The following is a 72089-nucleotide window of genomic DNA, read 5'->3' as shown; positions in this document are numbered from 1 at the left end:
TCGTTTCTGTCTCTTGTAAATGATTGGTGGGGAAGGTCGGCAGAAATGGCCCTCTGTGTGAACCCTCTACCTGCCTGCCATGGCCAACCTGGCTACTAGGGTGGGTGGGGAAGAGCTGCAGTTACTGAGCCCTTCTTCTTTGGCACAGGTGACCCTGGAGAGCCCAGCCTGGGGTTCACATACAAATCCTCACGCACTGCAAAGAAGGTCCTTCACAGTAAGTAGCCCTACCCCATCCCCATGGCAACAGCGTGGCTGCGGCTGGCTGGTACTCTGGCTGAGACACTCACAGGGGTCACTGCTTTTTGCAGATGGGCACAGCCCGTCCCATGTCTCCATGGGTCCAGCTAGAGAAAAGTCTGGCGACAGACTCCGCAAAGAGGGAGTTGAAGGACTGTTGCCGGAGCTCCTGTGGGGCACATAGGAGGACCTGTCCATCAGCGTTGGTGGCTCAGGGGTGTTCAGTCCTTGAGTTGTAACGTGCTTCTGCTATTCCAGTGTTTCCCAGCCTCTTTTTCATTATTGCTCTCCTTCCTCTTCCCCCCCGAGCCATTTTAGAACATTTTTTTCCTAATTGTCCCCCTATGAAATTTTAATACCACACACGTATTGTACGTTGGTTTATATATTGTGCTTTTATACATAAAAAAGAGGAAGTTTTTTTTTTAACCTCTCTCCCCAAAGGATCAATTTTTGCCCCTCACGGGGCTATATCACCCTTGTTGGGAAGACGTGCTGTTGACATGGAGCTAGGGGAGGAGAATGGTCCTGTTTCCTCATGTGTCAGATTTGGATGATAATGATATTGAGCCCACGGGATTATTGTGAGTGAAGTTCACATGGGACACTGATCGTGAGAGCTACTGATAAGCCATAAATATGTCACTGTTATTGCTAGCTGTTATTGCCTCCCTGAGAAGTCAGTGTGAACCAAGGAGGGATGCCCCGCCCCACTGGGTGGCTGGGTGGATGAGAGAGCTCTGGGTTTGTGGTTTATTTTTACTGTTTAGGTTGTCTTTAGCACACAAACGGTGGTAGCAGTCCCTGAAAGGCATAGAGTCAGGGCTGGGGTGCCAGGAGCAGATGGGAGGGAGCCCTCAGCCCAGCTGGAAACGTTGAAGGGCACTTTGTGTGCAAAGGGAAGTTAAAGGGTTGGCCAAAAAAATACCAGAAACTCATGTCTTTCTCGAGTCAGACTGCCCCCGACAGCATCCTACCGCTGCCCAGATGACAGCAGCACCCTTAGCATGAGTGGCTGCAATGCTGGCCATCAGGAATGCCCGCTTCCTGGCAGGGTGTTGCCCTCTTGCCCTAGCAGAGTGACACTCTAGGAAATAGTTGGAGCCATGGAAGTTAAATTCGGGAATGAATCGAGGCTCCTCTGTGTTGAAAGTGGCTTAAGATAAATAGGCTGAGGGGCTGGACTAGTCATAGTGTAGAGAAACACCTAAGAGTAGCCATGACACAGCCTGGGGTCCTTCTTAGATGCTGATCCCATGGGAGTGGGCAGGAGAGTGGTGGAGGAGAGGATGTGGGGCGAGGGTGAAGACAGCTCCTGGGGGACGTATGACTCTGAAGTGGGAGGAAGGAGGAGCCTGGGGGCCACGTGGGGTTGAGGGCGGGTCTGGTGGTGAGGCAAGGGATCATGGGAGAGCAGGGCTTATCTGTGATATAAAGTATCCTGCAGGTGGGCAGGGATAGGATCCTTTGCATCCCAGTGGTGGGGACGTGGCCAAGAGGGGACCTGGAATCTTCAGCCCACTTGAGTGTGCTTTGGAATCACCCAGAGGGTTGTCAACGACAGATTGCTGGGCCCCACCCCCAGACTTTCTGATTCAGTAGGTCTGGCGTGGGGCCCGAGAATTTGCACTTCTTACAGGTTCCCAGGTGAGGCTGATGCTGCTGGTCTGGAGACCACACACTGAGAACCACTATTTTAGCTAAACTCAGTTCTCATAGGTACACACTCCAGATATTTTTTAAAGACTATCATAATACTTGGCAAGCACATTTTATTAGTGACTCCCTATTTGTTTTTCTATTTGCTTTTTTCTTTTATGAAGATATAATTTACCTACAGTAAAATGCACAGACATTAAACATACAGTTAGGTAAACTTTGACAAATGCATACACGTTACCATTCTCCAAATCAAGATAAAGAATTTCCATTACCCCAGAAATTTCCTTCATTCTCTGTCTGAGTCAGTGACTTGCTTCACAACCACCGATGCTGGTTTCTGTCACCATACATTGGTTTTGCCTGTTGGCCCTTTATAGTTTTCAAGTTAAAACATCCTAGCTGTATGTGTATGGGTCAGATTCATGCAAGTGAATATTATTATGGTTTTGTGAAAGTGTCGTTGTGTTGTGCTTGAACATATCTTAATTCAGAAAACTTTCTTTTTCAGAAGAAGAGAAGAAACCCAAGAATCCTTGTAAGTTACGCGTTTCTGCATCTTTTTGTTTCTTGAGGCTGTCCAAGCACAGAACTAAATGCTGGCAACAAAAGTTGACCCATCTTATCAGGGTTCTGTGATGGGGCCTGAGTTTTATGGTTATATTCTGTAATGACAGGCAGGCCTGAGGTTGGAGGTGAGGCCATGTGTAAATGAGTAAGACGAATAAGATAGCTGTAGCCCTTCTGGACTCACCTCTGTGGCCCTGGCTATTCAAGTGTGTGCTGGTGGAAAGTGGCTCTTAACAACAATCAGCTTGGAGGGAGCAGAAGCCATAAAGTTACTCCACGTCATGTCACCAACTCACGTTTCTCCTCTGTCCTCCCCAGACACCGCCCCTGCCTCACCCAACAAGATTCCCACCTTTGGAGCCCCAGAACAGTTAGTGGATTTAAAAGAAGTTGGCCAAGAGGGTGAGATATTGTGGGCAAGGGGCCGTGGGGTGTCAACTATGATTTCGTCCTGAAAATAGCTCTCTGGTTCCCCTCCCAGCTGCAACCAACACCACTGCCTCACAGCCGAAAACAGCAGCTCTCAAGGCCAAGGTGCTGGAGACCTTCTTAGCCAAGTCCAGATCCGAGCTCCTGGAGTGTGAGTAGCTTCGGTTGTGGTGCAGACCTGCTGGCTCTCTGTCTGTCCTGTGCAGCTCTGCACCGCCCTGGCCCTTGGCCCTTGGCCCTTGGCCCTCAGCTTGGTCAGCTGCTGTTCTTCACTTGGCCTCTGCTTTATGGCTGCCTTATTTCCTCCCTTTCAGCAGTATCTGCCTTTCCTCACCTCCCTTCCTAGCCAGCTTATTTGCACAATTGTCCTTTGAGTCTCTGTCTTGCCATTCAATCGGGCTGATCTGAGTTGCCCCTTCTCTGGGCTGGCAGAGTAGCCTTCCCTGGGGCTCCACTGCCGGCACTACTGCTCTGTGTCCCCTGTCCATTTTCTTGTCCCTCTCCAGAACCACCATTCTGGAGCCTTCCCACTTCCATGATTCCGGTCTGCTCCCTGTCCTGCCCACCCCCTGCTTCTTAGAGAAGAGAGGCAGCCTGGAGCGGCCTCCCATGGCCTGTCAGTCATGGTCATCTCATCTGCATCTACCTCTTGCCCCATGTCCCCTCCACCCTTTTCCCCAAGGTTGGTCCTTTAGCCCTGGACTCTGGAGCTCACCCTCCTGCTCTCTCTGGAATCTTCCACCCTCAATTAGGCCTTCTCTCTGCTGTCTCTTCACCCTCATCTTCTCTATCGGGGCCTGCCCATCCAGAGCATGTTCAAATGTCTCTAAATCCCAAAAACAGAATCAGCAAAACCAGCAGAACTTTCTTGGCTGCAGTTCCATTTCTTGCCTCCTTTTCACCTGAATGCCCATTAAAAATACAAATTCCTGGGCCCACATTTAACTCATTTCTTTGGTGATCCTTTTGAGGAAAATTTGGGAAAATGCAGTTCTAAAGATTATTCCCATTGGTGGGTCTCTGCAGTGACTGCATGTTAGAATCCCCTGGGGAACTCTCTAAAATACTTGATGCCCAGGCTGCACCCCAGACCGGTTCAATCAGAATCTCAGTGGTTTCCAAAGCTGCCCAGGGTTGCAGTGTGTGGCCGAGATGACAGGCAGAAATCTCATCGTGGTCCTACTGCAGCCTGACCTCTGCCCCTGCCCTTTGATTGAGACAGCTCTCACTGAGGTCAGCAAGGGCCTCTATGCCTCTAAACTCAAAGGACACCTTTCAGCTTTTATTTAGCATGATCTTGGCAGCATTCCTGCTCTGTGTAACACTCTCTCCCCTTGCACACTCCCCTGGGTTTCCAGCTGCCCCATAGTTGCTGCTTCTCCAGTGCCTTTGCAAGCGTGTCCTCCCATGTCCGACCTGGAGGTGGTTGGAGTTCCTTCTTCAAGGCTAGGGCTAGGGCCCTCCCGCTGCCCCTCTTTCTGTTTCTTCTTCACCCAGCCCTTCACAGGCAGCCCTCCACTCGTATCCACTTCCACACGGCGGCCAAAACCTAGTCTGAAAACACACCTTGGGCCCTTCTTTTCTCTGCAGCTACAGCAGGTTGGGTGGGGATCTGTGGGTACCCTGGCTTCTCAGGGCTGGACTCCCTGGAGTCCCCTGCTGTCCCTGGCCCCAAGTGAATCTCAGAACCAGCACTGGGCTGGAGCTAACCATCGCCCGAGCCTCTGGCAGTGGTGCTGAGCCGCATAAGCAGGGAAAGGAAAGCTTTAGCAACTTAAGACCTTAGAGAACATTTCCCAGCCCCTTCATTTCACCCAGGGGGAAACTCAGGCCCCGAAGAAAAGCGTGGTGTCCTCAGCCACCTAGCTGGGGAGTGAGTGGTAAGTGCTGTTGAAACCCAGGTCTCTTGGTTCCCAAGTTCCCAAGCCAGGATTGTCTCTGTCTGCCTTGCTGCCCCATAACCTGTCTCTTGAAGGCCCAGGATCACCTGTGCGGGGAGGGGCAGAGAAGGTGTGTCCTAGGGAGGAGGCTGAGTGTGGGAGTTTAGTCTTCAGATCTCCTGGATCTGGTTGGAAGTGGCAGGAAGGATAAGAAGGGTGTGCTAGTGTCTCAACGAAGGATGTGTTCAGGCCATTTCTGGGCTTACAGACCTCGATTGGCTCCTTGCTGCTCACCAGTTAAAGTCTAGACCCCTTGGCTGTTTGCTCTCTGGTCCCAACATGTTTGCTTTCTCCCACTGCTGCTTCTGTGATCCAGCCACTCAGCCTTCCTGGTCCCCGCACATGCCCACCGTCCTGTGACTCCATGGCTTTGCCCTCACTGTTCCCTCTGCCCAGAGTAGCCTTTCTCTCGCCTCTCTTCTCCTCTGTGTAGTTCGTCTCTACTTATGTTGCTTGGCTCAGATTCCAGCCTGCCTGTGACTATTCCCCTGTGCTCTCCCCACCCCTCAGGTGGAATCAGCTGCCTTATCTCTGTGTCCCTACAGCACTGTGCAGACCCTTGTGAGACCCTTGAGCAGATTGCGGGTCTCACAAGTGTTGTTACTGGTAGACTTGCCTTGCTTGTTGGAGTGTGAACTCCATGAAGTCTCTGGCTCATTGCTGTGTGTCTTGCTGAGAATCTGCCATCAATCAGGTGCTCAGTAAATGGCTTTGGGTCAGATAAATGGGTGACTGATAGATGGACAGATGGCTGGCTGGCTAGACAAAATGGCTAGATGGCTAGATGTGTGGATGGGTGGATGGATTGGTATGCGAGTGGCTGGATGGATAAAGCAAATGAGGCTGGCTGGTTAGCTCACTTGGTTAGAGCACGGTGTTACAACACCAAGGTCAAGGGTTCGGATCCCCATACCAGCCAGCCACCAAAAAAAAAAAAAAGAAAGAAAAAAAAGAAAAAGCAAATGAATAAATAGTACCATTAAGGGAAAGTCTAAAAGTGAGAGCACTTTGGGCTCCTTGTAACTGATTCCTTGGGGTGATGTTTCCTCAGATTATGTTAAAGTCATCCTGGACTACAACACCGCCCACAACAAGGTGGTTCTCTCGGAGAATTATTCTGTAGCTTCTGTGGCTGACATCCCTCAGAGCTATCGGCCACATCCCCAGAGGTTCACATACTGCTCCCAGGTGCTGGGCCTGCACTGCTACAAGAAGGGGATCCACTACTGGGAGGTGGAGCTGCAGAAGAACAACTTCTGTGGGGTGGGCGTCTGCTACGGCAGCATGGAGCGGCAGGGCCCCGAGAGCCGGCTCGGCCGCAACAGCGCCTCCTGGTGCGTGGAGTGGTTCAACACCAAGATCTCCGCCTGGCACAACAACATGGAGAAAACGCTGCCCTCCACCAAGGCCACGCGGGTCGGCGTGCTTCTCAACTGTGACCATGGCTTTGTCATCTTCTTCGCTGTTGCCGACAAGGTCCACCTGATGTATAAGTTCAAGGTGGACTTCACCGAAGCTCTGTACCCGGCCTTCTGGGTGTTCGCTAAGGCCACACTGTCCATCTGCTCCCCCAAGTAGGCAGGCCACGGACACCCTGGCTGACTGCCTGTGGAGTGCCTGGGACTCTAGTGAAAATGCTGCAGGTGGAAATCTTTTTAAAGAACTTCCTGAGTGTCCTCAAGGGTTGAAAGGATGGGAGGGGGTTTGATGAGAGGGTGAGGAGATGGGATAAGAAGTGGGATTTGGACAGGGCAAGGGGTGGGGGTGACTGTGTTGTGGGCTAGGAAGCATCTTCAACTCCTGGTGCCCATCAGGGCAGGGTGACCTCCTCCCCATTGTTCTGGGAAATCTCCAGGCTGCTGGGCAGCTGGGCACAGCTTTGGGGAGTAAAGTCATTAATGCCCCTTTCCTCTTAGAAAAAATCGACAGCCACAGCGGTTTCTTTTTCGGGCCATGTGGTATACACCCCTTTGCTTTCTGGAGTAGCCTTCAGATCTTGATGTTTTGATCAGTCTGAATAGATTTCTTTAAAATTCCAAAGTCACTGAATTTCAATATTAAGGACCCCCTTTTACCCACATGCTGGGGCTCGGTCTCCTGATTATTATCCATGCTGTGGGGAAACCACTCACAGCAGGTCTCCACGCAGATAAAATTTTCCAAAGGAGAGTGTCTACTTCACTAGAAAACAGCCATTTCCCTTCCTATCCTGCTCGTCCCATCACCATCCCCCTACCCCAGGGTTTTAATATGTTTCTTTGAATAGGAACCTTTTAAGCCAAGTCTTCAAACCATGATCTAAATGAACTTGTGTTGAATTTGATTCAAGGTCAAGGTGGCCCTGGTCCAGTTTGGACAGAAATCCCTCCCACTCCCATGCTATGACAGACATCTCGGCAGAGATGCTTTGCTTGCCATGAGCCTTGCTGGAGGCTTAGGCTACTGGATGAGGAACCCTGCTGGGCAGGTGGGACCCTGTCCTGCGTTAACAGAAGCATGGTGGTTTTGCTCTTATTAGAGGGTCTTGCCTTCTTACTGACAACTCTCCTCAGGGATAGCCTCTGCCTCCTCTGGATTGTGACATATTGGACTGTCTGGTGCAGATACCACTGTGGCTAGCACGGTCAGGTAAGCCAGATATCCAAAGCCTGCTATCATGCAGACAGGCTGCATGTGGCTGCCTTGGGGACCATACTAGGTCACCTGCTGGGGTGTGACTACCCCATGACCAAAAGGGCCACATAGCAGACCCCGTGGGAAACAGTAACATTCCTCTTCATCCCTGGCCACAGGCTGCAGACCCAGTGCTGGCCTTTGCATGAGTCATAGGCCTGTGGCTGGCTCTAGCTCTTCTCCCTTCTTCCTCATTTGAGCCAATTCAAGATGCTCACATTGACCAGGCTAGAGGTCAGGAAGACTATTAAGGACCAGGGAGGGAACGAGCGAAAGATGGTCAGACAAGTGGCTATTTTCCTTGCAGTGCTCCTGTGCAGTGAACATAACCCAGTCAGTTAAGGGGCAGGAGTGAATGGATTGCTGGAATATCCCTAAGCTACTTATAGTCTGATGTTGTCAGGTCATAAGTTCCCATACCTAAACTGTGAGAAATTTAACCTCTTATATTGAGATGAGTTCGGTTCTGGCCTTTCCCAAGAGGAGAGCTCTGATCAGGCTTCTTGATGCTATGAAAAGAGGTCACCACTGAGGAAGTCAGGACCCCAGACCTTTTCATATGAATATTTGTTAATTTAACACATCTCAGGCCTTGTGCTGGAATTCCGGGGCACTCTATCAGGCTCACAGCACTTGGTATTGCTGACAGATGTGTGATCTGTGTCATCTCCCTGCAAGGACTTTCAGTTCCTTGGGAGAGAGATAATCTTTGTAGGGAAGACATCCCTGCAATAGGTAATATGTGGTCTTTAAAAGTTTTCTTCCTGTGCTACTTGGAAGAAAAGTTCTTTGGTGATTCTTCTCTGCTTTTGAAGATGGTCAAAAGCATATATTGATCTTCTGAAACAAAAGCCTTGTCTGAAGCCAATGCATACTTAGCAAACAGGGGGGCTTAGAGAAGTAGAATGCCAGAGGTAATCCATGGCTCCTGTGATGTCTCTCTTCTGCAGAGACACGGGGAACAGAGGGTGTTCCTCCATGGCAAATGTGTAGCTCAGGATAGGGAAGCTTGAGTCCCTTTGTTTACAAGAGATTCGAGTTGGTAACCATAGCTGAGCTCTGTGCAAGGTCCTTTGGAGTTGTAAATTGAGGAGTGTACCCTTGATGTCTTGAACTCTTCTGTTTGCAATGGTAAGACTCCACATTACCTACCCTCACAGGACTGCTGCACAACCCTGGAGTCCTAGAGTTGGAGGAACCTTTCTGTCCATCTGGTTTCTCATTTTGCAGAATAAGGTGAGAAGGCAGAGGATGACTCTGTTCACCACTCTAGTCATTCCACCGTGGAGGAGATATCTCCTAGCACATGTGAAGGGAAAACCTCTGGTACCCTGGGGAAGTATTAGAAATTCCCAGAAACACAAACATAAAAGGTTATCCTAGTCCCAGGGACTGGGGACTGTCTCAGTCACTTTGGCATGATAAACCAAAGGTCAGAGTCAAGCCTGTATTATTCAAGACTGGTTGGGTAATTATTCCTACTGTAATTACTCTGAAATTGATCTGCAATGTATAATACTGATACGTAATCTTTTGCCTATTTTCCCTCCCTCTATTGATTTTAATTAATGAAGAGTATTTGAGCTGTTATTTCTTGAGCTTATTTTTTGAAGAGTTGATTCTTTAAGGAGATAATCATAGCTGTAGACCAGGCTAGGGCTAGCTGATGTGCCTTAGAAACTTTGAATTCAATAAAGCAGTGTTTGGCAGTCTTTCTTTCATCACAGCGCAGGTAGAAAATACTACTGGAGTCAACAGATTGGGCGCACACCACAGGGGCTTCTAGTTGCCCAGGCCCCACCCACCCCTTTCCAGGGGTTGAGACTTTAGTAGACCTGTATAGCCCATTTGAGGCCTGCCATGGGTGCAACGAGCTTGGGAAGATTTTGATAGAGAATTCTCAGACTAATAGGATATCTGCCTGAGCCTTGCTTCAGGATAATTCAAGGGTTGAGGGAGAGAAAAGAGGTGGGACTATCAACGAGCGTAAGCCACGTGTGGATAATAAGTGAACAGTGATGGGAATGTGTGAGTTCATTATGTTCTTTCTACTGGTGCATATGTTTGAAATTTTCTGTAATAAAAAGTGAAAACAGGAAACAAATCATAGCCCAGGCCAGAAATGGGCCCTGTTCAGTGGATTTCATCCTTGTTTGAATTGGGGTAGAAGTTGCAGGAGGTGTGGATTTAAGGTTGTTGTATAATGAAGAATGAGTGGCCTTTGTCCCTGGTTCCTGGGAGAGAGACTTTAAATCCTTGAAACTTCCCAAGTAATAGGAGCACCTTTGTTATTCACGAGCCTCTTGGATCACACCTGAGTTTATGCTAAGAGGTGATATGACTGACTCAGAATTGGGGCTGATCACCAGAAAGACCAACCATGTGATTAGAGTGATGGGGCCTTAATCACCTGGCCAGTGATTCAATCAGTGATGCCTACATAATGAAATCCAAATAAAAACTCTGGACACTGAAGCTCAGTGTAGCTTCCTGGCTGGTGAACACATCCATGTGCCGGGAGGGTGATGTGCCCTGACTCCTTGAGAAAAGTGCATGGAAGCTCTGCATGCGAGACCCTCCCGGGCCTTGCCCTATATCTTTTTCATTTGGCTCGTCCTGATTTGTATCCTTTGTAATAAAACTGTAATCATAAGTGTGGTGCTATTCTGAGTTCCGTGATTTCTAGTGAATTATTAACCTGAGGGTGTTCATGGTAACCTGTATTTGTAGCCAGTCGGTCAGAAGTGCAGGTGACCTTGGATTCCCAAAGTGGGGCTGGCATCTAAACTTGGGGACTGGGTCCCTTAACCTGTGGCATCTGATCTAACTCTGGGTGGTTAGCATTAGAATTGTATTGCAGTACACCAGTTGGTTATCAGAACAGAGGTGGTGGGACCTGCAAACTTTGGCTGAGCTCTTCTTGACCAACCTGTTAGAATAAAATATACTGTTTTTAACAGGAACTTCCCAAGTTTTTTCTCTCCTATGTGGAGTCCCCAGGGCTTCATGTGCCAGATTTTGTTCTCTCTCATCCCCACCTCCTCTTGCAGTTTTTTCTTCCTCACTGTCACTGTAATCACAGAAATACTCAATTATATCAGTCCTCCCATTCGGAGATGACACTTCAACTGCCATGAGATACTCTTGTTCCAATAAAAAGTGCGGGATGGTAATTTGTGACTCCTCAGTAAAGTAAAGACAAGCTGGGAGTACGTGCATGTGTGTGACAAGGTGATTTTTAAGTCACTTGTGGTCTCTTGGAGTGAACCACTAACAAGTATTGGACTCTGTCATGGGTCTTATATCTGCTTTCTCACCAATTCCCAGGCAGTCTTGAAATGCCATAGCATCATGAATAACGGATGGGTCTCCAACTGTTATTGACCTTGGAGTGGTAGTCTACCTGCATTTTATTGTGGCTCAATCCCAATACATAAAATACAAAAAGGCTCTAAAAAAGCAGGTCTAGGAGTGAAGGGAAAGGAAAGAGATACAATAAGAAAGAGTAGTTGAAAGGGGGTGCTATGGTTTGAATGTCCCTTCCAAAACTCATGTTGAAACTTAATCCCCATTGTAACAGTATTAAGAGGGTGGAAAATCCGACTATGGTATTGTAAAGGTGAGACCTTTAAGAGATGATTAGGTCATGAGGGCTCTGCCCTCATGAATGGATTAATCCATTCACAGATTAATGGATTAATGGGTTATCATGGGAGTAGAACTGGTGGCTTTATAAGAAAAGAGAACTGAGCTAGCATGCTCAGCCACCTAACCATGTAATGCTCTGTGCCACCTCAGGACTCTGCAGTGTCCCCACTGGGAAGAAGGCCCTCACCAGATGTACCTGTTGACCTTGGACTTCCCAGCCTCCAAAACAGTTAAGAAATACATTTAGTTTCTTTATAAATTATCCCATTTCAGGTATTCTGTTATAAGCAACAAAACTAAGACAGGACAATTTGGAATGAATGGACAAAAGAATAAAATAGGGTTCCTTTGTGATGCCTCTGTGTGTTGGCCCTGATTCCAGCTGTTTGCCATCCCTGTGATGGTGGTGAGCTCCCCATAGCTGTTTGCAGAAGTGATTTTGATTGAGTATGGTATTCTCAAAGTCCAACCTCCGGGTCCCTTCTGCAGGTAGGTCTGTGCCTTCTCATTCTTGGGCGACTGCCTCTAGGCAGCTCCAGCTCTGAGGGCACAAGTCGGCTAGGTCCTGCCTGCCTGGGACAGCAAGACGATCCCGTGATCTTAGTAGGCCAAACATTTTTCTCGGTTTAAACCAGAAGAGCTGGCTGAAATCATCTTGATCTGCTTCTGCTCATTTCCACATATTTACTAAAAAACAAATGTGCTTCCAAACTACAAGATTGTTAGATGTTACTGTGTGCTACTTGGATCAGATACTGCCTCGACAAGTTACAGTGTGGGAACTTTAGCAGAGCACAAGGGCTTTGGAGCCAAATGAACTTGGATTTGAGACATGGTTCTTTTATCAGCTGTTGGTCTCTGGGAAATCACTGAACCTCTTTAAGTCTCAGTTTCTCTTATCATGGATGGGGATGATAGTACACAGTTGTAGAGAATGGCTGAGTACAGGCAGCTCATAATGGACAGTCAATAATAAATGTTAGTTTCTCTTTTTGTTTTCTCCTAAACAAACCAGGACTTCCCTCTGGATTTATGGGCCAAGGGCCTTCCTCACCTGCCCTTCCCCCCAAGAAGTACAGATTCATACATTTACTGAACAGGCATTGGGCACTTACCCATTTTTCATCTTGTTTCATCTCCATAACAAAAGAAGAACCTAAGGCTCAGTTGTGAAAACTACAAAAGAAATTGTATGGTGTATCAGTCCGTTTGTGGTGGTATAACAGAAGTATTATACTGCAACTGGGTAATTTATAAAGAACAGAGGTTTATTTGGCTTATGATTCTGGGGCAGCTGCATCTGATATGGGCCTCAGCTGCTTCTACTCATGGCAGAAAGGGGCAGACAGCAGATCACATGGCGAGAGGGAGCAAGAGAGGGGAGGAGCCAGGGTCTTTTATACAACCAGCTCTCACAGGAACTAATAGAGTGAGATCTCACTCAGGCCCCCCTCCCCTAGGGAGAGCACTAATCTATTCATGAGGGATCCGCCCCCATGACTCAATCAGCTCCCAGCACTGCCACATTGGGGATCAGATTTCCGCATGAGTTTTAGGGGGACAATACATCCAAACTCTATCATATGGTAATGACTTGTCTGTCTAACTTTGTTAGAGAGCAGGGTTTTTGCCTCCATTTCTCAGATAACCAAAGCTTACTCTTTTTCCCCTGCTTTAAATCACAGAAAATTTCAAACTTACCTAAAGAAAGAGGAATTAGTGTAATGCACCCCCACGTGCCCATCGTCAGCTTCAACAATGACCAACATTTTGCTGTTCTTGTTTCACTATCTCCGTCCACCCTTTGCCTCCTCTCTTAAAGTATTTTAAAGCAATTTCCAGAATTGTTTTCGATTTCAAGTGTCAGGGCGCCCAGATCAACTGTGTTTTTCTCTTATTATTTCATCTGAAGCTTACTTTTTAAAACATCAGGCCTTTTAACTATTATGAGTGAAAACCTCTTTAAATATACACAGCTCCCTCAAGTCTTTTTTGGAAAAGGCTAAATTATGAATAAACAAAACTATATGACACACTGTCATATTATGATATGTGTATTTTGGTTTTCATCCATGGTTTGAGGTTTGTTCTAACCTCCTGCCTTTTTTGTCTTGGAGCTTTTATTTATTTATTTATTTTGCTTTTGCGTGCCTATTCCTAATGACTCGTAATGAGACACTGCTCTTTATGTCTAACTGTTTAACATGCCTCAAGTTAGATTTCTTTAAAACATATCCTAACAATGACGCACACTGGCCATTCATTTGCCACCTGTCTTTAAGGTAGCTAATAACCAGAAACTAAGTGCAGCAGTACTAGGCATGGCTGTCCTCCTTTAGGAGTCAGTCGTCTCCACTATGGGGAAAAGGAAAGGATGCTAGAAGTTTGGAATTCTATTCCACAGTCATCTCTTCTCTTTTGTAGTTTTGATCTCTCCCATCTCATCAGATAGCTCCTTCCCTCGTGCTACTAATTATGCTCCTGTATTTCTTATAACAAAGCAACAATATCCAATGAAAATCCCACCAACTTGCTAAATCTGGAGTAGTCTGAGAGTGGCCTCCCCAGGTCATGGGTCATCTGCTGCTGCTTTATTTAGGGTGGCTGCTCTTCCATGTCACTTTTCTCCCCTCCTATCCTCCAAGTATGCTGCTGTAGAACTCCGGTCAGCGATCTCCTCTGTACCATGTTACTGTTGCCACACTGACCCCAACGGAGGAGTGACTTATTCATTCAGTAAATACTTCTTGAGTACCTACTACGTGCCAGCACGCAAATCCCTACCTTCATAGTTTTACATCCTAGCAAAGAGAATAGACAGCACACAGATAGGTATTAGGGGAAAAGTGGTATCGAGGGAATAAAGCCAGGTAAGGTTTATTCACAATAAGAGTGAAAGCCTCGGGGGAAGCAACGTGTCTGGCGTTTGGAGGACTCTGTGGCCTGGTTTTGGATTTTATTGCAAGCGAGAGGTGATGTGAGGAAGGCACACTTCCCTTAATCCTCCTCTCTCAATTCCCACTAGAAATTCCAATTCCCACAAGAAATCTCTGCCCGAGGTCAGAGATTCTGTCTCTTAGGTTCTCTGCTGTTTCCTAAATATGCAGAACACTGCCCGGGACCTAGGCGCTGCACAAGAAGTGGGGGTCGAATGTGTGAATGAACGTGGTGCACACAAATCCAGTGTGCACAACAGACATGCTGTGTGTTTGGGATCAGCCAGAGGAGTTTATGACAGAGGTCAGAAGCAACATTTAAACCTGATGCTAAATATGACCATTCTTAGAGTCCTAGGGAAAAAGAGAAAAATAGTTAAATCCTTCACAGGGGTTCCCCAGGGAAGTGCTCTAGAGCTTAGTCTAGCTTTTCTGTCCTGAATCCATCCTCTGATTTTACTGCTCAGAGAGAGCCCTTTCTTCAGTCTTGCACAAGGAAAACCTCCATCCCCCTCTAGGAAGTCCTCACCACCTACCCACAGATGCTGGTTTTGCACTGGGGATTTGGTTCTCTCCATTCTCGTGATCTCCCCCTGCCCCAAGCAATTTATAAGACTCGACATCCTCAGGAGCAAATATCCTAATGTATTTAGTCTAGATGAGTGAGTTTTCCATGGACTCCAGTCTCCAGCCTTTGAGTTGTCCCAGCAGACGTTGGGAGGGGAACAGACTCATCTGAAAAATGCTTTGAGCTCTGCTCAAACTGCAGATTCAGGAGCAAAATAAATGTTGGTTTAAGCACTGAATTATCAGGTAATTTGCCACACAGCCATGGTGAGTGGAACACACACATAGTAATGGAGCCAGGACCATAGGACTATGGAGCTGATACTCAAAACAACTCTATCACACCACCGCCTCTCTGCAAACAACGCACCAATCTGTTCCTGCAGTTCTGACCAGCCCTGGCGAACTCTACATAAATGTCCCCAAGTAACTTGACAGTCTGTGTATCTAAAACCAAACTTATCTTCTCTTCCTCAACTATCTCTCTCCTATGTGGGAGAACAGCTTGACCATGGCGTCACGGTGACCTTGCTTGTATCCACTTGGGCAAAGACTTGAACGGCGGCTTATCTGAGTCTTGGCAGAATGCCTTGTGACCTTCCCGGACATGGGAGTTGGGAGGCCATCTTCCATTTGCCTCATTATCTCTTCTGGGAAGCTGCCATGAGACAGTTTCTCATCTCTCAGGGGTTCTGAGGCGGGGGGTTTTCTGCCCTGAACTCCTCCGAATAGAGCTTCAGAATATCAAATGCATAGTCTAGAATTAGCTCCTCAGCAACAGAGTGTCCTACAACTCCCACTGCAGTCACCCGGCCTCTTTTGTTTTGGTGTCATACTTTGTGTGTGTGTGTGAGACAAAAATCACAGGAGCTGGCACCTTTGGCTTGTTCTTTTTGCTGTCTAATAAACTGCCTAAATCTAAAAGTGGCTCTTGTAACTTTACTGGCTGAATTAGTCAAGACTTGGCCTTGGTCTTGTATGTTTCAGATTGATACCCCGTGTCTGCCCATTTCTATCATCTCTATAGAGTGTGCACAATCAACATGTATTGGACAAATTTATTCTTCCAAGGCTCAAAATCTTGAGAGACCACTTAACACTTTCCTCAAGATATCCTTTTACATCTTGATGTGTCAGTTCTTCCTCCATGTATGTCCTTATTTCTGCTCTATTGAACTAGTCTTCCAGTTTCCAATCCTTCCCCTTACATCCCATTTCCACAATGTTTCTAGAGTAATCTTAAACTCTCAGACTTAAGGTTGATGTGCTTTAGCTTCTTATTCAAGACTCTACAACTTGGTCATTTGCTATTTCTCCAAATTCATCTTCCATGAATCCTCCACATCAACTTTTCTTCTTGCCAGTGTGTCCAACATGATGTTCTCTGAATATGCCAGAATGGTATCTTCTTTGAGGTTCAGCCTACATGCAGTATTCTTTCTCCCTGAAATGTTCCTCCACCAATAGTTCTCCTGCACCTGTGTGTTACTGAGTTTTCTGTGGGCTTGCAGATGAGTCAGAATAGAAAATGACTGGAGACAGCCGAAGATACCCAGACAGAACACGTTCATTCCCAGATTATACTAAATATTTCTGAGATACCCCAGCTAAGACTGGTATCCTTGGTTCAGAGGTTCTTAACTGAAGTCTAGGAGGCCACTGAAGTTGGCTGCAAAGTTTTGCTGTATGTATGTAGCTGTGGGGGTAAGGGAGAGAGAAAGGAAGTGTTTGTAATTGTAGCCAACTACTTATAGAGGTCTGCTTGTGACACAATAAAGGCTAGGAACGCCTGACCTAGACAGATGGCATAACAGTGAAAAAAATAAAAAATAAAATAACAAAAAATAAAAGACAAGCTCCATTAGATTTTGAAGTCACAGGACTAGATTGGTATCCTATCTCTGTGCACTGTTTTCATGTCATTAAGCTTTCTGGATCACAATGTACTCATTTGGAAAACAAATTATACCTGCCCTGCCTACTAAATTGGATTTTTGTGAGGGGTAAATAAAATAATTCATATAAAATTGTTTTATGAATGATCAAATGATCTACAAACATGTTAGTATGCTACTTAACTCTAGACCATATGGCTGTCAGTTTACATTTTGAGATAAGTAAGACGTGTCATAAACTGGGACATATGAACTGAGGACCATATGGTGTGGATGTTTCATGGGTCCAGAGTCTACTGGCATTGCCTGAATCATCGTCATAAGCTTTGGTATCAGATACTGAAGGTCACAACTCTTACCAAATTAAAGCAAGGCTCCTGCAACACTACAGTCAGAGCTTATTTGTTTAAAAGGAATAGAAACTCGCTGCAACTGGGCCCCCTCGTCTCCCAAAGGAAGCGAGCATGTTATTTAATTCAGTGCTTCACAAACTCTCTGTGGTGAAGGACCAGGTAGTTTTTTTTTTTTTTTTAATTTTAAAAATTCTGTTTTATTTTTTAAATTCCCAAAACATCATGTATAAATATTTTTGTAAAATAAAAATAGAAAAATGACATGAAAAAGACATGTACAACACAGGCCACACTTTTTAACAATCAGATTCCACAGTCAACTGTCAAAATAGCTACAAACATGTCTAAACCCTTACTCTCAATTTCTATACTTATTTCCTGGTGGATTGGAAGCAGACAGTTCATGGGCCATGCCTTGAGTAGTACCAATCTAAAGGATCCAAAGGCATTTCATGAAAGCAAAGCACATTGTTAAACAATTGGAATCTATTGGTTGCTGGTCAATCGACGGGCTTTCCTGGCCAAGCAGCTACAAGGGAGAAGTGATCACATGGTATAAACACAGCCCCTTGGCAAAGTCTTTTGCTGGGGCCCTTCCCCTGAGATAGATGCAGGCATGCTGCATAGGAGCACACAGCCTTGCTGTTTGCCAGGGCTGCCCTATGAATGCAGCACTTCAGCAACTTCGTTCTTTAAAGACTGCTGAGTGCCCCCCATATGCTAGAAATTGGAGGACAAATGTAAAGTCCTGCAGGGTACATGTTTCATAACACAGAATAGAATCTTCACAAGATATGCAAAAGGTCATTAATTTGAGTTGGAAGATGACAAAGGTAAGCTCTCTGCCCTCAAGAAGCTCAGTGAACACAGCTTTCTCACAGACTAATTTACAATTTTCTATCTAGTCACATGTGAGAAAAGTGTTGTTTCTATTTCCTGGTCCCAAAACCCTACCAAAAAATTAACTTATTACTTTTAGCGTTAAAGCAAAATTAAAATGGAGACCAGTTCTGAAAAATTCCCAAGAAAACAAAACCAATTAGGTCTTAAAAATAGTCTTAACTTTGCTTAAACTGCAAACATTAAGTGAAATTTAACTTGGATCATTTCTGGTAAAGGCTTATGTTAGAAACACAACTTGACCTCAGCCAATCATAAGTGGGCAACTAACACACGAAGATGAACCAAAAAAGGCAACTTTGTAACTGCAACCAATCAAATAATTTCTTTATTTTGCTTCTGAATCCACCCTGTAATTATTTGCCTCTGACACTTTGTTATCAGAATGCTAAACCTCTTTTGATTTGGTGTGTTCCAATTTATGAATTGCCTCTTACTCAGATATACTCTTTACAATTTTACTGTGACTCAGTTTTTTTTTTTTTTTTTTTTAATGGTTTGGGGTCAGAAGTGGTAATTGAAGGAGACCTCTGGTGACCCCCAGGAATATCGAGGAACCAGGTAAACAGTACCCCCAAGCCCACTGTGCTCACTGCTTTCTTGCTACATCTGGAGGTCCTGGATAAGTCCTTCTTTGATGTCAAGCTCCGTGTTTCGTGTCCTGAGCCCTCTGAGTTTGAGTAATTTTATTTCTGATTGGATCCAGTGGTCAAACTGGGTGTTTGACAGGAACTAAACTGGGTCCAGTTAGAGGCCTGAGAAAGGTAAAATTTTAGAAGGACAGGCTATGATGGATTTATCAGCATCTAAGGAGTTTGAGACTCCTCTGTTGGGAAGGCCAGATAATTTATTTTCAGAAAATTTTGACCCCAAACCTGTGCATCTCTAGATAAATGGGTACACCTTCCTAAATAGAGTTGCAGTGGCCACCATGGGGGAAGTTTTCATCTAGCTAAAATTATTCATTTATGGGGTGGATTGGAAAAGAAGGGATCCTGAAGGAACAATGGGATGCATTTTTTGATTGGTGTGCAAAGGCTTCTAAGAGACTGATTCCAAAATTGCCTCTTGAAAAGATTCCTTATTAAAGGCCAATAAGACAGATGAAAAGCTTAAGCAACAAACAGGATGAAAGTAAAAATTCTATGGTGACTGACATGACTTTGACCAATTTTCTCCCTTTATCCTCCTCTACCTAATTATTCAGAATCCACTAATCCATTTGTTCAACCATAACCATCTTCTTGTCCCAAATCTCCTGATCCTTTTGCTCTGCCCTTCCACCCTGAGGATGTTGATAAAGGGAAGCTGGGCTAATGCCTTACAAAGTGAGGCCCTCGGAACAGCCAGATCTGGCTCCTGTGACTATTTTTATTCCTTGGTCAAAAACTGAACTGAGAGCTATCGCAAAGAAATTTCCAAATCCCAGAGTAAAAAAACCACAAAAGTTTACTGAGGAATTGAGAATCTTCACTGAAACCTATGACCCTGGGCTTCCTGATTTATATATGTTTATACACAACATTAGGACCTGGGCAAGCAAATATGGATGACTACAGTGGGATGGGATAAGCCTGAGAAAAGTGTTACTGACCCTTCAGGAGCTAATTCTAGGGACGGCCCAAAAGATGTTAGAAAACCAGCTGAAAAACTTTTAGAAGCTATCCTCACTGCCTTCCCCTAAAAGACTGACTGGCCCATTATTCAATCATGTAAACAGAAAAAAGAGGAATCAGTTTCTGATTACAAGGCTAGATTAGAAATCTCATTTCTTAAACATTCTGGTCTTAAAATACAGCAGAGAGTATTTCCTGCTGGAATTGAAATGTCTCTTACGGCCTTATTCATTAATGGGCTCCAACCAGAGGTGTGACCTGATTAAAAAAAAATAGGATTGCGCGGGAAGTCACTGATAGGCTAGACTGATCACCATAGCTGAACATTTTGAGAGAACTTTAGGACAACATCAAAAAAATCAAATGCTAAAAGAAAAGAATCAAAAGGCTAATGAGCCCATGACTTTACAGCTACAGCAGCTTCAGGGACAAGACCACGAGGACCTCCTTGTACATACTCTAATTCAAAATTGAGGGGTCCTAAACAAGGAAACTCTTTACGTCTAGGTGTCTACCACCGTTGTAAACAGGTCATTGGAAAAAAGATTGTCCACCCTTGCACCAGCCCTTTAAGGGACTGACCCTTTTTGGCTTGGATTGTTTCCTCATTAGAGGAAACTCTTGAGGGCTTGACTCTGGAGACAATAACCAACACCCATGGGGCTCCAAGGGATTCTCTGGTAAGTTACTTCCTGTAATGTCCTTCAATAAACATGGGGAAACTAAGATCAAAATCTATGGGGAGTCATGTACAATGCTGGTGGATACCCAAGACACCTTATCCACTTTAAACCCTACCCTAATAAACCAACAAATCCCTCAGAGTGGAGAAAATATTTCTGTGATGGGAGTTTCAAATCAAGTTCAGAGAATCCTTGTCTGAACCATCCAAATGACACTTGGATCATCCTCAGAAAAGCATGCCTTCCTGCTATGTGACACCACTCCAGTAAATTTACTGGGACAAGATTTGCTTTTTAAATTGAGAAGACATGTAAAGTTATTTTTTTTCCAAATAATAACTTTATTTTCTTGACTGTGAAATGGATTGGCTAGGTATTATGACAAGTTAGTACCATAACAACGCATGTAAAAAATTTTTTAAAAAAATATAAGCAGTCCATATTCTTCAAGTTTATCCTGAGTTCCAGCTACACAGAAAACTAGATAGCACAGAGTAAAAAGTAAAAGTGCAGTTAGGTAGGAGTTGTATTTTACTATGGCCCCTCTTCCTCTGCATCATTTATTTCTAAGAATACACATCACCAATGTCCCCTTTAGTTACATTCTGCCATCTGAACATGAACTGCATGGTGTACATGTTCTATATGCACTTGTCATTCCAGAAAGGAAGAACTGACTTAAACCTATGGCCTTGGGAATTAAAAACTAAAGAGAACCTCAATGCACAGACTTACTGAAAAGATAGGGCACTGCTGTCCCCTACCTCATGGGGTCCTTGGGAGAACTAAATGAGTAAATGCATCGGAGTGTTAGTGCCGCCTGTCACACGTAAGCTGTTTATCTTTTTTTTGTTGTTTTGTTTTGTTTTTAATTCTTATTGAGTCAAAATTGATTATACATATTTTGGGGGTTCAACATTGAGATATGTTCATCAAATCAATATTACTAGCATATATATTGTTACAAATCGTAATTATTCTTTATGCCCCTTGTCCAATCCCTTCCCATCCCTCTTTCCCTCTCCCCTCCCCCCTCTAGTCATCCTAGATTTATTCTCTCTCTCTGAAAGAATAATGGTTACTCTGTTGATCTGATGGCCAAATGATCTGTCCAATGCTGAGAGGCGTGATCAGGTCCCCCAATACTATCATACAGCAGATGTCTCTTCTGTCACTATGAAATAGGCTCTGTGGAGACAGACATACTCCTCCTTTCCTCACCATCTTTGCTGGTGACTCTCCTTGTGTCAAGTCACTCTAGTTGATGGCGGACCATTTGTGCGGTGGTTGTGGCATCCAGCTGCCTTCGCAGCAGCCATGGTTGTCATGGTGGCTGTGGTGGTCCACCCACATGGAGGAGATGTTTTTGGTCTGCTCCTTGGTACTGGCGGTGTGCCTGGTTATGGAGAGTGTCTGATCCCCAGTTCCATGCCCTGGGACCCTGAGTGGGTCTCAAGGCACTGGCATGGTGTGCCAGGTAGTGGGAGAGGGGTCCAGTTCCCTTCTCCTTGCCCCAGATCCCCAGGCAGGCCCTAAGGTGCTGGCAAGGTGTGTCCGCTTGTTGAGGGGGAGGCAGTCCCCGTATCCATACCCCGGGTCCCTGAGTGGGCCCCAAGGTACTGGTGCAGTGTGCCTGGTTGTGGAAGGTGGGTCTAGTCCCCTTCTCCATGCCCTGGGCCCCAGCGTGGGCCCCAAGACACTAGCACGGTATGTCTGGTTGTGGGAGGGGGGTCCAGACCTCAGATCTATACCCCGGGTGTCAGGGTGGGCCCCAAGGCACTGGCATGAGGTGCCTGGTTGTGGGAGGCAGGTCCACTCCCGTTCTCCATGCCGCAGGTCCCAGCATGGGGTCCGAGGCACTGGCACAGTGTGCCTGGTTGTGGGAGGGGGGCCCGGTCCTCTTCTCCATGCCCCAGGTCCCAGGGCAGGCTTGAAGCACTGGCATGGGGTGCCTGGTTGTGGGAGGCAGGTCCACTCCCGTTCTCCATGCCGCAGGTCCCAGCATGGGGTCCGAGGCACTGGCACAGTGTGCCTGGTTGTGGGAGGGGGGCCCGGTCCTCTTCTCCATGCCCCAGGTCCCAGGGCAGGCTTGAAGCACTGGCATGGGGTGCCTGGTTGTGGGAGGCAGGTCCACTCCCGTTCTCCATGCCGCAGGTCCCAGCATGGGGTCCGAGGCACTGGCACAGTGTGCCTGGTTGTGGGAGGGGGGCCCGGTCCTCTTCTCCATGCCCCAGGTCCCAGGGCAGGCTTGAAGCACTGGCATGGGGTGCCTGGTTGTGGGAGGCAGGTCCACTCCCGTTCTCCATGCCGCAGGTCCCAGCATGGGGTCCGAGGCACTGGCACAGTGTGCCTGGTTGTGGGAGGGGGGCCCGGTCCTCTTCTCCATGCCCCAGGTCCCAGGGCAGGCTTGAAGCACTGGCATGGGGTGCCTGGTTGTGGGAGGCAGGTCCACTCCCGTTCTCCATGCCGCAGGTCCCAGCATGGGGTCCGAGGCACTGGCACAGTGTGCCTGGTTGTGGGAGGGGGGCCCGGTCCTCTTCTCCATGCCCCAGGTCCCAGGGCAGGCTTGAAGCACTGGCATGGGGTGCCTGGTTGTGGGAGGCAGGTCCACTCCCGTTCTCCATGCCGCAGGTCCCAGCATGGGGTCCGAGGCACTGGCACAGTGTGCCTGGTTGTGGGAGGGGGGCCCGGTCCTCTTCTCCATGCCCCAGGTCCCAGGGCAGGCTTGAAGCACTGGCATGGGGTGCCTGGTTGTGGGAGGCAGGTCCACTCCCGTTCTCCATGCCCCAGGTCCCAGCATGGGGTCCGAGGCACTGGCACAGTGTGCCTGGTTGTGGGAGGCAGGTCCGGTCCCATTCTCCATGCCACAGGTCACAGCATGGGGTCTGAGGCACTGGCACCGTGTGCCTGTTTGTGGGAAGGGGATCTGGTCCTCTTCTTCAAGCTCTGGGTCTCAGGGCAGGCCTGAGGCACTTGCATGGGGTGCCTCGTTGTGGGGGGGGGGTCCAGTCCCCTTCTCCATTCCTCAGTTTCCCCAGGTGGGATCCGAGGCACTAGCGTGGTGTGCCTGGTTGTGGAGGGAGATCCAGTCCCCTTCTTCATGCTCTGGGTCCCAGGAAAGGCCACGCGGTGCTGGCACAGTGTGCCTGGTTGTGGGGGTTGTCCAGTTCCTGGCTCTATACCCTGAGTCCCTGGGTGTGCTCTGAGGCACTGGCATGGTGTGCCTGGTTGTGGAAAGGGGGGTCTGGTCTCCTTCTCCATTCCCCAGGTCCCTGGGCAGGACCTGAGGCACTGGTGAGCTGTGCCTGGTTGCGGGAGGGGGGTCTGGTCCCCTTCTCCATGACCCAGGTCCCCAGGAGGGCCCCAAGGCACTGGCATGGTGTGCCTGGTTGTGGGAAGAGGGTATGGTCCCCTTCTCCATGCCTCAGGCCCCTGGGCAGGGCCCTGATATGCTGTCCCAGTGTGCCTGGTTGTGTGTGGGGGGTCCAGTCCCCAGCTCCTTACCCCAGGTCCCTGGGTGGGCCCTGAGGCACTGGCGCAGTGTGCCTGGTTGCGGGAGGGGGGTCTGGTCCCCTTCTCCATGCCCTGGGTCCCAGTTTAGGCCCCAAGGCACTTGCGTGGTGTGCCTGGCTGTGGGAGGGGGGTCAGGTCCCTGGCTCCATACCCTGGGTGTTAGGGTGGATCCCAAGGTGCTGGTGGTGTGAGTGGTTGTGGGCAGGGGTCCTGCCCCTGGCTCCATACCTCATGCCCCCTGGTGGGCCCCAAGGCATTCGTGCTGTGCCTGGGCTGGAACTAAGTTTTTGTCCTTTGCTTCTAACAGGGGGGAACTTCCTGTGGGAACCAGTACTTGAGCTGTGTGGTTGAGGTAAACTGCTGCTTTGCTGCTGTTTCCATAGAGAAGACTTTTTGTGCAGCTCAGGGTTTAATGGTTGACCTTATACGTACTTCCAGCTCTCCAGATACTTGGTGCACCTGGGTTGTGTAGAAACTCTGATCTGGGCCTGAGTTTTTTCATTGAACTGCACCCCATGCAATTCTGCATTCCCGACTAGTCTTCTCTGAGTGGTCCTATGCTGACTGGGGGGCAGATTGGCTGTCCTTGCTGTGTCCCAGTGTTCTATCATTGGACCCATCTCCCCCACTGCCCATGCTCCAAACACTTCCCGTGGGATGGGCCCTGTGCAGGTCTCTTGTGGTGACTCACCAGCCTCTGAATGGCTACTTTTTCAGCTGTTCTGGCTCCTCGCTCCTGCGTGGGTCCACGGGAACCCTGTTAGTAGTCTTGCTGTCCTGGGGGCCTAGAAAGTCCTCTTCTCCCCTTCTGCCTCCAAGTAACTCCATCTAAAGGGACACAGTTGAAGCTTCTGCCAGCTCCTGCTCCATGTGCTCCAGTGTTGTGAGGCATCCTCCTACAAGAAATGCACTTACACACCACTTGTGCAGAAAAGGGCAGTTTATTCACTCCAGCTGGCCAGCACCCTTTCCCAAGGAGCAACCAAGGAAGCGTGGCCTCAGGCCTTGGTCTTGTAGGGTTTTTATAGGCAAAAACTACATCCCGTTGGCACACGGGTTTGTCCAGGTGCACAAAGCAAGCTAGGGAGCTAGGTCACAGAGGCCAAGAATGACCTGTTCGAGCAATCGAGCATACAAGTTTTCATTGTGTATGGTTCCTGTTCCCATGTAATAATTCACTGTGTATGGCTCCTGTTTCTGTGCAATTGTTTTTGTTTCTATGAGGTCAATGGTTTCTCATGCAGAGGGGGGGGGGGTGTAGCCTGCAGGTCAGATGGGGGGCAAAATGGAGTTACTTAGGTTAAGCAAGCAATTCTACAGAAGCAGGTAGCGCTCATTATGAGGGTGTAGGGAGCTCTATTTCACCAGCATTAAAGTGGCCGCGGCCCGAAATGCTGACAGCAGTTTTTTCTTTCTCTCATCGTGGTTTCTGCCACCTTCATGAGTTCCATAGGTCTCTCCTCCTCTTCACCTGAGCTCCAGTGGCCCCAGCTTGGCTGATGTTACATTTTTATAGTTGTAAATTGGTTGATTTGTGGGAGTGAGTGACTCTGGGGACTGTCTATTCTGCCCTCTTGACCGGAAGCCTCATAAGCTGTTTATCTTAACCTCCTTGTACTGTAAGGAATTCATCAGAGTTCAGTCCTTATATGTCACATGTGGATCTACACAAACATACAGAAGAAAGGGCCAAGAGCACATCCAAATACCACACTTCTCCAGGCCGGTTGCATTCTGGGGTCAGCAGGTTCTGTCTTTAAGATCTGAGGGCTGCTGCCCAGCATCTAGAATTGGGGATGATGGTTCCTGCTCCATCTCTCTAGCATAAGTGGAGGCTCAGAAGACTATAGTGTCCATAGGCAGCCCTGCCTGAAAATCCACAGGTTTTGAAATCATATCATAGGCTATTGACTGAGAACAAGTGTGCTGTGTGGAAAATGATTCCTTTGTAATCACACAGTAGAGCAACAATAAAGTCTACTAAATAAAATGTTAAATTCCTGATGCCTGGGTGCAGGGTAATGATTTCAGCTTCAAACTCAATTTTATTGATAGATCTGAGATTTGGGGCAAAAAGGTAATGACCCTCTTTACCAAAAAAAAAAAAAAGGGGGGGGGATTAAAAAAAAAGTAAAAAACCTTTTATGTCAAGGTAAAGACAAAGGATATGTGAACACTCTGAGACGATGCCAAATGACTCTAAGAACAAAAGCGTGCCGAGAGGATTGGTAGATTGGTACCACATACCATGGAGCAGCTCTCACCGGCTCTGACGGTTGAATGGAAATGTTTGCACAAGGCATAGGTGAGGCGCCTATGAGAGATGTGGGAAGAGAGTTGCCATAGGTTGGGGAGTGAGCACCTTCTACCAAGTTTTCCTGTGCAGGGTGGATTCAAGCCTAGGCTCGGAAGAAAAATCTCCGATTTTGTTTTGAGATCAGATTTCGATATCAGTTCTTTTATGCTACTGATGACACTAAGGTGGAAAATGTTGATTTTCTCATCTGTATTATGCCAAGCCAGAACAAAATCAAATTTCAATGATTTCTTGTTTTAGAAGGACCAAGATTTTTTTCATACTTCTTAGAGTTGTTTGGGAGCAGAGCAGCAGTACTATCTTTACCAATATTTGTGTTGTAAGTGCATAGCATGAATCCTGTAATTGTGATAGTGCCTTTCCAGAAGATACCAGCGGCGTGCTGGTGGAGGTTGAAATTGGATTTATCGCAGACCAGCGAGTGCCGTGGTGCCTCTCACAACCTGCACAGTGTTGCCATGGGCACACTGCCCTCCACCTACTCGGCCTGCCCCACCCATTTCCATAAAGTTCTCTTTGAAGGGAGAAATAATCCTAGGGGTTCTTGACCCTTCTGAACCTGTACTGCTACTCCCTCCAAGCAGGAATTGGTAATATCGAAGCCAAACTCTGACCTTTCTGAAGTACCCAAATATTAGTGGCCTCCTTCCTCAATTGACAGGGAAAATTAAAAGTGCTGAATCTATAAAAATCCAAATAGACTATTTTAAGCCATTGCCTAAATTGCCCCGATACCCCCTAAAGTTGGAGGCAACCCAAGGACTTTCACCAATTGCAGAGGCTTTAATAAAACGAGGCCTTATAAATCTTTGTACTAGTCCCTATAATGCTCCAATCCTACCATTTGAAAAACCTAATGAACGAGGTTGGAGATCTGTTCAACTTATGTGCAATAAATAAAATTGTAATTCCAAGATTTCCTGTTGTCCTAAATCTTAACACTTCATTACCTAATGCGTGTAGATTCTAAATGGTTCACAGTGATAAATCTCTGCTCTGTCATCTTAGTATTCCAGTTGATAAGGACAGTCAATATTTGTTTGCTTTTACCTGGAAAAATCAGCAATAAACCTGGACTGTAATGCCACAGGGGTTCACTAAGCCCCATCTTATTTCTCTCGAGCCTTACAACAAGACCTGTCAACCTTACAGTTACCTGGAAATTCTACTCTTATTCAATACGTAGGTGATGTTATGTTCTCCTACCAAAGAAGACTGAAATAGATTCAATTTATCACTTACAGGAGTTAGCTTACAAGGGCCATAAGGCTTTTATGGAAAAACCTGCTCCCTAGAGAAAAGGTCCATTACTTAGGACATGATCTGACTGCAGAGGGAATTTCTCTCTCATTTGAAAGAGTAAAGACAATCCGAGGGTTCCCTAGACCCATAATTAAGAGACAATTAAGAGGTTTCCTTGGACTTACTTGCAGGATACTATAGACCTTGGGTTCCAAATTTCTCTTTGCTGGCATTCCCCCTTAAATGAATGAGCTTTCAATAAGATAAAACTGGCCTTACAACAACCTTCAGCTTTTGGGTTCCCAAATTATACAAAACCTTTGATCTTGTTTGTTCATGAATGTGATATTCAGGCCATGGGAGTCCTTACTCAGGACATGGGGGGAAGACATCGGCCAATTGCTCACCATAGCCTACAATTAGATCCAGTGGCCAGAGCATATACAAACTGTCTAAAAGCAGTGGCTGCAGCAGCTAAATTGGGAGAAACCTCATATGCCCTAATATTATAGACTGAACTTTACTTACATGTTCCAAATGGAGTAAAAAAATTAAATTCTGATCAGACCCAACATTTTTCAAGTGGACTAACATCTTACAAAATCTCTTCCTGTCATCTTCTAATCTCCATCTCAAACACTATCTGCTTAACCCTGCCATTCTGCTGCCTCTGCCTGAAGATGGAGACCCTAACCGTGAGTGTGGTGGTATCACAACTTTTCACTCTTTGCATTCGTTTATGGGAAACTCCATTAGATAACCTTGAATTAATAATTTTCGTTGATAGATCTTATGCCAAAAATATAGAAGGGAAATACCAAGCAGGATATGCTAAATACTCAGTATGAACTAATAGTAAAGGGAACTCATCCACATTTTAAGTCACCACAACCGGCAGAATTATATGCTCTTACTGGGGCTTGTCATACAGCCAAAGACAAATCAGTTGATATCTGTAGATAGTAGATATGCCCTCACAGTGGTCCATGATTTCGGAATGTTATGGAAACAAAGAGTCTTTCTCATTCCTAGTGGTACTTCCATCAAAATGGACCCAAGATATCTGACTCGGAGCTTGTCACATGATATATTTGCCCTGCTGTCAACCAAGGACCATTTCTGGGAAACTAAGTCAAAGCTGCTTATTTTATCTCATTGTTGTATCAAAAAACAACACAAGATCATACTTTTTAAGTGCTGCACTTTTAATTTTATTAAAAAAACAAGCAAATATCTTCAACATATCAAGTGCTTTAATTCACATTTCTGTCTGCAGACAATGACCACAATAATAAAGACCCAACACAACAAAAACAATTAACACAAGATAATTAAGTGGTAGGTACATAGGACTGTGGTCAGAGGGGGGAAGAGAGTGCAAGAGGCCAGCTGGCTGCTCCAGTGGAGTCATCACATGTGTCCTGTACACTGTGGGTTCAGAGACCCAATTCAGTCAGTCCACTTGTATAAAACAGAATCACAAATCAGAGTGTCAATTTATCTGCAGTGTTCATTCGAGCAGATCAAATTTGAGAGACTGCTGGCAGAGCCCAGAACTGGGGTAATGAGAACAAACATTCCTATGAACCATCGTCATCCAACTACCCAAAGTGACCCTGCCTTACTCTAGGATTCTTCTCAGAGAGCCAAATCCACTCATCCGATCAGGACACTCTCTTGCCAGGACAACGCAGAGGAACAAGGAAAACTACCTAACTTTCCACCTCTCCCTTTTCAACATTTCATGTCAGTCACCAAAAAGTACATGATGGAAATTTCCTAGATTATAGTTTATCTCCTGTTTAGTCCATTCTGTGTTGATGCCTTCCTTTAATGGTGAGGTAGCCCAGGTCATCCTTACAGAGACTGAGGATGTATCCTTGTCCTAATATCAGAAACATGCTTATATTTATAGTTTCTAGGAGGCTTACTTTCTGCAGATATTCCCACAGATGATTAAGCTCAATCATTTAAGTTTTGTGAACTTCTGTATTAGAGGGTGACTTTTTTTTTAATCCTTTCCTTAGAACCTCGGAATGTATCTTTTTGGGATCTGCAAGTCTCATGCACTGACCACACAGTCAGGGCCACGGTGGGTAAATACATATATGTATGTGTGCGTATTTACATATCTAAAATTAAACACACAGACCATTTACTAAAATTAGTAACACAAGGAACAGAGGCTAAGTTCAGTGCTTTACTACTCAACAAAAACCTTTAAAAATTATGAAATAGCCAAGTGGCCATATTCCAAGCAGCAAATGAGACCTCCAAAACATTCTTTACACCAAAAAACATGAGGTTTCTGAATATGTAAAAACCAGGTGACAGAGTCCTTTATAGTACTGGCTTCCAAGCCCTTTGAAAAAAATAGTAGAATCATTTTTAAATAGCAGAAGTCTTTTACCTACTGAAGTCTTAAGCAGCACCCAGTATATAAAAGTGGGGCTGTACTGACTGAAGCAAGAAAGCAGGAGCCTTCACTGCTCACTGCCCCTGGGGTCTGCTCCACCAGCCTAGGACGAAACTCCTTGTCCTCCAAGATTCCATGGATAACAGCCCAAAAACTATGGTTCCACATAAGAATCTGAGGCTATCAATTTTTATGTAATAGAGTATAGACAAATACATCAATTTGATACAAACAAGTTTTTCATAGAGTTCTCTTAGAAGAATGGTTTTGGAGGAAGAGAGCAGTTAGTGGAATTAAAACCATTTCAAGAACATCCAAAATTCAATTTTTCTGGGTGATAACCATCTGGCAAAAGCCCCGGGTGAACAACACAAGAGGTACAGACCAGCAGCTTTCAAGTTTCAGTGTGCATGAGAATCCCCTGAGGTGCTTGTTAATCAAAACAGAGATTTCTAAGTCCCATCATCAGAAACACTGATTCTTTTAAGTCAAGGGTTGGACTCACGAATCCATATGTTCAACAATCTGCCCAGGTGATTCTGATGCTGCAAAGGGCCTGCAGAGCACACTATGAGAAACAGGAAACAGGCCTTAAAGGGAAAATTTAAGAAAGGAAGGGGCATACTTTTTGAGCAAAACCAAAATCACCTTTTCTGTCTTGTTGCTGGGAATGTATCTTCATTCAGATTAGGAAAGAGTAACAATACTATTTTTTCTTTTTAAATTTCTGGATTTTTTTTTATAAATCTACTTACATTCTGATGCTCTAAATTGTGTAGAATTAAAAAAAGCTTTTCTGAATATAAAGTGTTGGTTCTTGCTTCAATATTATCTTTTTGAAGGAAAACTACTACCCATTCTATTGATCCTTTGGCCAAATTATGCATTTGGGTCCACATTAATCTGTAAATTAATATAACCTTTAAAGTTTTCTAGTTAGTGCAAATTTAAAATTCCATAATATACTTTAAATACAGTTTTACTCCATATTACAAATGCAAATTATTTTTCTTTTGACTTGCTGATAGTACTCATTTTTATAGCACAAAAAGGACTTTACAATTTCTGAGTCACAGTATATTTTATAATTCTAAGTAGGCAAGTGTATTTCAAAAAGAAATACTACATGTTTTTAATACAACCTAAAAAAATAAAAATAAATTATTTTGACTATAAAATTTTTATAAACATTAGCTCTATTAGAGATTCACAGCTAATTGTTGCAAAAAGCCTAAAGCACATTTAAATCATGTAATCTTACTATAAGACAACTTGTATTTTAAAGCACAGTCAGTTTGATTTCTATTAAACATAACAAAGCACTGAAAGTTATCATCATCTACCTATGGGATCTATACGAGCTGCCAGGTATTCAGAATTTAAACCACTTAGTTTACAAGGAGATAGGAATTATTAGGACAGTAAAAGATCAGAGAAATCTGAAAACAGATACAGAGATATGATTTACTTCACATATTTCTTCCTGAGAATGTAGAAGTTATTTTTAAAATGTCAAGACAATTTTAAAGGGAACAGGAAAATCTTATGGCAAATTATTTTGTAAAGTGTAGAATCCCCAGTAATATAAACAACTACTGCTCTAATATAACCTGCAAACATGAAGTCTTATAAATTGTATTTATTTAAACAAGGCACATACCTATACATTTATTTGAAATGCAGGGTAAATGTGCCTAAAAAAGTAAGTGAATTTTGCCAAAGTAAGATAATGCTTTATGATACAGTATTCTGAAATAACTTTCCTAAATACAAATTAGGTCTGAATGAGTGAATAAGGCAGCAGGAAAACTTCATGAAGGATCAGTAAGGAAAAAACCCCACTGAATTATGATAATTGAGAAATCAATTTGTTTAAATGCATGAGGGTGCTGTACATGAACTTGTTCTAAATCCAATGTACCTTTATAGTTACAGTAGTTTTAGCAATTAAGAAAAACTACATAGCTATTTTATTTTAATTCTGATATCCCAAATTAATTATTTACTTTGCTTCTATAACTAGCACTACGAATTATAGGTAAAATATACCCTAAAGCAAAGTGTATTTATAAAGTATGATATCTGTAACGATTCTGATCATGCATCAAAGAATAACTTCATTATACTCAAAACATGATCAGCCCATAAAAGAAAATCTACAAAACTCTCCTACCACCTCTGCAATGGCTGCTTAACATGAAAAGTGTATAAATAAGCTAAAAGCAGACCTGCTCACAAAATCTTTCAATACTGGAATTTAGCATCAACTGTGGAGATTTGGAAGAGGTTAACTTAGCAAAATTAAAGTATTTTATATAATGTACTGATTACTGTATGCATTACTAAGTTGTTTTTTCAAAACACGGCCTTGGCCTAAGGTGACACAAATTTAAGTTCATGGCAACTCATGGATGACAGATTCATAATAGACCCTTAAAGGGAGCTAATGGTGCTTTGGGGATACATTCTAATCTTTCAGAGCTCAGTGTCACACAAGACCACTAAGCCCACGAGTGGGCCATTTGTCAGAAAAACACGAGGCTGGATGCCCATTGGGTCTCCCTAAGTACAGGTTAACAATAGCAGAAGAGCACCCTCTAATGGGTTACCATGAAACTAGCCCTTCAACAAGTTTTTGACAATTAAAAACAAAACTTTCAGTTATCCAAAAGTCGTTTACCAGTACTTTTCATGCCCTTCCCCCTTTTTTAAACACTGAGAAATATTTTTGAAGAGAGTGTTTGGATAATATATCTGTCTGGAGAATTAAATTAGAATTTTAATTACTTAGTCAATAGGTTAAATTTCTATCTGATTGTGACTAGCAGAATTTATGTGATCAATTGAACTTATTAAATAAAGCTGTATAATGTAAACACTAAACACAGGTATCATACTACAAGGTAAATAATAAGTTAAAAAATATATATTTCTCTCATTTAAAATAAATATGATATAAACATTTTAGCAGAGGTTTCTGTCCACTTAACTTTCACAAGGGGAAATTCTGTTAAGTACTTTAGACATAAAAGATCACTGTATTTCAAAACACTACAAAACCACCGAATTTTTAAAACTTGTCAATCAGACCTGAACTTTTTTTGTGCAGTTAATCTGACTGGTAAGTTTCCTTTAAGCACATTTTTTTGAATTGTTGACCTTGTCTTTTAATTAAAAGAGAAGTTTCAGTGAACTGTCCAGCTTAGAACCTATAACCTTCAATCCAAAGTGCTCTGAATCTTATTTATTTATTTATTTTACCAATTCAACTATCTGGTTCTCTTTTGGCTATACTGGGGCTATTAAAATGATCCTGAATTTCAGCTCAACACAGTCATTAAAAGGATTAATTAAATAACATTTGGGGGTCTGAAAACAATCCTAAAATTTGTTTTATGATTCTTAAGTGTTGTCTTTCTTTTACATTCCTCCTTTTGGGGTTTCCTGGAAGTCAATAGGTATGTACACACTTGGTTTGGGTGACAGGAAACCTTAAGGGGCATGCTGCAGGAGGATGCCCAGCATTAACCATGCCTATTTGACATTAACCATTTCCTTTGAAAAATGCAAGTTAATTTTTAAAATGCTATGATGTCACCACATTAACAAGATAGAAATGGTCTTTCCACCCATACTCTGTTGGATGTACAATGTGTCCATCAAATGTGTGGTTCAAGAATAAGAAATGAAGACAGCATATATTTCAGAGTCACTCCACTCTCAAAACACACAGCCATGAAAGTCATTTCACTTTTGTGCAACTTTCTGTGATTTTTTAAAAGTTAGTACTATACAATCAAAGTATTTTGCTGAAAAAAGAACAGGCATTTGTAAATAACTGAAGTTTGGCTGTTTTGGGAATGCTATGTACATAAATGTACAACCATTATACAACTAGTGAAACTAAGACTGAACAGCTGATATAGAATTTCTACTTCTGGATGAACATCTGTCAACCTGCTTGTGAGGGTTCCATGCTGTTTTCATCTCCTCCTCTGTCTACTCAGTTTCCTTTATGTCCTCTTGATCCGAAGTGCTAGAGACGTCATCATCTGTTTGTTCTCCAGAGAAGTACAACATCAGTGCATGTGTCTTGTGAGTTATGGTGACAGTGCAGGGCCCTTGGGCCCACGGCTCCCCATCTACCTGCATTGGCATCATTGAGCACTTCAAAATCAGCTGGTATTAGGGAAAGAATAGTTACAAAACAGTCAGTCCCCAAAAAGTTCAGAAAGGTCTTCATTAAAACCCATCTGCATTTCATTTTCAGGAAATTAATCTGAATGTATCTTTATTCATCAGATGTTTAAGGAATTATTTGTTTATTTATCTATTTTTAAAAGATGACTGGTAAGGGGATCTTAACCCTTGACTCGGTGTTGTCAGCACCACGCTCTCCCAAGTGAGCCACAGGCCGGCCCCAAAGGAATTCTTTTTCACTGAATGCTTCAGTGAATTGCAGGCCACGTTTCCTGTTTTCTCCCCATCCCACTCAAGCCCCTGGTGTAGGGTGACCAACAGCACGAGCCATAAACCACTGTTTAAAGAAAGCTATAGCGTGTATACTTTCTTCTACATTATCAGTGGCTTGGAAAGGGACTGGGACATATCCGCATGTTACAGCAATATTTCACCTACCCGCACTGTATGTGCCTGCCCTATTCGAAAAGGATTTGCCAGTTTCACTTGAATCTGAGCACAGTGGAAAGACCCATATACTCCAACGACTTCTAGTAAACCATCATCATGCCTAAAATTGGAAAAAGGAAATATGGATTATATAATGCATTAAAATAAAACCAGCCATGTTGGGGCAAGTACTTTTTAAAATAGGTGAATAATCAACTTATCAAATACTTATACTAATGAGATATATATAAAAGAAAATTGGAGGAAAATATGTTAAAGTCTATAAACAAGCTACTTTAAAGAAAACAGACCAAAAAAACAAAAACAAACAAACAAAAAACCAAACAGATCACAGATACACATACCTGGCTAGAGGGTAAGTCTCATCTCCCATCCCTTCCCACAGTCTGCAGCCACCGCCCCAGTATCCAATGTTCAGAACTATAATACCTTCCAAATTAGGCAGTTCTACTCGCTCACCATCCAGTTCTAGCTTTAAAGAAATAAAAGTAGTTACGACAGGGCACACTGTTGGCACATGTACCCACTCAGCATTCACACCCATTTCCATCTGCGTGCTTATATAAGTTGTGAGAGATGCAGGTGCAGAAGACTACTTCTTACCTCTCACTCAGGGTGAATCTGGCCTGTTGATGACATCCTTTTTTGTTAAATCCCATTATTTTTTCAGGCCTTATTTAACTTACTGTTTCAGTAACACCTGATGCTGCTGACCCCTCCCTCTTTTCCTGAAACCTTCTCTCTTTTGCTTTCTGGGAACCACAGACTCTGCTTCTCTGGATGCTCCTCCTCAGTTCCTACTGACAGCTCGTTTCCTGCTTCATGTCAATGGCATTCCCCATAACTATGCACTCATAAGCCCCTTTCTCTTCTCATGCTCCAGATCCTGGAGGGCAATCTTAGCCATTTCCATTCCTTTGTCATCTCTGTGCTGACAGTTCTATTTAGCTGGTCCAGGAAAGTGAACCGGGCCAGACCTATACATCCAACTGCCGACAAAACACTTCCACTCACTGTGGCATCGAAAGCTCCTACATACAGGACTGAGTTAAGCAACTTCTCGGCAACCTGCTCCCACCTCCACCAACCTACTTCCCAGGAAAGAGCAGTGCCCCCCAATCCCCAAGTTGCCTAAGCCAGGAACCTGGGAATATCTTTGACTTCTTTGCCTTTATCCTCCACATCCAATAATCACTGAAAATAGTTGACATTACCTTCTATCTCTCTTGCTCCATCATTCCTGATAGTACAGAACTCCATCATCTCTTCCCTAAAATGTTCCTAACGGGTCTGCCTCTAGCTTTTCTCTGCTCTTACACATCCCTCAGAGCAGATGGATTGATGCTTTTAAAAGGCAAATGTGTTATTCCCCAATTACAACCTTTCAACAACTTCACTGTGCTCATGATGAAATCCAAGTTCCTTAACAGGCCAATATGACCCTCTGTGATTTGGCCTCTGTCTCTCTCTAAGGATTCGGCTCCTGTCACTTTCCATCCTGCAAGCTTTGCTCTAGCTTGAACTCACTCAAGTATGTCACGTTTATTCTTGCCTCTGGGCCTTTTGTACAAGCTATTCTTAGCCTAGAACAATCTTCCTCTCCTTCTTCACTTGGATAATTCTTAATTTCCACACTCCAGCTGGTTACTTCTTCTATAAAGACTTCCTTGTTACCGTCACTTTCTCAAGACATCCTGTGCAGCCCCTAGGTTGTGTAGTGCTCTTATTTATTCCTGTAAGTCCACATACATTTCTTATATCACTTCTCATACTGTATTGCAATGTGGTTTAAATATTGTTCTTCTCCCTAGACTGTAAACTTAGAGCAAGGGATTTATCACTGTATCTCCAGAGCCTAGGACAGTGCCTGGCATTTTGCAGATGCCTCCAGAAATAATTTTTTTATAAATTAAATATCAGACAATAAAACAGAGTGCTATCTTACATGCTTCACTCTACCAATATTATCAAAGCCCAGGAAAAAGGAAATATAATAAAGTAACATTGAAACGTTTTTTATGAAAAATATTGCTATTGCTTTTGTGCCATGGCTGTCCAGAGGCTTCGAGCTAAGTGTCTGCTTAACAGCAGTAGCTTTCCTTAGCTAATGTATAATCAGGCTCTTCACTCCCCGCTCATGTTTTTCACACTTTTCCCAAGCTATTTATCATCTCTTCCCCTTTTGCTTATTTCACTAGTTCTACGTTTCTCTGTATTAATGTTTTTGTGTTGCTATTAACCATTACAGGTTGTTTTTGGAAGCAAGGAACATATAACAAGACTTTGCCATATGATGTCAGGGATACTGTAAGCAATAAGCAACCATTAATATTCTATTTTTTACTGTCTATTTTTATTTTGTTTTAGTATGTAAAAATAGCATCTCACAAAAGTAATCTGAACTAAATTTTGTGTATAAACTTCCTCTAGGCAGTCTTGGTAACTCAGGCACTGTATTAGATTAAGTTCATTATCATATATGAATGGAGGCCATTCAGTATAACAAACAGACTCTGGAATTAGATAAACCTGGGTTCAAATCCTGATTATGTGTGCATTTGGGCGCTGTGTGAGTTTGGGAAATTACTTAATTTCAAATAGTTTTCTCTTCTGCATTATGGGACTATAATAATACCTGACTTATAGAGTTGTGGTGAGAATTTAGAGGGATAATGTGCATAAAGCGTTTAGAAAAGTACCTGGCACACAAATAAATATTCCATGTGTGTTAGCAAGATCTGTTAACAGAAAATTCAGCATTTATGTTTAAAAAAATCTTCATAATCCAGAGACCACCAAAAACTTTAGAAAAGGTGTTATTAGCTTACCTCAACTTTTTTATTCAAATCTTTACATTCTTGCACTAAACAATCTTTGGTTCCATAGAATAAGTAAACAGCCTATGAAAAATGGACGTAAAATATGTTATTAAAACTATCTAACCCTGTAAACATTAAGAAGAAATACACTGTACCAAGGCTCCTTGATATGAATGCTGAATCATGTTGATGGAAAGAAGGGGCACTAAGAGGGATACTCTGGTCATGCAACCTCTGGCCCCATCCAACACCTCCATTCTAGTTATTTTAAAGGGTAAAACTGGAACCCACGAGGGGCAGCAATGAAAATATACAATTAAAAAACAATGTAAAAATCTCTAACATATTAGAGACACTTTTGGCATTTTTAGTTTTACATTTTATTCTATTATGCTATTAATAGTTTAAAAGTTCTAGGTGAACTTTGGTGCAACAGATGAAATGTTAATCATCTCTCTCTTTTAGAAGGTGACAATAAAGGCCATTACTTTTGAGTTTAATTAGCCTGTTTTTTTTGGGGGAATACAGGACAGGGGTGGTTTGTGTCTAAAAGGTGTTTTCTCTCAGTTTATCCAAAAAGCTGTGTTTTACCAAGAAATACTATATTAAAATTAGAAAATTCCACCTGTTCCTAGTACCTCAGATTACTGAAGGAAAGTAATGCAAATACATCTAACAAACATTTTATAATCACTTTTGAATACAGAAAGGTTGATAGATGCACTGAGATGTTGCATTAATTACCAACTGTATAAATGGCAATACTTATTGCCTTAGTAAGAGAACTATTTTTAAATTTGAAATATTTGTAAGACAGAACCAGGAATATAAATCATTTTGTATTTATTTTTCACATCCTCTTGCTCAATCACCAAAACACATTTAAAAAAATTCTGAAACAAAACTTCCATCAAAGGAACCAATTACACTAGAAACCAGAATGATGAACTTAGCTAAAAGCCATGGTCAACAAACTGCTCCTTTCCTTACCTCATCTGCCTTTTGGAGTTTTTCCAGGCCAACAGTATCTATTTTTTCATTAATAACGTCACCAAAAATTTATTGTCTAAAATTTCTTTCCATTTTAGCTGCCATTTAAGATAAGCTGTCATACAGTCCACTTAGTTGCCATCTAAGCAAAACATGCTGTAAAACATCCCAACTTTGAATTTTAAAAAATTTGTTAGTTATAAAATACTTTAATAAAATACATTTAAGAATTTAACTTGACAGGCCCACACAAAACAGTAGGCAAATGTTTCTCTAAGTTAGTTCAATCCAGATCTAAGATAGCAAAATATAGTTGAACTATTGATTTTTACTGTACCTTCGGTGATAAGCAGGAAATGTTATTTTATCCAACACACCTTATTAAGAATTCTGCTAGAAAACAGATATGGTGCCTTCTCACGATGAGCATGAAAATTGAGAGCCATGAGAGCATCAGGTCCAACAGAAAAATAGTTGTTCATTGTGAACTCCTGTGAGAAAGGGTAAGAGTAAGCCAGACTATGCTTTTATACAAGCTTGCATTATAATTAAATATGTAAATCTCAGTCTTTATGAAAACTGAATACTTTCTGCATTTGCTTTTCACATAGAGCTATTTTATACTGTCTAGTGAAATAACCAGAAATAAAGCTTCAGTTCAAGGCTGATCACTTATAGATATAAATCTCACTTTCCATTTCTGTTTAAAATGCCACACCTCAGACCTCACCATCTAGAAGGGCTGTGCTTCATGCATCCAGGCTTTTCATTCCCACGTTCCCATTACATTTGCTTTTCACCTTTCTCACAACCCCCAGGCTCTCAGCTTCTAATCAAACCCAGGCTACTACTGGTACCCCTTTATCTTACTTCCCAACCAAGCCTGGATTCTGAGGCCGAACATTTCAACTACTGCACTCAACAGCCTCCTTACTTCCAATACCCCCCACCCCTGCCCGACCTCTTCTCATATTAGCTTTATTTTATTTGTTAATCTTCTCTCAAACTGTTTTCTCAGTTCTTTCCAGGTTGCTGGGCACTGCTGGTGTGAATCTTATATTATGATTCTGTCTGTTACAAAGTTATTTCCAACTCTGGCTGGACATAATTGCAAACAGCGCATGGCACCCCTTTAGATGACTTCCTTTCCCATGATCCATAGTGTTTTATCTCAAAATCTACAACTCTCCTCAAGTCCCTGGTCACCAGCCCTTTGTTGTGTTCAGCTGATCTTGATTCTTGCCTCGCTGGAAGAAGCAAGATCAGCAGGTATGAATTCTCATGCTCTCTCTACTCACCATCTAAAAATTCTGGCTTTACTCAAATGTACCTTTTTTCTTCAAATCAAAGATGCTCTTAATCCTTTTCACGGCCAAGTCCAAATTTAGTCACACATTCTCTTCATCCCTTCCCCATTTATCTCTTATGGAACTATGATTCACTAAATGTTTGTCTGTCACTGCCAAAATATAATTTATTTATTTATTTTTTTAAAATTTCATTTTGTTGATATTCATTGTGGCTGATTATTGCTCCCCATCACCAAAACCTCCCTCCCTCCTCCCCCTCTCCCCCCCAACAAGGTCCTTTCCGTTTGCTTGTCGTATCAAATTCAAGTAATTGTGGTTATATCTTCCTCCCCCCACCCCCGTTTTTTTTTTTGTGTGTGTGTGTGTCTGTGTGAATTTATATATTAATTTTTAGCTCCCACCAATAAGTGAGAACATGTGGTATTTCTCTTTCTGTGCCTGACTTGTTTCACTTAATATAATTCTCTCAAGGTCCATCCATGTTGTTGCAAATGGCAGTATTTCATTCGTTTTTATAGCTGAGTAGTATTCCATTGTGTAGATGTACCACATTTTCCGTATCCACTCATCTGATGATGGACATTTGGGCTGGTTCCAACTCTTGGCTATTGTAAAGAGTGCTGCGATGAACATTGGGGAACAGGTATACCTTCGACTTGATGATTTCCATTCCTCTGGGTATATTCCCAACAGTGGGATAGCTGGGTCGTATGGTAGATCTATCTGCAATTGTTTGAGGAACCTCCATACCATTTTCCATAGAGGCTGCACCATTTTTCAGTCCCACGAACAATGTATGAGAGTTCCTTTTTCTCCACAACCTCGCCAGCATTTATCGTTCAGAGTCTTTTGGATTTTAGCCATCCTAACTGGGGTTAGATGGTATCTCAGTGTGGTTCTGATTTGCATTTCCCGGATGCTGAGTGATGTTGAGCATTTTTTCATATGTCTGTTGGCCATTTGGATATCTTCCTTAGAGAAATGCCTACTTAGCTCTTTTGCCCATTTTTTAATTGGGTTGCTTGTTTTTTTCTTGTAAAGTTGTTTGAGTTCCTTATATATTCTGGATATTAATCCTTTGTCAGATGTATATTTTGCAAATATTTTCTCCCACTCTGTTGGTTGTCTTTTAACTCTGTTAATTGTTTCTTTTGCTGTGCAGAAGCTTTTTAGTTTGATATAATCCCATTTGTTTATTTTTCCTTTGGTTGCCCGTGCTTTTGGGGTCATATTCATGAAGTCTGTGTCCAGTCCTATTTCCTGAAGTGTTTCTCCTATGTTTTCTTTCAGAAGTTTTATTGTTTCAGGGTGTATATTTAAATCCTTAATCCATTTGGAGTTGATTTTAGTATATGGTGAGAGGTATGGATCTAGTTTCATTCTCCTGCATATGGATATCTAGTTATCCCAGCACCATTTGCTGAAGAGGCAGTCCCTTCCCCAGTTAATAGGCTTGGTGCCTTTGTCAAAGATCAGATGGCAGTAAGTGTGTGGGTTGATTTCTGGATTCTCTATTCTATTCCATTGATCAGTGTGTCTGTTTTTATGCCAGTACCATACTGTTTTGGTTATTATAGCTTTGTAGTATAGCTTAAAGTCAGGTAGTGTTATGCCTCCAGCTTTATTTTTTTTGCTCAGCATTGCTTTGGCTATGCGTAGTCTTTTATTGTTCCATATAAATGTCTGGATAGTTTTTTCCATTTCTGAGAAAAATGTCTTTGGAATTTTGATGGGGATTGCATTGAATTTGTATATCACTTTGGGTAGTATGGACATTTTCACTATGTTGATTCTTCCAATCCAAGAGCATGGGATATCTTTCCATCTTCTTGTATCCTCTCTAATTTCTCTCAGCAGTGGTTTGTAGTTCTCATTATAGAGATTTTTCACCTCCTTGGTTAACTCAATTCCTAAGTATTTTATTTTTTTGGTGGCTATTGTAAATGGGCAGGCTTTCTTGATTTCTCGTTCTGCATGTTCACTATTGGAGAAAAGAAATGCTACTGATTTTTGTGTGTTGATTTTGTATCCTGCTACTGTGCTGAAATCATTTATCAATTCCAACAGTTTTTTTGTAGAGGTTTTAGGCTGTTCGATATATAGGATCATGTCATCTGCAAACAGGGACAGTTTGACTTCATCTTTTCCAATCTGGATGCCCTTTATTTCCTTCTCTTCTCTGATTGCCCTGGCTAGTACTTCCAACACTATGTTGAATAGGAGTGGTGAGAGTGGGCATCCTTGTCTAGTTCCTGTTCTTAAAGGAAAAGCTTTCAGCTTTTCCCCATTCAGGATGATATTGGCAGTGGGTTTGGCATATATGGCTTTAATTATGTTGAGATACTTTCCCTCTATACCTAACTTATAGAGGGTCTTTGTCATGAATGAGTGCTGAACTTTATCAAATGCTTTTTCAGCATCTATAGAGATGATCATATGGTCCTTGTGTTTGACTTTATTAATATGGTGTATCACATTTATTGATTTGCGTATGTTGAACCAACCTTGCATCCCTGGGATGAATCCCACTTGATCGTGGTGAATAATTTTGCGTATGCGTTGCTGTATTCTGTTTGCTAGTATTTTAGTGAGGATTTTTGCATCAATATTCATCAAGGATATCGGCCTGTAGTTTTCTTTTTTGGTTATATCTTTACCTGGTTTTGATATCAGGATGATGTTTGCTTCATAGAATGAGCTTGGGAGATTTGCGTCTGTTTCAATCTTTTGGAATAGTTTGTAAAGAATCGGTGTCAATCCCTCTTTGAATGTTTGGTAAAATTCTGCTGTGAATCGATCTGGTCCTGGGCTTTTCTTTGTTGGGAGCCTTCTGATAACAGCTTCAATCTCCTTTATTGTTATTGGTCTGTTCAAATTTTCTACGTCTTCATGGTTCAGTTTTGGGAGCTTGTGTGTGTCCAGAAATTTATCCATTTCCGCCAGATTTTCAAATTTGTTGGCGTATAGTTGTTTATAGTAGTCTCAAATGATTCCTTGTATTTCAGATGAATCAGTTGTAATATCGCCTTTTTCATTTCTAATTTTTGTTGAGTCTTCTCTCTTCTTTTTTTTGTTAGCCATGCTAATGGTTTGTCAATTTTATTTATGTTTTCAAAAAACCAACTTTTTGATTCATTCATCTTTTGAATTGTTTTTTGGTTTTCAATTTCATTCAGTTCTGCTCTGATCTTAATGATTTCTTTCCGTCTGCTAACTTTAGGTTTGGATTGTTCTTGTTTTTCTAGTTCTGTAAGGTGAAGTGTTAGGCTGTTCACTTGCCATCTTTCCATTCTTCTGAGGTGAGCATTTAATGCAATAAATTTTCCCTTCAATACTGCTTTTGCAGTATCCCACAGGTTTTGGTATGATGTATCATTGTTTTCATTAGTTTCAATAATTTTTTGATTTCCTGCTTTATTTCTTCTTCGACCCATATGTCATTAAGTAGAATGCTGTTTAATTTTCATGTGTTTGTATAGTTTCCAGAGTTCCGTTTGTTATTAATTTCTAGTTTTAATCCACTGTGGTCTGAGAAAATACATGGGATAATTCCAATTTTTTTGAATTTATTGAGACTTGATTTGTGACCTAATATGTGATCTATCCTGGAGAATGATCCATGTGCTGATGAGAAGAATGAATATTCTGAGGTTGTTGGATGGAATGTTCGGTAGATATCTGCTAATTCCAATTGGTCTAGAGTATTGTTTAGATCTTGTGTTTCTCTACTGATTCTTTGCCTAGATGATCTGTCTAATATTGACAGTGGGGTGTTCAGGTCCCCTGCTATTATGGTATTAGTGTCTATTTCCTTCTTTAGGTCTAATAGAGTTTGTTTTATAAATCTGGCTGCTCCAACATTGGGTGCGTACATATTTATGATTGTTATGTCTTCTTGATGGATCAGTCCTTTTATCATTAAGTAGTGTCCCTCATTGTCTCTTTTTATGGTTTTTAGTTTAAAGTCTATTTTGTCAGATATAAGAATAGCTACTCCAGCTCGTTTTTCTTTTCTGTTTGCATGGTAAATCTTTTTCCATCCTTTCACTCTTAGTCCATGTGAATCTTTATGGGTGAGGTGGGTCTCTTGTAGGCAGCATATAGTTGGGTACTCCTTTTTGATCCAGTCAGCCAGTCTGTGTCTTTTGATTGGGGAATTTAAGCCTTTTACATTAAGAGTTGTTATTGAAAAGTGTTGATTTATTCCTAGCATTCTATTGGTTGTCTGGTTGTCTTAGGTGTCTTTTGTTCCTTGCTTTCTGATTTACTGTTTGGTTTCTGTGTTTGTTGGTTCCTTAGGTTGTAGATAGCATTTTTGTTTGATGGTTTTCTCTTCAGGAATGCCATCTTTATTATACTAGTGGGTTTTGATTTTTCTTGGGTTTTTATGGCAGTGGTAGTTATTTTTCAGGAACCGAACCCAGTACTCCCTTGAGGATTTCTTGTAAGGGTGGTCGTGTGGTAGTGAACTCCCGCAGTTTTTGTTTGTCTGAGAAATATACTATTTGCCCTTCATTTCGGAAGGATAGCCTTGCAGGGTAGAGTATTCTTGGCTGGCAATCTTTGTTTGTTAGTATTTTGAATATATCATCCCATTCCTTTCTAGCTTTTAGGGTGTGTGATGAAAAGTCTGATGTCAGCCTGATTGGGGCTCCCTTATAGGTGATTTGATGCTTCTCTCTTGCAGCTTTTAAGATTCTTTGTCTCTGAGTTTTGCCAATTTGACTATAACATGTCTTGGAGAAGGCCTTTTTGGGTTGAATACGTTTGGAGATCGTTGAGCTTCTTGGATCTGAAGATCTGTGATTTTTCCTATACTTGGGAAGTTTTCTGCCACTATTTTGTTGAATATGTTTTCAATGGAATCTCCATTTTCCTCCCCTTCTGGAATACCCATGACTCGGATATTTGAGCGCTTAAGGTTGTCTGATATCTCTCTCAGATTTTCTTCAATGTCTTTGATTCTTTTTTCTTTCTTTTTGTCTGCTTGTGTTATTTCAAACAGCCCATCTTCAAGTTCAGAGGTTCTCTCTTCAACTTCGACAAGCCTGCTGGTTAAACTCTCCGTTGTGTTTTTTATTTCGCTGAATAACTTCTTCAGTTCAGCAAGTTCTGCTGCATTTTTTTTCAGGACATTGATTTCCTTATACATTTCCTCTTTCAGATCCTGTATACTTTTCCTCATTTCATCATGATGTCTAGCTGAGTTTTCTTGTATCTCATTCAGTTTCCTTAGAATTATCACTCGAAATTCCTTGTCAGTCATTTCAAGGGCTTCTTGTTCTATAGGATCTAGGGTTTGAGATTTATTAACTTTTGGTGGTGTACTTTCTTGATTTTTTGTATTTCTGGTATCTTTTTTTTGATGTTTATTCATTGTGGCAGGGGGTTTCACAGGCCACCGGTTTGAGACTATTGACTAAGATGTTGCTGTGGTTGCCAATTTGGTATGGCTACCTCCGTGACTGTTCAGTTGGCCTCTAGTGCCTTGTGTGTATGGCTGCCTCGGGTCTTGGGCCTCTCCGGGGAGCCACCTTTCTGGTCAGCTTGGACTCTACTGGGCTGCTGGATCACGTACCACAGGGTGTGTGATCTCTGTTGAGCTTTCACTTCCCGTGCAGGACTTCTCCCTGTTCCGTGTGCTCTGCCCCAGGCTGTTGGATCATGCAGTGGCGACCCCACAGGGTGTGTGGTTTCTGTCGAGTCTCCACCTCCCTGGCTGCACGTCTCCCCACTCCGTGTGCACTGGGCTCGGCTGGGATGTGTCTTCTGCAACCCTCGTCTATCAGCTGGGCCTTCAAGACCCTGCTCGGCACTGCCTCGCCCAGGAAGTCTACCAGGTTTCTGCTAGGCACAGATGACCGGTCGCTCTGGGTGCCTTTGTAGCACTGTGTAGATCTTTCTCGGGACTTGTTCACCTTTGTATCCCCCCGGCATGGGCCGAGTCTAGCGACCGCCTGCAGTCAGCTCTCTGGCAGGTTCAAGCGGACTTGGGAACACTCCTACCACACTATTCCCAACCAGAAATTGGTTAGGCGTTTTTCCAAACTGGTGGCCGCAGAGATGGTATCTGCCTCCCAGTAACAGGAAGTTACCGGGGGCTGGAGTCCAGGGTGTGGTGGAATAGAGTCGGCCCCGCCCGTACTTCCTTGCCCTCCCAACACTGGCCGGGGACGCCCCACGCCACCAACCCACCAGAGAACTGCGGAGGGAGTGGGAGGGGAGGCCAGCCCGCAGGCCCCGGGAAGCCCCACACCGGGGCAAGCAAGTGGGAAGGCTCAGTGAGGAGCCGAGCCGGGCCGGAGCTGCCACCACCTGGGAAAATGGAGGCAGCCCCAGGGCGGTGATGAAGGCGGAAGCTGTGTGGGCATCAACCCCCCGAGCAGGGCCGGGCCAGGGGTAACTCACAGGGCTGTGCCAGGTCGGGCGCTCACTCTCTGCCTCTGGTTTGTCACCTTCCCCGTTCTCGGCCGCCGCCACCTCGGGCTGCTCGCTCGGTCCCGCAGCGCGGCTTGGGCGCTCCCAGGAATCTTCTTTTATGCCGGCCTGAAACCTCGAATCCTGAATAGGGCAGCTGGCTGCCTTCAGCGCGGCCCCGGCCTCCAGGATCCTGTCTGCATCCACAGCAGCCCTGGCGCTGTATTCCCTGTTTAGACACTTGCTTTTGCAGCTACGGAACAGTTCTTTTCCTGCTCCATACTTCAAAGCTGTTGCCTGTAAATGAGGCAGCCTCTCCTGCCGAGGGCAAAGTGGCGGTCAGCCCCCACGACCGGCCACCACCAGCGGTCCTCCCTTAAGAGATGGCAAGAGGAAGGTCCACAAGTTTCCCGGCTGCCTGAAGCCCAGTGGCTGCCTTTTCCACCTCAGCTACTCCGCGCCAACCACCGCAGCCACCGCCATCTTAGACCTCCTTTTAGGCTTTTTTTTTTCAGTTCCAGTGGCCAATTTATTCACCTGTGAGATGCTGCTGCTGGCACAGTCCTCCCGGTAAAAGACGTCCAGATTGACTTCCACAGGGGCACTTCATTAGAACCATAAGAAGCTTTCTCAAATGACATAGCGACCGAGCATTGCATTCCTCCCCCTCTTCTCCCAGGTCATCCTTTTCCTGAAGAAGATCCTCATTTGAGAGGTACCCTTTCTATAACTGGAAGATGCAGATCTTATCTCTGAAGACACAGGGACACAGAGAAGAATCTGAACAAACAGGTCTTGCTAAGTTCCCCCTTCATCCAGTCGTACATCTGCATGATTGTCCATGCTCCATCAAATCATACTCAGCTCCTGGTGCAACTGAAGTTCCTCCTCATTCTCTGACACCTACTGAGAAATGGACGAGCCTGTTCTCTTCCGGGATAATAATCCAAAATATAATTTAAAATCCTAATTCTAAAAAACTTTAAACATCTTATTTGAACCAAAAATACATAAATTTGCCTTTTCATACATTAATTTGCCTTTATTTTTAAATTTTATCCCTCCCACTTTCCTAGGGTTTTTTTTTCAGGAACTAAAGATGGGGCAACATAAGCTCCATGAGGGCAAGATTTCATCACTGAAACTGCAGTACCTAGAACAGTGCCTGGCACCAGGTGGGCACTAAATAAATATTTGGATGTAGAGATGAATGAGGTTCTGTCTAGTTGCATTTAATTGTCAGGAAGTTCTTCCATAAAGATAAGAATACCCTATTTAATTATAGCACATCTATTCTTAATGGTATATCTTATTTTTTGATAGCAAAAGGGTGGAAAATATGTCTTATTTGAATCATCTAATTGGTGTGAAATTTTGCCCAAGCCTTTCTTTGGAGGAATGATCACTGATAAGTAAATACATATTTTAATAGTTAGCTCCTTTTTATTACTGAGTAATAGACCCTGGTACTGATAAGAAATACATTTTTTTTTTTTTGCATATCCATCACCTCAAATACTTACCATTTCTTTGTGGTAAGAACATTTAAAATCCTGTCTTTTAGCTATTTTGAAATAAACACAATTCTTAACTGTTGTCACCATGATGTGCAATAGGACACAAGAACTTATTCCTCCTATCTGACTGAAATCTTGTACTTGTTGACCAACATCTCCCCTTTCCTTGCCGACCTCTCATACCCCCAAGCCTCTGGTAACCATCATTTTACTCTCTACTTCTATGAGTTCAACTTTTTTAGATTTCACATGTAAGTGGGATTATACGGTATGTGTCTCCCTGTGCCTGGCCTATTTCATTTAGCATAATGTCTTCTAGGTTCATCCATGTTGTTGCAAAGGACAGGATTTCCTATTTTTAAAAGGCTGAATAGTATCCAATTCTGTAAATAATGGTATACCACTTTTTAAAAATCCATTCATTCACTGATGGACACTTACATTGTTCCACATCTTGGCTGTTGTGAATAATGCTGTAATGAACAGGAGAGTGCAGACATCTCTGACGTATTGATTTCAATTCCTTTGAATATATACCCAGAAGTGGGATTGCTGGATCATATGGTAATTCTTTTAGTTTTTTGAGGAGCCGCCACATTGTTTTCCAAAACGGTTGTGCTAATTTACAATACCACCGACAGCGTATAAAGGGTTCCCTTTTCTTCACATCCTCATCAACACTTATTGACCAATGGAATAGGTTAGAGAGCACCAAAATAAACCCATACATCTACAGCCAACTGATTTTCAACAAAGGTGCCAAGAACATACAATGGGGAAAGTACAGTCTCTTCAATAAATGGTGTTGGGAAAACTGCATATTCACATACAGAAGAATGAAAATGGACCCTTAACATATCCCTTATACAAGAATCAACTCAAAACGCATTAGACTTAAATGTAAGACCCGAACCTATGAAACTACTAGAAGAAAACATGGGGAAAAAGATCTGACATTGATTTAGGCAGTGATTTCTTGACTATGACCCCAAAAGCACAGGAAATGAATGCAAAAATAGACAGATGGATTGCATCAGCAAACTAAAAAGCTTCTGCACAGCAAAGGAAACAATTAATAGAGTGAAGAGACAACCCACAGATTGGAAGAAAATATTTGCAAGTCATACATCAGAAAATTGGCTAATATTCAAAATATGAAAGGAACTCAAACTACACAATAACAAGCAAACAACCTTATTAAAAAATAGGCAAAGGACTTGAATAAACATTTCTAAAAAATAAAATACAAATAAGTAACAGATATATAAAATAAATGCTTAACATCATTAGAGAAGTGCAAATTAAAACCACAATGATCTATCACCTCACACCTGTTAGACTGGCTTTACCAAAAAGAGAAATACATCCTTTTTAAAATTTATTTATTTATTTATTTTATTTTAAAAGATGACCGGTAAGGGGATCTTAACCCTTGACTTGGTGTTGTCAGCACCACGCTCTCCCAAGTGAGCTAACCGGCCATCCCTATATGGGATCCGAACCCGTGGCCTTGGTGCTATCATCACCACACTCTCCCGAGTGAGCCACGGGCCGGCCCAAGAGAAATACATCCTTAATATTAGCATTCCAGGCACTATGATAACTGCCAAATACTTTTGAGTACAGGAATCAATTAGAGGATCTCTCAACACCTTTTCTAATTTGTCTATTTTTTAAATTCAATTTTTATTTTTAACAAAGCAACCCACTTTAATAAGTCATATAGTTCTAAAGGGCTTCAAAGGAAACATAGTAGTCTTCTGTCTACTCTTCCTCACTTATAATTCCTGCTCCCAGAGCTCTTTCTATAGCTCCTTTTCCTGTTATTTATCTCTGTATTTCCAAATGACATAATCGGACTGTTATTCCTTGATTTCTCAATTTTAAGTATTCTTCATTGTTTTCTTAATAGGGACTTCCTACTCCCTCACTGACTGCTGCTGGGTCCCCCTTGGACTTTGAAGGCTATGCTCCACAGTCATCTGGTGTCCAATGCTGCTTCTGAGAATTCCTGATACTTTGTGAGTGACTTTTCCCCCCTCTGGAAAGTTTAACAATTCTACTTTTATCCTCAGAATTCTGAAATTTCATGATGCCTTGTGTAAGACTTTTTATTGATTCGACCTGAAAATGCTGGGGAATTTTCATTACTTTTGATAATTTTCTACCTTCCATTTACTTTTTTCATTCTGAAACTTCCATTTTTCAGTCATTAGATTTCCCTGAATAGGTCCCCTGACTTTATTTTTCCCCCTATTTTCCATCTCCTTAGCTTTTTGTTGTATTTTGAGTGGTGTCTTCAATTGTACCTTCCAATCTGATATCAAGTTTTAATGTATAAGAGACTTTTTGGGGGTGAGTGTTTCCAAACGTTCCTTTTATAGCACCCTTTCTATTTTCATCCCTCTCTGAGGATGTCAGTTCCACCCCCCAATTTCCTTTGGCTTGCCAGACTATCTGTGTTTTTCCTACATTTCTTTTTTCCTGTTTGTTTCTTTTGGGCTCTCTGATGGTAGAGGCTTTCCTTAAATGTTTGTTCTTGCCTCCAGTCCTTAGGTGTATCTGTTCACATTTAAGAGTAAGGCATAAAAGGCAAACAGCTTTGAATCCAAAGGCAGGGCTTGCAGGGGGTGAGTTTCATTACAGGGCTACAGCACAGGAATCTGGCCCTTTTGCTGGGGGACACCCAAATGTCAGTGTCTGTGAATCTTTTCTTGGGCAGGTTGGCTTCCCTAGAGAGAAGTCCTGTTTGCCAGTATTCTTGAAGCTGAGTGGGTGTAATAAAGAGCCAGGGATCACACCTTGCACTGAATCAGATTTTTCAGTGTCTATTTTTAGCTGGCTAGAGTTCCTGTAGTTTTAAACTACCCAGAATAAACCCCAATCTTCTGTTTGAGTGGGGGAGGGCCACATTTGACTACATGAAGCTGGGGAAGGGGAGGTGATCTAGGAGGAAACAGCTTCTTTGGCTACTCCCTTCTATTTTCAGTTCCATCCTATTCTCCTGCCTTCCAAGTGATTTGGTGACCCTAACTCCTAAGCCTTTGCTTGGTTCTGCCACTAAGCTGGTTTCCTTCTCAGTTTTCTGTACTGCAGGCACTTGGCATTTCAGCTTTCTTCAATATGTTAAACCTTCTTAGTTTTGGCCTCTCAGAGACCGCTACCATCTCATTTCCTGGTCTCTTTGCCCTTAAGGTTTTGTGCCTTCTCAAAATCTTTACAAGATCTGCTATCACCATTTTAGAGAGATTTTGGTGGCAAGGAGATGGAGAAGTACAGACAAATGCACATGTTCGGTGTCTCCTAATGCTCTTTTTTCAAGTCTGCATTATTTTTGCTGTTTCTCACCCACCTTCTATAACTCTGTCTTCTATACAACTCTTTTCTCCTTATTCACTCACTGTACTCTTTGGTCTCCTTTAGCGGCCCCGCTTTGTCAGAGTGTCACCGAAATATATCTCTTTTCGAGATGTAGTTCTTGACCTCCTTCTTCCCTCCCCCCCCACATTCTTTCATGGATTCTCAGCATTTAAACAATTACCAGAAATAAAGCTTCAGTTCAAGGCTGATAACTATAGACAGGAATCTCACTTTCCATTTCTGTTTAACATGCCACACCTCAGACCTCACCATCTAGAGAGGATGTACTTTATGCATCCACGCTTTTCACTCCTGGGTTCCCATTACATTTGCTTTTCACCTTCCTCACAACCCCCAGGCTCTCAGTTTCTATCAGTCTCAACCTGGGCCATGGCCCCTCGTAGTTTATCTTACTTCCCAAACCATCTATAATTCCTCAATCTACATCTCTAGCTCTGTCCCCGTTTCTGAGCAATAAGTTTAAACTTTCAGCTTCTTATTCAATGGTCCACAGCCTTTTGGGTTGATGTGCCCCAAATCTAATTAATTTTCTTCCTACCCAAATCTTAAACTATACATTCAGTCATCAAAACTAGAAATCTAGTAGTAATATGATTTTCTCTCTTTCCTTCATACCAATCAATAGCCAAATCTTGATCAATTCTACCTCTAAAATGTATCTGAATCATCCTCATCTGAAGAATCTCCTTATTTCTGCCCTAGTGCAGGCTTCTTAGCTATTTTCACACAATCTCCAGAGTATCTTTTTAAAACATAGATCTGCTACCTTTGTATTATTTGCTACTTGCCAACCATGTTCTGTACTCTTTCATCTCCTTTCCTTCTGCCTGGAAGGTCCTTTGCTCTTTTCTCTGTTGCTCTAAATTGTATTTACCTTTTAAGGACCACCGGCAGGTCTTTTTCTCTGCAATCTTCTCAGCCTGATCTGCCAGGGCAGAACTAAGTGTGCTTGCACTCTACTCTCTCCCACAGCACTTTTTACAGTCCAGTTTGGGGTGAGCACGTTAATTTCTCTTCTGCTCTATAACCAGCTCCCTCGAGATAAGCGTCAGGTCTCTGTATCCCACCAGAGAGCCACATCCTATGTAATGGAGGCAATCCATGCATGTCTGCCAAAACTACATGCAACCGAAGAACTAAAAACATACCTTGGGTTTTCTTAAGTTGTAGTATCCTTTATTTGTTACCTGAACTTTCCATCTAAAAAACAGAAGTTAAAAAAAAAAAAAAAATCAGTACTTTTTACCAAAAAAAAATCCTGTACTCTGGATGCCTGATAAATGAGTTTTTTCTATTAAAATAGCATTTGAAAAAGTATCCACATTTCAGTGAGTATGAACATTTTGGGAGAAGTACTCAGCAAAACTTATTATCTTGGCCCTTATGTAATAACAAAACAAACCAGCATCTATGTATAAATACAACTAACAGAGTCTTTTACATTTAAATTACATTTAACTTTACATCTACACAAATCTTCTTTTACAAACCAAACAATATTCCCAAAGCTCAAGAAATCTACTTTTTGGGGAAGTTTAACTTACCGATCTAGTTTAATTCCATCCGCTTCCATTACATTTCTTAAGACCTGTGCAACTGGGATTTCTCCAGCATAACCTGTTCCCCAACCCAATGTATTGGACAGATCGTTGCCTGTTCCCAGAGGCAAGACTGCCACCTGTGGAATGTATTTTTCTTGTCCCTAGAATTTTGAAGATATATTTTAGGTTTTTCTCTTCAAAACATTTGCAGAATAATAATATTTTATAAAACTTAAAGACCAAAGTAATGAAGATAAAAATATAACTGTAGGTTGTGCTAACTGCTTAATTATACCATCTCATTCTCAGCTATTCAAAATTGGCAATGTCTTCTAATATTAACTTGTATAATAAAATAAAAACGAAAATATTGTATATTTATCTTATAAGTGCTTCTATAGTAGTTCTTGAAAACTGGTACCTTAATTTTCATTTCATCAATTGAATCCAGGACCCAGCCCACAGTCCCATCCCCTCCACAAACAAGTACTCGAGCTGAATAATAGGGAAGAAGAGTACAGAGTTGCAGGGCTTTGATAGGGGGAGTTTTAGTTACATCAAAAACCTAGAAAGTGAAAGAAAAAGAAAACATTATTTTTATCTGACATCATTCTTCATCTTTAAGGATGATTTCCTCCAAGGTGAGTAGAGATATGACTGAATAACAAAACTGGCCACTATGCATTTATCTTTTACAATATGCCAGGCACTGTACCAGACTGTTGATATTCATTGTGGTTCTTCCCACACTGACTCTACAAAGCAGGAGTCAACCTCATTCTATTGATCAGGAAACTGGGTACAGGAAGGTTAAATCACTTGCCTGTGATTTTCTAGATAAGTAAGTGCTGAAATATAAATACAAACTGATAGTCTATCCATTATACTATATTGCCTCCTCCCTACGCACATGAAACTACAATGTGATAAGGTCATCTGTAACTAGTCTTTCGTATTTTATAATTCCTTTTTCTAAACCATCACTAGTGCAAGTTAGTACAAATTTCTGGAAAACAATTTTGCAATATATATGAAATGACAAAAAAATGCAACATACTTGATATCCATAATTATGTAAACAATCCTAGGAATATGTTTCAAAAGATGAAAATGCCCCATGTATAAAGATATAATAATGTAATCCTGGGGACAATCTCAACTTCCAACAGTGGGAGACTGGATAAATTATGATATACCCGTTCAACTAATTATTTTAGACATTAAGTATGTAATTATAAGGACTACGTTGTAACAGGAAAAATATTTATACCATTAATTAAAGAAAACAAAATGCAAATTGGCATTTAGATTGTCATACATTGTTAATATGGAAACACACAGACAATGGAAAGAACAGGGAAAATGAAAATAAATGACATATTTGTGTGGGGAAATTGCTGAGAAAGATGATTTTCTCTTTCCTTATTTTTAGAATTTTCTTAAGCTGTATTAATACTGAAAGTGTAAAAAATACAAATTGGAAGGAAAAAAGTTACTGCATTTCTGACTGTTGCACAATGGGTTTAGTTTTTCAAGGTAGAAGTTGCCAGCATGTACACTCAATCTTAATGGCGTGATCCTTTTTTTTCATATTTTAAAAACTGAGGTATAATTTACATATCATAAACTTACCCATTTAAAGTAAACAGGCTAGTAATTTTTAGTAGGTTTACTGAGTTGTGCTTAATCTAGTTTAGAACATTTTTGTTGCTTCCATAAAATCCCTCAATGCCTACTTGCAGTCACTCCCCATTTCCAGTCCCAGCCTCAGGCAACCACCAATCTACTCTCTGTCTTTATAGATTTGCCTTTTCTGAACAGGTTGCATAAATGGAATCGTACAATATGTGGTCTCTTGTGTACGGCTTCTTTCACTTAGCATGTTTGTGATGTTCATTCACCGTAGTATGCATGTATCAGTAGTTTGTTCCTTTTCATCACTGAATGGTATTCCTTTGCATGGGTACACCATATCTCGTTTATCCACTCATCAACTGATGGACAGTTGAGCTGTTTCCACTTTTTGACTATTATGAATAATACTGCTATAAACATTTGCATGCAAATCTTTGTGAGACATGTTTTCATTTCTCTTGGGTAGATTCTCAGAGGTGAAATTACTAAGTGATATTGTAAATTTATGTTTATCTTTTTAAGAAACTGCCAAACTGCTTTCTAAAGTAGCTGCACCATTTTATATTCCCACCAGGAGAGTTCCTGTTTCTCCATATACCGTATTTGAATGTTTTGATCCTTTTGTGATTTGATCCTATTCTTTGGAATAATCAGGTGATTAATGATTTAAAGCATTTAATAACCATTGCATTTTAGGGAAAATGAAAAGCTAAACATGAAAATATTAATAAAGAAAAGGTTTTCTCTTTAGTTACCTGGACTGGATTTAACAGGATCCTAAATTCTCCCAATAGTCCTTCTCCCATGTTAGTTCCACTACGAGAGTTGGCCAGGATTATTAAGGGGGTCCACTGCTTTCCAAGCTTTGAGGCTAGCTTAAAAAAAAAAAAAAAAAAAAAATCAACATTAGTGAAAAGCGTTTCACTCCTTGATAACAATGTGCTGTAATTTGCTGAAATAAAAACAACTATACCAGTACTACCAATAAAATATAAAAATCATAGAACTCTAAGAATGGAGGGGGATGTTAGTGATTAACTAATTTAACCTACCACTTAATGGTTCTAGGTAAGTCATCCAGCATATGCTCAGATACTCATGTAAGAAGGAACTCACTAATAAGGTACTTAAATCAAACTGTTAGCAAGTTTTCACCTAACTTGAATTGAAAAATCTGTCTTTCAATAACTTGCATTCCACTGTTCTAATTTTGATTCTGAAAGCAACTCTCATTTGTTCTTCCACAGAACTGCTGTGCTTAGACACCTGAAGCACTGTTATCTTTCATTAGTCTTGTCTCCTAAGCACTACATTTCAATTTCTTTCAACCATTTATAGAATGAACATTGATTTTTCTCTGATATCTTGAGTTTCCTTTTCTGGATTATTCTTGTGTATTTCAGTTTGCAAGTTTAAAAAAAAAATTTTTTTTAAATGGGGTACTCAGAAATAGATTTCAGAATTCAGATTTGTAATAGCAAAAGTTAAATGAAATTAATGCTTTCCATAATCTATTTCTTTCCTCTTCCCCTTTCCTTGTAAACGTAACCATTAATGAAGCTGTTCTGGAATTTTATTTAGTGATTCTCATCACTTTTGATCTCAGATTGAATTTGGATAAATAAGGGATTGTACATTTAAAAAAAAATGTATCACTACAACACTGGTGTTTTAAAACGCCCCTTTCCTTGCAAGAATATTGACAAAGGTGATATTTAAGATATAAAATCTTACCTTGAAACAGTTACAATCTAATTTTAAAACAAAATAGTTCAATTATATTGGCAAATTCAAGTAAAAAATAAACCTGTAAATTTTTATGATTATCTGTAAGAGCTACATAAAGACTGAGATATATTTAGATCAATTTTCATACACATACATATATATGGCAAACTGTTGTCAACAGCTTTAATGTTCAACATGATTTGTGAGAGCAGCTAACGTGCAATGTAAACTTATCTCTAAGGAAACTATATAAAGTTCAAAATGGAAAAATTCTTTTAGGACAGGTGTGAGGAAAATTTATGTTTTCTTTTCACTGGCAATAGTCAGGAATCCCAAACCTGGCTGTTCATCATAATCATCGAAGGACCTTAAAAAATTATGGATGCCTAGGATCTCCCCAAGACCAACTAAATCAAACATTGCAATGATGGTGGACTCAGGAATCTGTATTTTATTTTATTTTATTTATTTATTTTTTTTGTCGTTTTCGTGACGGGCACTCAGCCAGTGAGTGCACCGGTCGTTCCTATATAGGATCCGAACCCGCGGCGGGAGCGTCGCCACGCTCCCAGCGCCGCACTCTACTGAGTGCGCCACGGGCTCGGCCCAGGAATCTGTATTTTAAAAAAGCTTCCCAAGTGATTTAGATGCAGGCATGATTTACAAACCACCAATACAACATTTCCAACCTCCTCTAGACGTGAAAGAACTCAAGAGTCAAAATTTGTGACAAATCTCTAAGAACTGGGTAGGGTTTTATGGCTTACCATAATGGCATTTTATTTCTCTTCTTGGTCTTGACCTTTTATTTAAGTTTATTTTATTCCTGGCCCTGATTCTTCTTGCATAGTCTTAACTGTCTCATACACTGACTTAAACAACTTAATAGAAGTCAATTATGTAAGAAAAGTAAGCTCTAATTACCGCTTCATAATCTGTTTTTTTGTCTTTACGCATCTGATTAATGGAGGTTAAATAACTTGGTGGAATGATGAGGTTTTTGAATTCTCCAAAATCACAGTTTTCATTCTTTAAGCTATTTTTCATGCACTCATCATGTACTGTTTTCTGACACCAAATGCATCTGAAGGAAGAAACAAAGGCATTAATTAATTTTAAATCTAAACTTACTGATTCACAAACCAATCAGTTTTGTCAAAAAAATTAAGTGATTTTATCACCATTGAGCATAAAACAGGCAAATAAAAGTATATAACTGTATCTACATGGTGAAAATAAAGCAATAAAGTTTGAACATATTTGGCAGTTTAACTTAACAGTGGTTCTCTTACAGCGTGGTCTGGGACCCCCAAGATCCTTTCAGGGCATCTGTGAGGCTAAAATCACTTTAATAATAAAGCTAAGAAGTTATTTCACCCTCACTCTGAAAAGCGTATAGTGGAGTCTTCCAGAAGCTATATGACATGTTCCATCACAACAGACTGAACGTGGAAGCAGATATGAGAACCTAGCTAACTTCTAAGCCAAAGAAATGTGCAAAAATGTAAAGCGATGCCACTCTTCTTACTAAATTTTCGTAAAAATACATTACTTATGTTATTATTTAAAAGAATGAATATTGTAACAATTTCTCAGTTTTAATTTATAACATGGTAAGCATCAATAGATATAATCCAGGTAAACAAAAGCTGAACTAGAACACTGGTTTTCTGCATCATCTGTGCTTTGGTTGAAATAGATAGGTTTGTGAGGCCTAAAGTCCTTGCAGCTTAAATGCCCCACTGACCTGGAGCCCTTGAAGAGTTGAGTTCCAGCTTGAAAATCTCTTAACTTGTAAATTTAAGTAAAATGGTTCATTTCTTTTTGACAATTAATACAAAAATATTTGTATGAAAAAGCTTATATGTTTTCTTTTGAAATACAGACAGAATATCTGTATTCAGATTTGCCTCTCTGTTTGGATCCAATGCGTGAAACCAGCAGGGAACAGTGCTCAATGGTAAAGGTCCTGGGTTTCTATTATTAATCTGCTAAGTATTTAATCCACTCACAGATAAGGCAGATCTGACTGGACAGACAAAAACAAGCCACCAGAAAAGAAGGGTTATAATTAAGTGAATTAAAAAAAAAAAAAAAAAAAAAAAGAGGCTAAACATTCTTTCACCCAGCAGTCAACTCTGTTGGCCTTCTATTTTAAGGCTGTTTTTTCCCTTTGGATGTTCAGATCTGTCAAGTAATTACTGCTGTTTACTCAAGAGTCCTATTTACTGCTAAAAGAAAAGTTATCTGCATAATATGTTAAAGAGAACACTGTAAAATAACTTGCACAGTAAAATTTGTTGATATGTGCTTTCAAACTAAGCTTGAGAAACTACAATAGATTGGTTATGCAGCTTAAGTATAATACCTCCACTGACTGGTCTACCATAAACTTTAAAATAGTTTATTACTGAAAGTAATCTGAAAAGATACCCACTGAATTATTTCGTAATTGTTTCCTCTGGGAAGAAAAGTAGGACTGAGGGACGGAAAGAACATTAACTTTTTATCCTATATTCTTTTGTATTGCTTGAGTTTCTAAAAACCAGAATATATTCATGAACTACTTGTATAATTTTTTTAAACTGTAATTTAAATAATACCAGCTTGTGCTTGAGAATTTAGAAATACAGAAAGGCATAAAATAAAAATCACTCGGAGACACTCTTAACTTTTTGATATACTTATTCTCAGTTTTATAGTGCATATATGTTTGTTTTTCAGGTTAGTAATATGATGTATATATATTTGGATACTGCTTTTTTCCCACATGGTATCATGAATATTTTCATATGCTATTAAATATTTTTTAAAAGCATGGTTTGTAACAAACATATATCATATGAATATACCATAATTTATTAAAATTTCTTTTGTTGTTGTTGTTTTTTTGGCTGCTGGCCAGTATGAGATCCAAACCCTTGACCTTGGTATTATCAACACTATGCTCTAAACAACCGAGCTAATTGGCCAGCTTTTTCTTTTAAAAAAAAAATTTAGACAGTTTATTTTTGTAAGTATAAACAATGTGATGAACAATCTCAAACATAAATGAGATTATGTCCTTGCAATCTTAGAAATTACTGAATCAAAGGGCACGCATTTTCCTAAGATTTTTGATGTCTGTGCAACATGCTTGTTACCAGTGCATGAAGACATCTATCATATCTAACACTTGCTGATACTGCTCATTAGTACTTAAAACATTTTCCCTGATAACATGACAGACAGAAAAAGTATTGTTTTTTAATTTGGAGATCTTTGACCTCTAGGTAAAATTGCATTTTTTTGGCCTTCTTTTGTGAATTCACTTATGTCCTATAGTTAACAGCATGCATTTTTATTTACCTATGATATCAACCTCTTTTCTGTCATATTGATTGCAAACATGTTTCAGTTTTCTTTTAAATTTACTTTTTAATGCACTTAAGTTTATTCTTTGATATGTAGTCTACAGGAGTACTTCAGAAAGTTCATGGAAAAATAGAATATAAAGATAACACAAAGCTTTCCATGAACTTTTTGAAGTACTGTCATAAATTTCCCTTTGTAGTTTATTTACATGATGTTACACTTTAAAGTCCTTGTTGGCTGGTTACTTAGTTAGAGCACAGCCTTGTAGTACCTAGGTCATGGGTTTGGATCCCTGAAAAAGCTGCCAAAAAAAAAAAGAACTATCTTAAAGTCCTTTACCATTTCCAAATTGGACATTCACCTACAGGTATCCCCCCCAACCCCCAAATTCAGTTTTCATATCTTTAATTCAGTGCTTCTTAACCTTCTGGGGCTACAGATTCCATTGAGAATCTCGTGAAAGTGTCAGAATTTTCTCAGAACTTTTTATCTATGGACCACCAAGTTAAGAATCCCTGCATTAATTCATCTGGAATTTATTTTTGTGTATTATGAAGAGCTAATCTTTTTTCCCTCCAAAGACCACTTGTCCTAGCACAATTCATAAAATAATCTTTTCTATTTCCACTGATTTGTGACACATTAATCATTTACCAAATTCTCATACATTTCAGAAGATCTTTTTAACCAAGATAATGGCTATTATCAGCTTTTGCTCTGTAAAGGTAAAGCCAAAATTAGTGCTTATTAGTTATGTAATTATGTTTTTCCTTAGAAATACCATATTCAAACTTGAGACCTATTCTCTTTACATATCTTATAATTAGCATTTAACTTAATCTAGACTTTAAACCCAATGGGAAAATAATACATTACTAATAATGTCTTGATATTTTAGTTTTACCATCATATCATTGGGTAATTGTTTAGAATCTTTATTTTTTCCTCTATTTTTTTATTTTGAAAAATTTCAAACTTCCAGAGAAGTCAAAAAGATAGCAAAATGCATATCCTTAAACCCACCCTTCACTCTGATTCTTAACTAACATTTTCTTCTACAATTTGCTTTCTCTCTTGCAATATATGCTCATATTTTGCGAATCATTTGAAAGCAAATTTTAGACATTATGAGATTTCACTCTTCAATATTTCAGCAACTATTTCCTAAAAACAAGGATAGTTTCCTTGCTTTTAAAAATATTTTGCTTTTTGAATTTTTTTTTTTTTACAGTGAACATGGGTATGCCTACCACCTACATTCCAGCATCAACATCTTACTGTAATTGCTTTGTCATATTTTTATCCATCTATTAATCCATTTTATTTTTGGTACATTTCCAAGTAAACTGCAGATATTAGAATACTTCCTAAATACCTCAGCAGCAAGTAGGCATATCATTACCTGAAGTTCACTATTTGTTTATAAGTTTTTTTCTTTTAATGTAAAATTTATACACAATGAAATGTTCACATATACATTTGCTGAGTTTTGATAAGTATTCATGTCACTAAAAGCCTTATTAAGACACAGAACATACCCGAGCTAGTTCCCTTATATGAAAATGAGGATATGGAATGTTACATGAATAAATGTGTTATTCTTGTGCAGGACTATGATTGCTTTATCAAAAAAAAAAAAAAAAAAAAAAAAAAAAAAGTTTAACAAGGAAAAAAACCTGCTGGCAACATTACTTATTTTCTCTGAAAACAATTACCTGTTCACAACAGCTCTGCATTTCAGTATGCTGGAGGAGGCAGCTGAATCATACACGAAATTGAGATGGTCATTTATGAGATTCACACTAGAACAGGGTTTGGAAAACTAAAAATATGTCTGCCACCTGATTTTGTGAATAAAGTTTTACTGGAACACAGGTACGCACATTCATTTATGTGTTGTCTATGGCTGGTTTTGTACTACAGTAGAGTTAAGTAATTACAACAGACCACATGATCAGCAAAGTCTAAAATATTTACTTTTGGCTCTTTACGGTACAGTCTGCCTGCCCATCTCTGCTCTAGGATATGATGTGGTATCTTTCACTGTTTCAGATAATTAACGAAATGAATAAACACATACCAACAGCATACAGAAACAAAATTTAGGATCAAAGTGAGACTAAGCAGCCCAATGTAATTACCTTCTAAGAGTCAGAAGCTTTGTTTTACTAACTACAGCATGTGTGTGTGTGTGTGTGTGGGGGGGAATGTAATGCCTTATAAATAAAAAACCACTTTATTCCTTAATGAGACAGAACATCACAAGGAACAAAGATTTATTTAATAAATATAATAAATACTTAAAAATATAACCTAATTCCCTATTTAGTCAGAAAAGAGGTGAGAAGAAAAAAAGGAAAGACAGGGAAGGAGTGGTAAGATACTAGGTACAGAAATACAGTGTAGTGGTTGGTGGTAGAGGCAGAAACACACAAAAAGAAAAATCTACAGGAAAAGTAGACTTTAGCACAGTGTCTGGCACAAAACAGATGCTCAAAAATTATAATAACTCAATGAGTATAAATTAAAGGGCCTTTGCTACATATTCTGTAGAGTTTAACAAGGCTGCAGGCTTTAAAATCAGTTATCACCTCTCATTATCACACTGTGAAATGCTAACTTGTTGACCAGCCTTCGGAGTTCACAGACTTCCCTAAGGATGTGAGGCAGACATGGAAGGAGCCCTCCCCAGGGCTAGACAAAATACAGAGAGGAACAGTCTGGCCTGTGTTTGAAGGTTCTAAATAGCTATTTGTTCGATTTCTCCTTCCAAAAAATATCATTCCTACAGAAGGTCACAGCAGTTTGTAATCCTGCATAAAATTACTCACTAAAACAAATCAGTTCAGAACACTGTAGAATATGTACAACTTCAGGACACTGTGCTCTTTTCTTTGGGAAATAATAAACACTTCCTAAATTAGACACAGACAACTTCCACCACAGGTGAGGGGTGCAGCAAGCTGGGAAGAGACTGATCAGTCACCTGTAAGAACAAGGTAAGGAGAAAAAGGAGATGCATCATCACAAATATTCATTGTGCTCAAAGGGAGGACACAAAATTAAGGACAGAGGCTCATGTTTGAAAGGGTACATGCCATGAGCCATGCTGCTATAGGGAATGGCATGGAAGCCTGAGGAGTGATACCCCTTGTTCTACAGGCTACAAGGGGGTCCCGTGTGTGTAGCACGGCCATGGAATTTCTTGTTTGTTCACCTTTAGTTGCTTGACAAGGCTTCCCAGAATTAAACAGCCTAACCTTTTGGCTTAGTATGGCTTAAAGAAATTCCCTGGAGTTTCTCAAAGGACATGTTAAAATACATCAAAATTAACTGGTTTATTTAAAAGACATTGTCAGTACTAAAGGTGTTTTTGATGCATGTTCCTGGTATGGGTTGGCTCGATTTAATTTTGTTGTTGCTCTTTTCCGTTAGTGATGTGTGCATGGACCCATTGTGGCTGTGGTCATGCTCTTGTACGTGTGGAATGAAGTTATTATGTTGGATTTCTATCCACAATCCCAAGGGAGGTGGTGGGTCCAAGTGCAGTGGTGTTTACAATTATTTGATCATAACCAGTTACAGATTTCTTTGTTTTCTCCATTCCCACAGTTTCACTTGACTTACCAAGAACATGTTGTTTCCCTAGTCATAATAAGAATGATACAGTGTGTTTTTGTTAGAGTAGGATCATTTAACTTTTCACTTTGTCCCCTGTGCTGTTCCCGGAGTCTATTGGCAGGGAAATAAAAGGTATAAACATTGTGATTTTGTTTATAAATTAAAATCATCAATATAGAGTATAAGCAATATTAAATTGTTAACCATAACTAATCAATGTTATTAAAATTAAGTGCAGTAAGTATAATTAAGATTAAAAAAGGGTTAAATTGTAAGTTAAGAAGGTTAAGAATTGTAGTTTAAACTAAAAGTCTGACGCTCTCTAGAGCCAAGCATGCTGCTATTGTATAGTTTCCTGGCCACAAGCCACAGGCTTTGGGGTAAACTACTGATGCATGAGTGGGTGTTTTTGTCAGAGCATGAGTACTTTGGAACGTTTTGACCTTTCTTGTTCAATACAAATGAAATAAGAAATGTTTTGATTAAAAGATAAATTAATACGTAAAAGATAAAGTAAAAACATATAAATAAAGCAAGATTCATGTGCTCGTTGTCCACACTTGCACTAGACATCTGTGGTCCGTCTCTTCCTTTTCACCAAATCCACACCACCTATTCAGGTCCAACGAATCCTGCGGAGCTGGTCTCCGGCAGATACATAAATGTAGCAGTGGTTATACAACTTTAGAATTACCATTAAAGTAAAGATTGCTTCTTCAGGCCAAGTTTCTGATTCAGCAAGCCTGGGGTGGGGCTAGAGTTGCCAACCCCCCAATCCCCCCCGCCCGAAGGATGCCCAGTTAAATTCGAATTTCAGATAAATAACAAACACTTTTCTGGCATAAGTATGTGCCAAATATTACAAATATTTCATTTTGCAAAACCTGGTAACCTTAGAATTTGCATTCTAACAGATTCTGAAGTGAGGCTGATGTTGTTGGTCTAGGGACCTTAATTTGAGAACCACTGAGATATAAGACATGTCATCATTAACACAGAAAAATTGGGGAGTGAGTGGTGGAAAGTGAGTAGAAGATCAGGCAAGGGTTCCTGGAGGAAAGGAAATGAGATGAGTCTTTTAGGATGCCTAGAAGCTGGCCAGAAGGATACTGAGAGGAAAGCTTTGAGAAAAAGAAAGGCAGTAACAAAAAGCCTGATATTTTAAGGAAGATACAACCAGCCTGGTTTTGCTGGTGCACAAAGGCAGGTGGTGGTAAATAAGGGCAGAGAGGCCAGATAGCACATAGAACCTTGTGTGCCATGTTAAGCACTTGGAGTTTACACCGTAAGACAATAATTGTAAGTAATGAGGAGCAACTTGAGAGTATTTTCAGCAAAGCAGGAACTTGATCAGATCTGCATTTTTAAAAAGATCATTTGGGTGCAGGATCAGAAGCACTATGATGATTTGTTGAGGAGTATTTGAAATATAGTTAAGATATTTATGGAAGCTATTTTTATCTAATTCTGCACAGACACAGAGAAGGGAAGGAAACATAACAATACTCGATTCATTATCAAATTTAAAATCACTGGTAACTTGGCTCTCACTGATGCAAGAAGCACAACTGTATTTTAAAGATAACACATGGGCACTCTTAGTGCAGTGGTGTTTATAACTGATTGATCACAACCAGTTACAGACTTCTTTGTTCCTTCTCTGGGCTCATGCTAATTAAAAGAAAAAAAAAAAAAAGGATTTTCTGCAAAAACTGAAAAAAGTAGGTTCTTATCTAGTGCTAGCTTTCTAGTTCAGTTCTTAAACATGATTATGGGCCTTTCCGCCTTTCAGAAATAAAACCCATTACAATGAAGAGGTCCAGAATGAAGGCTCAGATAAGGACAGGTGTTAGTATTCCTAATCCTATCATGGGGGTTAGAAATCCTGGAAGCCAGTCCTATTTTACCACTGAGTAGACCTAAGGGGCTTTAAATTTTTCCACTATGAAATGAGTTAGAATAGATGGTCTGCAAAGCAGCATCTCTTCCTACCAATCTCTAACATGAGCAAAGAACATCTTCACCTATTTTCAGACAATATTTAAGTTGTCCAGTGCCTATGTAAAAGCCACTAAAATACTCTTGGCTTACTCAAGGTCACTTATCTAAGATGCTACACATCCTGAAAGACCACCTGTCAAAAGGAATATTCCTTTCTGTGTTATTTTTGAGTATATTTCATTAAGGCACCAAGAGCTAATAGGCAAAAGATATTTAAAGTGCTGCCGTGCAATGACACTTTTTTTCATTGTACATTCACAGTACCAAACAGAATGAATCAGTTTTGTGGCTAAAGGGAAAGGTTAATTTGCCCATACCTCATCCTTCCATATGTAAAATGGGGAGACAATCAATATTAACAAAAGCTAAAATATTTAACATACGGTGACCATGAAGTAGGCAGCCCTTAGAGACCTCCGGATTAAAGTTAAGAGCCAAGTTTTATCACCCGAAAGGGCAGGTTGGCTAAGGAGCAGAGGCCAGACGCATCACGTCAGCGAATGACTACTGCAAAGCTACCGCGCTTGCACGCTACCAAGGATGTTTATTAGCTTACTTCCTCCACGACAGCACGTCAGGCCATTTGCCGAGATGAAAGCAGGCCTCTACACCCACTCTGTGAAATCCCGACTCCCACTGCGCATTCTGGCACAGCGAGTACCCACCGAGGCCGTACCTGTAATCGCACAGCTTGGGCTGACTGCCGCACTGCTGCTTGCAAACCACGCAGTAACTGCACAGGGGCACGTTGCCACGGATCCAGTGGTGGGGCATGGTGTCTGGGGCTCTGCCCTCATTCTTGAGCATGATCTCCTTGCACTGGAAGCGCTTGTCGGCCTTCTTGAGGCAGCCCTCGTCCACGCGGAGCCCGCAGCAGTCGCAGAAGGCGCCCTGCAGGATGTGCTGCGCGCACACGCAGCAGTAGGTGGGCTGGCTGAACAGGTCCGTGTCGCGCCACCCGTGCTTGCTCTTGCGGAAGATGTCCCTGCGGAGCAGCTGCCGGCGCGAGCGCTGGAGGCTACACCACAGAGTGATGAACACAGGCAGCAGCACCGAGCACAGCGTCCACAGCACCAGGTGCGCGTCCGCAAACAGGCCCTGGGAGGGCGGGCCCGGCGCCGGCCGCCTCTCCCCGTCCATCCTCCGCAGGACGTTGTCCCCCTACGAGAGAAACCGGCGGGGTCCACCCGGGCTCGCTCTCCCCTCCCCGCCCTGCTCGGAGCTCCGCGCTCTCCCGCGGCGAGCCCGCGCCTCGCCTCCGCGTCGCCTTCACGCTCCTGTCCCCGCCCTCCCTGCCCATCCCGTTTCGGGAAAGCCTTCGGCGGCCCAGGGCTGCCGCCGCCTCCTCACCTCGCCGCCGGTCTGGCCCAGGGGAGGGCGCAACACCCTCCAGGGAAAAGCCGGGCGTTTGGCCCAGGCGGCGCCGGGCAGCGTCCGTAACCGTCTGCCCAAGCTCCGGCCCCAGGGAGAGGCCTACCCCGGCCCGCGCCCTCGCCCCTCTCGCGAGGTCTCCGGAGATCCGCACCTCAGTCCCGCCCGCCCGCCGGCCCTCAGGCCCTACCTCGAGCCGCAGGAGCCTGACGCTGGGGCAGCGGGCGGTGATGAGGCCGCGCGTGCGGAGCGCTCGTGCGGGAGCGGGCACGTAAGCCGAGCCGGCCCGCGGGGGCCGCGAGCTAGGGGCGGGGCCTGCGGCGGCGAGTCCTGGGTGGGCGGGGCGGAGGTGTGAGGCGGGAAGGAAAGGCCGACAGGCCTGAGGGGGCGGGGCCGCAGAAGGCGCCGGGATACTGCGGAAGGGGGGCTTAGGGGAAACGGGCGGCGGAGTAACAATGGGGTGAGTTTGTCTGATGGAGGGTTGCGTGCTGTAAATTCATAATCATAGAAAGTTCTAGTATGAATGACTTGCAGTATCAGCTAAGCTTATCTATGAGAGTCGACCTACCCCTCTCCTCACCGACTGGTGGAAGTGGGAGCTGGTACGTTTTTGAATGTTGGAATGGAGAAAACTGGCAGTTTTGATAGTGTTACATACTAAGGAATGGAACAATCTATATCAAAAATTGATCAGTTCACCTGCACTCTTGCTAATTATTTGTTGAACACACACTGGCTGAACGTTTACTGTTTGCCAAGCACTGTGCAGGGAATCCCAGCCCTCACAGAACACCAGGGCTGTTGAACCATGCCTAACATGCACGGTTATAATGGCTTCCTGCACTCCAGCTTCCATCTCTGAACTTGCTAGGCACTGTCTTGCTACGACAAGGGCTACTGGCTACTGCGAGGCTGATGTCGTGAATCTTGCTCCCAGCGCCAATTGTCTAGCTCTTAATCCCGTTCCTGACGCCAATTGTAAAGCTAGGCGACCACACTAGTTGTTGCGGCTTTTTTACCTGCCAGTAATCCTGCACCGACTGGGCTGATGGTTGAGCTAGGGCTGGGTCTGGAGCTCCCAGACCCCTCGAGCCCATTCACAGACTGGGTCACAAACCCTTCACACAACAGGCTGGGTCACCAGACCCCTCCATGCCAGGCTAGGTCACCAGACCCCTTCACACAGGTCCATAAGCTAGGCAACCCGCCACACGGTCCTTGGAAGCGCAGGTCTGGAAAAACAAGGCTGTGCAGGGCAGGTGCTGGAGGCAGTAACAACCAGCCAAAGTGGCCCCGCAGTGCAGGTGCACTTACTCCACCCACACAAATACAATGTTTACTGAAGGACCCTAAACTGGCTCCAAGGTGAGGGGAGCCTGACCAAATCGTTCCATTTTCCCATCAGGCACCATGCTAGATTTTTCATCTCCATTTTACAGATGAGGAAAACCGAGGCACGGAGAGGTTGAGAAGCATGCGTCATGTCATCACTTTGTTTTAACTTGGTTATCCAAGTCAGCTTCAACCTAAGTTAAACCATCAAAGAGGGAGTTTCTGTTATTTTGTTATTTCTCTGAGAATCTTGTTAAAATGCAGATTCTGATTCCCTTTCTGAAAGAAGAGGCCTTGGAATCTGCATTTATAATAAGCTTCCAGGTCATACTGATGCTGTTGGTTCTAGGACCACACTTTGAGTAGCGAGGCTGAGGCTGAAGTATTTCACAGGCTGTATTATGATGACAGTGTGGTATAATGTGAAGAACATTACATGGGATTGTGAGTCCTGGGAACAGATCCTGCCCCTCCCACGTGAAACTATGTCCTCTTGGGCTTGTCAGTTCACCTTTCTGGGCCTTAGATTCCAAATCTGTAACATGGGAAGGTCAGGCGGGATCTCTAAAATATCCCTTCTGCTCTGATAGCTTGTACTGTGTGTGGAAACGTCATCATCTTTTATAAACCCTCGCTGATGCAGAGCCTTTAAATTAGTTTAGTTTTGAAAAGGTAACAAAAGAATATACTTTTAAAAAGTGATGGGTTTTTTTCATTACCATTATAGAATATTTGGAAAATACAGAAAAGTAAAAAGGAAGAAAAAAAGAATCACTCATCTCTCACCCCAGAGACAACTGTATTTGAACATTTTGGTCTGTATTCTTTATTTTCTGTAGAATCAGTGATTTACTTTTTTGTATATACACTTTTGATCGTGTGGTAGATATATTCTCTATTTGGCTATTTTTTCATTTAGCATTACAAAATAATTTTTACATCTAAAAAGGTCATTTAATGGCTGCATAAATTAAATTCTGTGAATATAGCTCACAGTTTGTGTAAACTTCCTTCTGTGGGCCATTTAAGTTATTTCTAACATTTTGCTATTATAGATAACTTCTTTGTTTTGGGTTATTTCCTTAGATTCTCACATTTAGCTAAAGGATATGAAAAGTTGAAGGCTTATGGAAAAGTTTTTAACAATAATAGTCCTCTTTGCTAAGTGAAAATCATCTTGAAAATTTACCTGTATAGGGACGGATGAATAGAAATGACCACATCTGAGGAAACATACTCTTATTTCATGAGAGGCAATAATAATTATTATTATAGCTAACCTGTGTTGGCTAATTAGTAGATCCTAGGCACTGTGCTACGTTTATCACCCTCATTTTATAGACGAAGAAAACACTTGATATCACACAGCCAGGAGTCAACTCAATTGTGGCTTTAAAGCCAGATTTGTTTGATGCCAGAGTCTGTGGTTCACGCAGGTAGGGTGTCTCAGGATGTGGTTTTTGGACCACCTGCATCAGTATCATTTAAAATGTGGATTCCCAGGTCCTGACCAGGTCTCCTGAATCAGAATTGTAGTGGAGCTAGAAATCTGCCTTCTTAACAAGTTCCCCAGGTAGTCCTTTTATTTGTTTACTCAAACTTTTTCTTGGATTAAATTTTGAAATGTATCATCCATACAGAAGAGCTTATAAAACATACACACATAGTTTAAAAAATAAAATTGCTAATCGCAATGAGGACATCTGAGCAGTGTTGTAGTTTGAACATCTGGCAAACATATGGCTGGAGAGGGAGGGGCTGCTTTCTATTTTGGTATCTCAGTTCATTAGGGCCTCCCTCAAGTTCTCAGGAGAAGGTTAACACAGAATGCTTCTCAGGGAGACCTGAGTATCTTCTGCTGATCCAGGAGATGGTGCGTGGGAATAGGGGAGTGGGAGAGCAGGCACCTCCTCTGCTCATGGTCAAGATTAACACAGTACAAATAAGCATCTGTACCAGGCCCTCTAGGCAGTCTGTCCTCAGACTGGCTTCTCTCACTTAGTAACATGCATTTAGCGTTCCTCTATGTCTTTTCATGGCTTGATAGCTCTCTTTTTGCTAAATACTATTTCATTGTCTGGATGTACCACAGTTTAGTTATCCACTCCCCTCTTGAAGGACATCTTGGTTGCTTCCAAATTTTGGCAACTATGAATAAAGCTGCTATAAACATCCGTGTGCAGGTTTTTATGCTGACATAAGTTTTCAACTCATTTGGGTAAATGTCCTTTCTTTTTAGAATATTTTTCCTCCCATTTTTAAAAATCTCTCTCATTTTTGCCTATTTTTCTAAGAGATTTCCTTAGTTTTATTCTTGACTCTTTTTATTAAGTTTTCAATTTCTGCTGTTATGTTTTTAATTTCTCAGCCCTTTCTTTTTGTTGATTTGTTTTCTGAATATTCTTTTTTTTTACAGAATCCTGTTTATGTTTCATGGAAGCAAAATTTTTCTCCTATCTCTCGGAGGATATTGATGTTATTTATTTATTTCCTCTAATTGATGGTCTCTGACCCACGTTGCTTTTTTGTTTGTTTTTTTGTCTTTATCTTCTTTGTAGGAGGCTTTCTAGATGTCTGGTGAACCTCAGGTGATTCTTATGCACCTTAGGGTTTGAGAACTGCTGGAGAGTCTCCTAATCTCTCTGAAGCTTTATCATCCCAGCTGAGATCCCACAGAGAAAAACAGCACACATTTCACTGTTTTTTACCCAGAAGAACTAGAGCTTTTCTCTTCCAGTGAAAGGCCTAGCACTTTTTCTGAATGAAATGTAATATGACAGTAGACTTAGAAATTATTTCACAAATTTTTCTGTGCATGCTCCATTCCCTTAGTATGGTTATTTATACCCAATTTATATTCCTACATCTCTGCCATTAATCCTCTTGTTCCTTTTCAGTTTGGAGAGAAGCCTGGCACTGGCCATCAGGAACCTGATGCTGACCTTGGCTGTCCTCACCTGCTGGGCAGATGTAAGTTGAGGCCTACGTCCTAGACCCAGAGCAGAAATTATTGTCCACTTGTGGAAGCGGACAGTAGGCTGGAAAAGCCCCTGTCCAGGGCCAAAACGTCTTACAATTGTACTGCTGCTCCAAACAGGAAGGGGCGTGTGTGTGTAGAGGTGCTGAGCATATGTGAAGAGAAGCCAGAGGCCCCGGGGGGTGGATGCGGTAGGCAAATCAACTCATATTCAAAAGGGGCCATTTTTTCTTTTCTAATAAAGGTGTATTTTTATTTCACCAAGATATGAAGTTGTATATCTTAATCTCTATATCTTTGGTTATCTGTACAGAGTTTCTTTCTTTATTTTTTAAATTCAATTTTATTTATATTTATTTTTGTGGGGTACAGTGTGTTGTTTCAATACATGCATATGCTGCACAATGATTCACTTGGGGTAGATAGCATAGTTTTGTCCCCATTAGTTCACCCCTTATCTTCCTCCCCACCCCTCCCAGCCTCTGGTAACCATTATTCTATTCTCTACTTTTTTTGTTTTTGTTTTCTTTTAAACACACAAAGATTAACATCCTTATTGCAAAAAGAACTCTTAAAAATGAATTAGAAAAATCTAAGCTGAAATTTGGTGAAGGACATGAGCAGATAAATCACACACCCCAAAGGAATACATGTGATTGATAAGTATCTTCTAGGAGCTGGTCGCAGGTTGGGGCAGGGCTATCCTGGCCCCAGTCCCTCAGGATCTCAGGAGTCTGGCTGGCTCTGTTGCCAGCCTGGTTATAAGGCAGCGATGGTGGGTGGGCTATTTCCCAGGACCCTCCAGGCATAGGGCTGGCTTCTATCACTGGCCTGGATGTGCAGTGGAGGTGGGAGGTCAGTGACAGGGTGGGGCTAGGACCTACGGCCCCCATCTCCTAGGACCCCCTGGGCCTTTGGCTGGCTTCTGTAACTGGCCTGGATGAGAGTCTGTACAGACTTTCAATCATGTATCCATGAGTAGGGGTGGTATGCAAATAAAAAATGGTCATTTCTCATAGAGAAGGAGGAATAATAATGATGATGATAACTGGTTTCCAAGTATTAGAATCTTACTGTCAGGAACTTTCCATGTACTACCCCTTTAAGTCTCAAACAACCTTATGGAGGTAAGTTTTATTATCATTTTCTTGTTTTATAAATGAGAAAACAGTGATTTGGGAAATTAAGACATTTGCCCAATGCCACACAACTTCTCTGTATAAGTTTCAGACCCAGGATTCAAGCCCAGGTCTGTTGAAGCCTCTACAGCCCACAGTGTTGACTATTATACCACACTGCGTACACAGTAGGCATTCATTCACTTTTGAATGGATATTCTGCTGGGGTGTTATTATTAACTTAGACCCAACAGCACCCAGATTTGGATACTCTAGCCATCCCATTAAAATCCCCTGCCTCAGTTAGTTATCGTCAGAATAAAGCTGTGTAACAAACCACTCTTAGTCTCAGTGGCTTAAAATAACAATCATTTATTCTCAAGGTTGATGGTGGCTCTGCTTCAGGCTGTGGTAGCTGGAGGATGGCTGAGCTAGACTGGGCTGGCTTGAATGGGTCTAATTTAAGCTGCAGATCTGTGTAGGCTTGGATCCTTGCTCAGGTACTTTGTAGGGGAGTTAACTCGGACTTAGCCTGAAGGGAAAGAAGCTATCTGGGGGAAGCTCTTTTTGTAGCAGTGGCAGAAATGCAAGAGGGCACACGACTGCACAAACACATGTCATACCCGTTTGTGTCATGTCTGCTATTCTCCTGTTGCCCAAAGCAAGTCACTTGGTTAAGCCCAAAGTCAAGGGGCAGGACTTCAAAGTCATATGGCAGAAATATAAGTCA

At 41.9% G+C, this 72089-nt stretch overlaps 2 protein-coding genes across 2 annotated transcripts in view; one reads left to right on the top strand and one right to left on the bottom strand.

The window, feature by feature from the left end:
• Nucleotides 1-6479, top strand: part of TRIM25 (tripartite motif containing 25) — an 18522-nt gene extending 12043 nt beyond the window's left edge. Inside the window, exons 5-9 of the mRNA XM_063112874.1 lie at nt 149-217; nt 2411-2437; nt 2788-2871; nt 2951-3049; nt 5890-6479. Of these exons, the coding sequence (XP_062968944.1) occupies nt 149-217; nt 2411-2437; nt 2788-2871; nt 2951-3049; nt 5890-6416 (806 nt within the window). The 3' untranslated portion in view covers nt 6417-6479. The remainder of the gene's footprint in view (nt 1-148; nt 218-2410; nt 2438-2787; nt 2872-2950; nt 3050-5889) is intronic.
• Nucleotides 6480-33596: 27117 nt separating this feature from the next.
• On the bottom strand, nt 33597-65701 carry DGKE (diacylglycerol kinase epsilon). Its single transcript, XM_063112916.1, has 11 exons — nt 65238-65701; nt 56510-56669; nt 54613-54732; nt 52644-52787; nt 52226-52383; nt 51830-51881; nt 38434-38547; nt 37076-37147; nt 34592-34719; nt 34236-34347; nt 33597-33776 (listed from the first exon to the last, which is right to left on the bottom strand). The coding sequence occupies exons 1-11, from the start codon at nt 65699-65701 to the stop codon at nt 33597-33599; spliced, it is 1704 nt and encodes a 567-aa protein (XP_062968986.1).
• Nucleotides 65702-72089: the final 6388 nt, after the last annotated feature.

This window comes from Cynocephalus volans, chromosome 10 (genome assembly GCF_027409185.1).
Source record: "Cynocephalus volans isolate mCynVol1 chromosome 10, mCynVol1.pri, whole genome shotgun sequence".
NCBI classification, from domain to species: domain Eukaryota; kingdom Metazoa; phylum Chordata; class Mammalia; order Dermoptera; family Cynocephalidae; genus Cynocephalus; species Cynocephalus volans.
Note: the sequence above shows the minus strand (reverse complement) of the source record. Positions and strands in the feature narration are given on the sequence as shown.

Excerpts from the sequence above, each read along its gene's own strand:
- DGKE (XM_063112916.1), bottom strand. The coding sequence starts at position 65,701 with ATGGACGGGGAGAGGCGGCCGGCGCCGGGCCCGCCCTCCCAGGGCCTG. Across the intron at positions 38,548-51,829 it reads ACAACTTAAGAAAACCCAAG|GAGTTCACAATGAACAACTA; the intron begins GTATGTTTTTAG and ends CCTTTCTCACAG. Across the intron at positions 37,148-38,433 it reads CTAGCAGAATTCTTAATAAG|GCTGTTTACTTATTCTATGG; the intron begins GTGTGTTGGATA and ends CATTTTTCATAG.